The sequence below is a fragment of the Parus major genome, chromosome 1A, assembly GCF_001522545.3.
Source record: "Parus major isolate Abel chromosome 1A, Parus_major1.1, whole genome shotgun sequence".
Classification (NCBI taxonomy): Eukaryota; Metazoa; Chordata; class Aves; order Passeriformes; family Paridae; genus Parus; species Parus major.
Window position 1 is genome coordinate 14,603,829 of NC_031773.1, and position 72,089 is coordinate 14,675,917.

Sequence of the window (72,089 nt, forward strand, 5' to 3'; positions counted from 1 at the left end):
GCATTCACAGCTCATGAGGACAAAACACAGAAGATGCATTTTTGTCCTATAAAGAACAGGCCCAGATTCTGCTGCAGCTGCCAGGGGCTCCCCACTGCTCTTTGCTTATTCAGTACCACAGTTCACCTTAAAATGTTTTTAAGCATCGGCTTTCCAGCCTTTCACTGCCTTGAAACACATTTACGGAATCCATCTCTGTAAAAGACCTGCAGGCAGTACAAAACTCACTGCAGTATGACTGCCCCTCTCCAGGCAGTGCTTCAACACCCCTCAAGTTTATGTAGCTGCTGAAGGGATGAATGCAAGAGGGCTCTGAGAGCATTCCTTGCTCCCCATTTAGAAAAAAGCAGCTGGGTTTTACCGATGTTTTACTTTCGCATATGCGTATTATACATTTGTAAGAAAAGGCAAACAAACCTGGAGGTGCGTTTTGCAACACTGCACTAATTGACTGTTTCCTTTTATACCATCAGGAGAGAGAGAAACAGCTTTTCAGGCAGCCCACCTTGAGAAGCTGGGATGATGCCTTTGCCTGGAGAGAGCCCTTTACCTGCACCACGCAGCCTGGGATCCCTGGCAGCAGCCCCCACACAAAGTTTGCTCCCATCCACTTAGGGCTGCTCCTTTCTTGGCAGGTACATGAGGGAGGAATGTGATGAGAAGGAACCCAGTAGAGGTGAAGCACACCAGGACAAGTGGTGGGGAGGACAGCATGACAGCTGGCAGCTGTGGGAGGCTGGTGGGACACGCTGGTGAACTTGGTCACGTCCCTTCTCCTTTCAGGAGAACACAGAGAGTGATGGAAATGTCCTCTTGTGGAAGTGCTTTGAAATCTGCAGATAAAAACCCTACACATAAAGGCTAAGTACTACTATTGCCACTTCTATTCCCACAGTGTATGCTTATGCTTGGAGTGCTCTACTGCTTCTGGTCTCATTTTTAACACAAACAGGAACAACAGAAAGATACACCTAAGAGGATTGCCAGCCTATGGTGAACTATCTTATATGAAATTATGGTGGCTGGAAAGACATTGTGGCATCAGCCACAGTTTGTCCCCATCTGATGACTCCTCACTTGCAGTAGCTTTCTGGCCATGGGTGATGGCCACCTGCTCCCTTGCCCCTGGACAGGCTAGAGGAGAGGGAAATTTTCCCTTCCATAAAGGGATTGGTTTGAGAAGTGATTTCTATTATAATACATCTTGTAATAAGTAAGACTGGATAAGACATTGGACCATAAATAATAGTTGTCAGATTAAAACTAAAACAAACCACTTGGAGCTTAGTAGTATAGTTAGTCACTTAGTTTAGTATGTGACCAAGAGTAAAACAGGCAAGAAGCCCCCCATGCAGGGTTTTGTTGCAGTGGTTGTCACTGCTCATAGCAACTTTGATTTTGATGTAAATTTGCATGCTTTTAAGTACAGACTCTTTTTACACTTTTGAGGCCACCTCCAGAGGTGCCTCTGGAGTATCACATACTGTGAGCAACACCTCTACAGCATCCTTTTCCCCCACAGAAGAAAACATTTTCCTTTTGCTGTGTAGAATGATGGCAGTTCCCAGAAAAGGCCGAGCCTGCAGAACAAGCAGAGAGGAAAGCCAAGCCAGAGCAGGGTAATCAGCAGTAATGAGCTAGAAGGATGCTTGCCTTGCATTTACCTGACTGTCCAGCAAATACTGCAGTGGAAAAGGCTTTAAAGGCTGATAGATGGAAAGAAGCCAGGCTTTCTAAAATTGATACGCAAATACAAGCTAATGCTTAGTGAGAAAAGCTGCTTATATGAGGATGAATATGGTATCACGTATAACAAGGAATTATTTGGTTTATTTTAAGCTGATTTATTTTAAAATTATTTCTGAGCTCCTGAGGAACCACGTAAACATTTTTCATAGTATTTTACAGAAAAAGCAGAAGATCTGAGTTTTAATAGAACTTCAAAGTTGCCTCCAGACCCCACTGGGTTTGTATATCTGCTGGGCAGCTAACACATCAACTTTTTCACAATCTCAGCTCAAAAGGGAACCACTAATAACAAAGTTTCCCTTAAATGGCTGTGTAATATTTTAACTGTGTTTGATTGGGTTCATCTCATAACACTGGCAGTCTTGGTTCTTCCCACTGAGAGGGGAGAGAGACAAGAACAGCTTCCTTCTACCCTACTGAGGCTGTCTGCAATGCCAAGTGGCTGTATCTGAGCCAGCCCCAGCGGTTCCCCAGTCACAGGGGATATAAACTGGGTCACACCAGCTGACACAAGACATTAGGAGTGGTTCAGGTGCCTTATGTGGCCTGAGGAATCTCCCATAGGCTGCACTGCTGGGGTCAGGGAAAACAGGGAGATTGTGACTCTGCAGAGACCATCTGCAGGTGATGAACGTGGCCCATCCAGCTGGGACATTCCTGCTGGGAGAAGGTCATGTACTGAATGTCATAGGAGGGGTGAGCTCCAGAGGGGGCCAAGAGCACCTCTTGTTCTCCCAAGCTGCTTCCTTGGTTGTCAAACAGAAAGTTCTGCACTGACATTGTGCTGCAGAGCCTGTGGGTAGTGACAAATTTTGAAAAATGTAACCAGCCAGTTCACAAAGTGTGGCTACTCCAGTGACTTCTACCAGTGACAGTCCCAAGGTTATTTCAAATGCAGATATTAGCACCTTTGTCTTCTTAGTCTCTGAAAACCTGATGGAGTTATTTTTATAAAGGAGTTGCATATTTTTATGGGCTTAACCTTTTATCCTGAATTTCTCATAACTGTTTTACTAATGCTCAGGAGATCTGAAGTACAGATTGCTCATCTTAAATAGGTAGGAAATTTAAATTACAGTTAAGACTTGTCAGGAAAATTAACCTGAGCCCTAGCTTCAGCTTGGAATGAGTGGCTGATAAGTTAGGTATCTGCCACTGACCATCCACCAGGACAGCCTGGATTTTGTACATTCAGGCATAAATGCGGGATGATGTTGCAGAGGGTAATAGACCTGCTGGGACCAAAGTGCATTTAGAACCCCTGTCCCACTTGTTGCTTTTCAATGGACTGTGCCCCAGGACACACTAGAGTGCAGGAACCATGAATCCTTCCTGGGATATCCCACATGCCATGTCCCTGGGTCCTCAACAAGGGCATTGTGTAAGCCCCATCCCTCTGGAGCTGAGAAGGACACAGTGACCCAGCTCTGCACCAGGCTGAATTTTAGCAGAGTCAGGAGTTAGTTTTGCTCTGAAGGGGAAGGTCCTTCTCCATTAAAAGGTGTAGCACCAAGAGAGAAAATTAAATCAGAGACATTCCAATATAATTTGATTATTAAATTAGAGTTGACTTCTAACTTTCAAGTTTTTCACACAGTTATTCAAATGCCATGTTAATATCATTATTGTTATTTGTTTTAAGAAAGCCACGAAGGTTCTCCTTACTCTCTTTCCTGAGAAAAGGAGATGACTTTGGGAAAAAGTTTAACCTTGAGCTTCTCAAAAAGGGTAGGCACAACGATAAAGCCAGTAGTATCTTGGTGAGGGACTAGAAGCAGCGAGCAGTGTGGCTCAGTCACACGGGGCATGCAATGGCAAGAGACAAGGAACCATCACACATGAGGCTGGACAGAGGAGAGATCAGTGCCTCTCCCTCTGTGAGTAGTGGAAAAGACATGGAGATGGACTGATCCCAGCCAGAAAACTTGAACACAGCCAGCCAAAAGGCCCCTATCAAGCCAGAAGCATACAGGTGAGGACTTCAGAAAACTCAAGAAAAGTGTAAATGAAAGGGTTGTAACATTGAAGCAAAAAAGGACCCATCTTCCTTTTTTCATGTGGATATAGAAATGAACAACTTTCAGAGCCCACAGGATTCAAATGTCAGACGGGGAAAATTGTGTGGGTTGATTCTAATAAAGGCTTGAACCAGACAGGACTCACCAAGGGTTGCATTTGCATTATGGTCAGGTAACATAGAATCATAGAATTGTCTGGGTTTGAAGGGACCTTAAAGATCATCCAGTTCCAGTCCCCTGCCATGGCCAGGGACAGCTTCCACTAGATCAGGTTGTTCAAAGTCCCATTCATCTTGGCCTTGAAAACTGCCAGCTATGGGGCAGATAAAGAGGTACAGAATTTGATTCCTTGGCTGCTGTTACAAACCCAGGTGAGAGGATTGTCCAGGTGAGTTTATGTGCACAGAACTAAAGAGCTGGGGCTGGCACCTGGAGACATTGACAGGTCCAAGTGAGGGCTGGTTTCCTGGTGATGCAGTTTCTTGCAGGCTGTGTGTCAGGCTTAAAGCTGAGGTCATCTTTAAAGCCAGGAATTAAGGGCCTGCGGGAGGTTTGTGTACAGGCATCCCTCTGAGGCTCCTGTGGGCTGGCACAGGTGTTATTGGACATTACAAGATAAATGTAAATAAAAGCAAAAATCAATATATAAGCAAACTGCGAGTTGCATAGTACTGTGTGCTTAAAAAAAAGGAAGTGGACAGGGGAGTTAAGCATGGTGTGCAAAGCGTGGAGCAGAGGGGAGCATGTCTGGCTGCTCTGTGTCAGGTTTGACTTTTTCCTTAGGTGTCTCTGCTGCCAGAATATCAAATGCATCTAGGAAGGTGATGTCCTTTCCTAGCTGAAATTTCCAGTTCCAAGAGAAGTGGTATGTTTTTGAAAAGGGACCAGACATAAAGTGACTGACCTTTTGCTCTTAACATCAGGCAATGTATTTTTATTGTGGGGAAGTGTCCATATACAGCCTCGATAAAAGGGTGAAATGGAAGCCTTCATACATCACCCACTGTAAGTTTCCTGACCACAGAGGGCAATGTTTAGTATTTGTGCTTTGCATGTATTAAGAGATGAGTCAAATAGCATGACTTGAAGCTGATTTGTTTCAGAAGAAAGTAGAAGTTAAAACTTTTATACATCTGCACATCAAAGTGTTATTACTAGCTAAGGTTTCTTTTTAAAATTTAACCCCATATCTGGATTGAATTTCAATGGGCTGGTTGTGTGGTGCACTCCAATCAGTCGATGAACACCCCAAAGCTCAGTGGCTGAGGAAGAAAGAAGAAAAGCTTGCTTAGGAACATCAAATGGGAGTGCAGGCCTGATATCTTTTGTCAGTAGAAAGATTGTTTTAATACCCTGTCGGTCACAGTAATAACCTTAAACAAATAGATCACTTGTATTTACTTTGTAATAACAGTGCTTTTACAAGATTGACTACCTAGTGGGATTGTCTGTACAAATTCCACAGTTGTCCCCAGGCAGCTTTGTGAAGAGGACACTTTAACTCCATATGCCATAGAAAGATGCCTTCACTGATGCTCCATGAATTAATCATATCCCTGAGGGCTGTGGGAGGATAATGGTAGAAAAACCCTGCCGGAATGACTTGGAGAGCTCCAACGAGCTGTCACAGCACCTGGCCACTTTGTGCAGTGAGAGCAGTTATATCAAACAGGCTGTACCTGCGTGAGCAGATAGTGCTGAGCCTCACCGAGCTGGCAGCAGGAGAGAGGGAAGCACCACTTACTTTGCCTATTGGAATGGACTCCCCACTGCCTGAGGCCACAGAGGTTACTTGGAGAGAAAAGGAAGTAAACATTTATCTAGTGGATTATTCCTTTTTTTCCTAATCCCCGCTCTTGAGTTACAGAGGCACTGTACGGATGAGCTGTATGTATTCTTTTTGATGATAAAATTGCCTAGCAGTGAGCTGAAGGTTTCAGTGCACAAGTGTTTGGGTTTTTTTCTTTATTGGTTATCTATTTCTTCTTCCTAACTTCTAGGTTCCTACTCTCAAGCCAATGGCCATGCACAGCCATTCCATGTACGCAGCATGTGCACCTCAGGGGAAGCAGGGATAGTGCTTTGTGATGATAAAGTAAAATTATCACCAAGACCACCTTGTGTTCTCTATTCTTGCTATTTACAGCAGTCTGTGGCAGATCTGGTTTAATTTTTTTTCATATTTTCTGGGCAACAGAAGGTTTCCCTTTGTATGAATATAAATAAAACCCTTTCAGAGTAATGATGTTTTTCATGGAGGGTGTGTTAACCTACAGGAGTGTGAAGTAGGTTTACATTCTGAAAACAACATGTGCATCAGGATTATTCCTTCTCCATTCCCCCTGAGCAAGACCTTTTCCTCTTTTGTTTCCATTTGAGCCAGGTGCCAGTTCATTACTCTCAGACATTTAAAATACATCAAATGCAAGTAACGTATCACATTTTTTCCTAAATGTTTTTCAGTTGATCTGCTTCTACTATATTTTAAAACCTTTTTTCCCTGTCAAGACAAATCTTGCCTGGAAAAATATGAGCAGAGCTTTGGTTTTGTATTTCCTTGCACCTCGCTCTGTAGCCAGATCCTAGCTACAGGGTCTTATTAACCTCTCTGACTATGCCAGGTGACTTCCAGGAGACTACTGGAGAAACTCCTAATTTATAGTCACAGGAGAAAGCAGGAAATCAAATCACTGCTTAAAACTTTATACATGCCAGGCACGTATGATCTGGCCACACAGACATTTGAATGCCCAGACAGGTGAGACAGATCTAGAAATATCCAAATGCCACTCTATCCTAAATCTGTCTGTTTCTTGTGGTTGTTAGGAAGGGACACTCGGTGAGACTCATTTGGATGCAGCCCTCAATCTTTCAGTCATTTTCATGGCGATGAATGAGCTTCCCATGCTCCCTTTTCCCAGGCTATCACATTCACCATTTGCCTTCATGCAGGGAATTACCTTTTAAAGACCTCAAGGCTGAAAAACAGAGTACTTCATGTCCAAAATGTAACACCATAGGACGAATTCCCCAAAATCTGTCACCTGCTTATCTGGTTCATAGCTCCATCCAAAACATTCTGGCTTGAAGAGACAAGGAAGAAATTCTTATTTCCCCAGGTCAAGCTCTCTGGGTCAGGGCACGAGGCCAAGGAAGCAGCTAGTCCTGCTCCAGAGACTTAAGAGAAGATTACAGAAACAATTACTCATCTTATTCTTCTCATTTTGTGCCTTTTAGGCAGGGCCAGATCCATCCTTTGGGGTGCTGAAGGTGCTACACCCTAACTGAAACTATTCTGCATTTTTCACCTCTTCTCACAGAAGAAGTGGGGAAACCTTTTCTCCAGGTTACATTGTAGGGATCTGTGTTCTACAGAATTTCACAGCAGTTTTGATGAGTCTTGATTTTTTTCTTCAAAGTTTTGATGGATCTGACCTTTTATCTCTGATGCCCTCTATGAGATTTCTGTCTCCTGTCCTTTTTGGTTAGGGTAATGGCTTTTTATTTCTGTTGAACTGAAGCTGGCTTCGGACTGGTCACGTATACAACCCATTTTACTTCTACTGTGAGTAAAACTCCTAAACTGTTTAGTCAAAACCTGTCTTCTCCAGAGAAACGCCTCATTGCCCGGCTGTTTCATTTTGAAGCCTTGTAGCCATGAAATCTGTTGGGAGAACACAAACAGCTGTGATTACCTGACAGCTCTGGGAAATGGCACAGAGACAAGATATGTCTTTGAGATAAAAGTGCTGATTGCAGGTGGAGGCTGCAGGCAGATCTTTAAAACTTCTCTGTAACCTTTGGGCTCTGGTGAGCACCAAAGGGGGGGATGCCCTGCCAATCTTATCAATGAGTAACAGAAATCTGATACTGCTTCTCTGCCCAACTGAGAGTCTTTAGTTTTGTTAGAATTGGATTGGGGATGTCTGTAAATGTTATACCATTATTCTTTCTTAATGTAACTTCAGTTTACCTGGAGAATCCTAATAATCACTGAGCCCTTGGCCTTGTACTGCTGCACGTGTCCCATCGAGAAGCAGGTCCTGACCTGCAGTCCACCCACTCTCCAGGGGGAGCATGGAGAGGTGCACATGGGGAATTTTGCAACATTGCAAACAGAAAATCTGTCTGAAGGAGTCAGATTTTGGAGTGCTAAGCTACAAATTCTTCCTCATAGCCATGGCTTGGGCTAGCTGCCTTTGTGCCTGGTTATTTTGCAGCACAGCTCACTGGGACTACAGGGAGCAGGTTTTAACAGCAGGAGATGCAGACAAGTGTTGCTTTCTGGGGATCTGCTCACTGTCTCATAAAGCTCTCCTTAGAGTAACTTTGGAAGACAAAATTTATAAAATCCAGAGTTTTCTTCTTTTTCTTTCATCCCTGTCTCTTGCTTCTGAATGTATTAGTCCTTATTGCAAGGACTTTCACAGGCACCGAGCCAGAACTGGAAGGGTTTGTCAGCCACAGATAACATCTTCAGATCTGTTCATTTCCTTTCTCCTGCAGCCTGTCCCTTTCCCTTCCTTGTGTTTTTCTTCTCCCTGATCTTCCTTTTCCAATTATTTCTTTCCAAAAATGTTTTACCTATCAATCTCCAAGCCATTTGTTACTGTAGAGAAAAGGACCTTAAGCACTCCCCCTTTTCCTTTTTTTTCCTCTCTCTCCTATTTTTTCTTATTTTCTCCCAAAAAAACCATTCCCCATTAAAGCCAATATGCACTGCCAGCTACAAATCTTGCCTACACATCTTTACCATGAAGGACAATTCAGTCCTGCAGGATACTCCCACACTGCAAACCTTGGCAATATAAGCAAATCCCCGTGCCTTACTCCTGCCATGTAGCGATGATGAACCTGGTGATGGGGTAACTTGAAATGCTAAAATGCTCTTGTTGGTTTTGCTTTTCAACAGTTCCATAGTAGAGCTGCAGTGAGACCCAAACAGGAAGGCCAGAGGTGTGTGACTGTGAGGCAGCCTGGTCAAAGCAGTCACAGATTCTAGGCTCTCTGTGCTCTCCTGCTGCTGCAGAACAATGCTGGGCCAGCTTTTCACCAGTTTCATGTAATCACAGTGAGGCTGTGAAGCTGTGAAAAAGCAGTGGTGAATAATGCCAGCTTCTGAACTGCCCTTATCCCACCATGTGTGGCTCAGGAAGCAGCCCTGTACTGTGCTTACCCTGCAGCTGGTTTGTGCCTAAATCCCCTGATAGCACAGCACTGAGCAGAGACATTAGAGTAGGGAGCACTGCTCTCTTTCAGTAACCCAAGTCATTATTAAGAAGGAAGGGAGAAAAAAAATATATATGTGAACTCACTAAGATTTGACAACTAACCTAGGTTGCACTCAGCTTTAAATTCAACTGTCCTGGAAAACATCCTCATGAGACTTTTGAACAGGAGAGTCAGAGGTATTACAAAATGGAATTGTTTTCTTAAGATTTCTACCAATTCTGGGCAAAATCTCATGAGAATAGTTGTTCTTGTGAGGCTTTTTCTACATCTGAACAAGAAAGAAAATATGTTCTTGAAGCATTACATCCCCTCACCATAGCAGAGTGGTGTATCTGGAAATGCAATTCTGACACTTCAGGAAGACTGTGAAATGCAGTTGGCTGAATTGTGCAAGACTATTTTTACCCCTTGTCATGTCCACAATGTCTTCTAAGTGTGGGACAGCTCTGCTGCCAGGAGCTGTCAGCTCTGCTGCCCAAGGAGCACCCCAGCCCAGAGGGGACATGGTGGGGTATGACTGTCATGTGAGATGAGTGGTTCTTCACAGCCCCACATCTCTCTCATTGCCTCTCCATGGGCTGCAGAGACTCCAAAACCAAGAAAGAGACTAGACCAAGCAGCTGGTTACTGGCAGAGAGGTGGCAGAGGTGTCACAGGTGACAACTGGAGGGTAATAAACAGTATCTTCATCTGATTTTGTAGGAAGAAGAGGGCTAAAAAGGGCAGTCTTGTAGCTGCTGTGTGTGAAGTGTTCAGGTATGCTGGATTCTGGCAATGATGGGTATTTGGGTTCAGGCTTTGGGGAGTGAGAGCTTCTCTGTGAGGAGCAGAGCAGTGAGGGTCCCTGGTGGGGGCCATGGCTGTCACTGTCCTTTAGCAGGGGTGGCAGCAGCAGGTTCCCTCTGTGAGCCAGGGATGGGGTTGGAGACAGACACCTCTACAGGAGGAGCTGAAGTGGGCTTGAGGGACTGCAAGAATCTTCCTGAGAGATGTAGCAACCTAAGTCAGTAAGACAATGTGCACAGTCTCCCTGTGACTACAGGAGAGGAAATTCTGCTGCCTGAAGATCCTGCCTGAATTTCTTTGATGGTAAGACTACAAAGAGCACTAGTGCTGCCTTGGGCAGGCCCAACATTACATCGTGGCATCCAAGTAGTGTTCTCTTCTCCTATCCCCTGCCTCTAAACCCTCTGCCTGGGTCTCCTGTCTGTGGATGTGGCCTGGCAAATTGTTTATGCACATTTGTGCTCCCTGGGTAGCTCATTGAAGCTGCACCTTTTTCCAAATCTTTTGCTAAGATGTGCAAAGATCAAATCAAGAACTTCTAGCAACATTGGCTGCCTGTGAAGCTTAAACACATTATTTTGGTATAGCATAAGGTGCAGGCACTTCAATATGGCCAGGAATGGAGTCCACACCCCTAAACAGGCAGGGATTTATGCACAGCTCCACTCCTCATCCAAAGATTAGGAGCAGCTGGTCTCCTCCAACTCAGCTCAGTCCTCCCAGTATCAGCATCATGCACAAAGCAGCAGCCAGCATCCTGGATGTGGGTGCTGATGATGGAGGGAGCTGTCCTTGGTCATGATGCTGTGCCTCGTGGACTTCAGCTTGGAGCTAAGCTATGGTGGCACCATGGTGGCAGGGGCTGCATTCCTCCATGCTCTGAACACTGGCATTTGCTGGGTGCTTTCCCCTAGGGCCAATCCCCAAATTTCTCACTGAATTTACCCAACAGCGATGGGGAGGGTGATGTTTTTGTCAGATCTTCCATCCAAGGCAATTCCACAGGGTCCCTGACTGAGAGGATTGTTTGCAGCTAGCTCAGATAACAGAGATTTCGGGCTGCTGATACATTACAAAACAAACAGGCATAGCTTGCATTTGGTTTTCATAAGGAGGCTAGATATGGCCTGAGGTATGCAAATACCTTGTGACGAAGAAAAAAATATTCCAGGACTGTGGAGGTGTAAGAGCTGACAAATTAGGTGGCATTATGGAATAATACTAGATCTTTTTGCAAATTGAGGAACAACAGCTGTTAAGCATGTCAGTATTTTGGGAGCAGAGGAATAGAAAACATTGCTGTCACATACACAGAGAGGAAAGGAAGTGAATGCAGCAATGAACAGGTGAGAGAGTCTCATGTTGTTATCCATAGGAGGATAAAAGTACCAAATCCTTATTTAATCCTTGCAGAGTTATTTAAAATATTAAAAGTGATGAGTCTCAAAGGGGATTAGGAATGGTTGCAGAGGGTGAGTTAAATTACAAAGTTAACATTTGAGGTTTTTGTACTTATTTGCAGGAGTAAAGCAAGTACTTCTATTTCACAATTCACAATTCTTCCTCTTTCTCTTTGATTGATTCTTTGATGAAAACATGCACCACTTAACTTAGCAGTAATTGTGTCCTTTAAATCCAGTGTTATATCAGACAGTGTAAACTCCCTGCCCCAGGAGGAGAATCTGGGCATTCCCACTGACCCTGAACCTGCTGAACGTTGTGTTTCGCAGGCTTCCCCCTCCCCTGAAGGATCAAGACTGTCACCAGCACTTTGATCAGTGGACATCAAAACTGCAACAATCGAGTCTCACATTGGATACATGGGTGGCAATATATTTCTACTCTAACCCTTCTTTTTCTTTCTTTTCCTTATACATTTTCTTAATTGCTATTTTTCTGCTTTTATATTGCTATATTTCTACAGATAATAACCAAACCAGCTACATACCTACTTTCCCTTGCAAGCAAATTGTTCTGAAATAAACCTGCCATATGCATATTTATAAACACTCGTCATTTAGTGGTGTTTCACTCTAATCTGCCCCAAGGGATCTATTAAGAAGAATCTCAGTTACTTTGCCTTCAGAGGTGGGTCATAACACCCCTGAAAAGCTCTAGTGTTTTAGTTTAATTTACTTGCATTCATGCTGATAAATCTCAGACCTGTCCATCACAGTCTTGCAGTAATCTAATATTAAGGTGGACTTTAAGCAACTGGATCTGGTTGGACTGCTTGAGCAGAAGGCTTGGACACTTCAGCAGCTGAAATACTTGTCTTCAGCACCAGGATGGAGTCAGTTTTCCCACGTAAGCTGGTCTGGGACAAGAGAGGCTCCTGCAGGTGCTGGAGAATGGATATCCTGGACCATCTGACTCCAGTACTGGAAGATTAGTGAGCTCTCTGAGGCACCTATCCACAGATAGGGCTTGGGGAGTGCCACCCCCAGGACAGGCAGCGGAAAGTGCAATTTAAGTGCCTGAGTTATGAGAGGACAGCTTGAAAAGCTCTGCATGAAACAACTTCAGCAGCCTGGCAGATACAGCACAGAGTGACCATGTGTGAAAGCTGTATTTGAGGAAGAAGATTCTTGAGCACCTCAAATATCACTAGAAGCCTCTGTTTAGGCAACTATATACCATTAGTTGAGCCCTGAGAGCAAGTTGTCCTCCCGGCTATTGAGGATGCCTAAACAGAGCCACTTGCATTTTTCTAGATGTCAAATTACTTGGAACACTTGTTTAAGCTGGTGAGCATGGCAGCAAGCCTGGGAAGTCACTGCTGGAATGCCAGCAAGGTGTCTACAGCATCTCAATGGCTCTTGGTGTCTGAGAATCACTGTAGATGTGACTGTGCTAGAGAAATCTGGATCACTCTTTGTGCTCCACTGACTCTATTGACTGACCCCCCTTGAGTGTAATATGAGCTTAAACATGCAGTTTAAATGGTGGCATCTTGATTTAGTCTGGACCTAAATTCTGTCTTTTGAGCTGATTGTCTAAATGTAACCCTGCATTGTTTTTTTTTTCCTGTAGAACATCTAGCAGGAGCTAGCATTAGCATTTAACTTCAGGGGTTAAAAGTCTTAATAATAATGGCAAAATAATAATGCCAGTGAAATAACAGCATTATTCCTATTCTAATTTGCTAAAAAGAAAGTCCTTTTCATTCTTCTGTTTCTATGGCTCTGTAAGTAAAAAAGAGATGAATTTCATTTGTTCTCCAAAGTTTATCTGTAATTACATTACGCATATTTAAATGGCATTTAGAATATATGACAGATTGCTCACATTAAGAAATAAAAAATACCCACTAGCAGAAGTAGAAACTAGAAGATGCTGGCTACAGGCCCTTGGAGAACCAGGTGTTAGAGAAGGGCTCATTCTCCAGGCATCCTTAAGTTCTTTGGAACAGAGCCAATTTGTTTTCTCTCCTCCACTTGGTGCCTTCAGACACACAGAGGACTCCTGCCTAATGCCATGTTACCCAGCCTTGGCTGTCTCAGCCTCCCTGTTCTTGGCTGCTCAGCACTGTGCTGGCTTTGCTTTTGCTAAGGCTGGGCCAACAGCACTCTGGCTGGGATTTGCCAGCAGAGCTGCCTCTGAACGCCAGGGAGGGTGGAGAACCTGGCTCCATCCATGCTCATGGTTAGTCTGACAAGTCGCTCCTGTAGGAGGACCAACTGAAATACTGTTTCTCCAATTTATCCTCTGCCAGCTCTAATTTTTCATGTTCTATCTATGCTACAACTTAGTTGATGAAGCAGCTGCTTTTTAAATAAAGGGAGAGAAATACTGCTTTCCTGTTTATTTATATATGTTTGATAACTTCTAGGAGGACAGATTCTGCCTATGCCATCCTTAATAGAAGCTGGATTTGAGAGATCTGCTGTAATATGAGAGAACCAGGTGTTAGAGAAGGGCTCATTCTCCAGGCATCCTTAAACTTTCTCTCATCAGGCAGGACTAGACTTCGCATGCATGGTTTCTCAAAGGTTCTGCTTTGAACCCAAGCAAATGATCAAATGGCATGAAATGAGATCTTCCTTCCAAATTGGGGGTGGGGAGTCAGTTGATTTAATTTTTAAGGAAACACTGGCACACACTAAAAATGCTGAAAATTTGTGCCTGAGTTACATCCAGTGCAGTTGCCTGTTCAGGTTCCTTAGTGTTTTCTTTTGTCCGTGGATTGAGAAGTGGGTTATCTTTACTTGTCTACAAAATGGCAAAGTTTGTTGCTATACAGTAAACCCTTGCAGTCTGGGACATGAGAGTAAAAAGAGGACAAAGGCACATTTGCCTGTTTTAGAAACCCAAAACTTTTCACAAATAAAGCACAACCTCCAGCATTTCTAGCTGTTTGGAGCTCTGTGTACCCAAGCAAGTCTGACTCTGTTCATTCAGTTTGACCACAGGCCTCAGGACACTGATACCCCTCTATATCTGTCTATGGCCAGCTTGAGTCTCCTGGCAAATTTTGATTTCTAGTGGGATTTCAAGAGTCCTCCTGCAGCAGCCTTCTCTGATTGCAGAGCTGATGGAGGCAGCAGGACAGGTCAGTGGGCTCTGGTCCAGATTTGGCAAAGTGGCATTGAGCATGTGATGGGGCACAGAAGGCTTCCAGATCTGTTGGAAACGTGTGAGCAGATTTTACTCTCCTTTGCTGTAGAGACATCTGCTCCTCCAGCTCTGCTCTTACCAGGTGAGGGACAATGGGAGAGGTGGCTCGGTGGCAGAAGGGTGCAGGAGGTGAGAAGGTGGCACTGGGAAGGTGGAGACATTTTATGCTCAGATGGGAACCAGCTGCCGGGGATGAGAAGGTGTTGAAGGAGGTGAGGATGTACAGAGCTGGAAAAGAGCAGAAGTGGTCATGTATAACAGAATTGTTTAACTGTTTGCAGAAAGAGCAGTTGCATTGTCTGGGAGACTGGGTGGGGTAAGGCTGATTCTAAGGATGGCAGTGAACAAATGGTCCAGGCAGAGGAGCCACAGAGAAAAGATAACAGGAGATGCAAAGACAAAGGAGGTGGCAGGGGGGAGGGAGGAAGGCTGAAGTGGCATGTGTGAAACAGAACACAGTTTGGATATGAGAAGAAGAAAAGCAAGGAATTGATAGGGAAAGACAGAAAGAAGAAATATAAAACTGTAGCTGCATTTCACAATGATTTTCAGTGGCTTCAGGAGGACTGTGGTGTGTCTCCTCCTGCATCCAGAATTACCCACTCTTCCAAACCCAGAGACACTGGAGACAAATAGCAGCCTGCCAGCAGGATGCACCTCTTCTTGGTGCAACATCTTCCAATGTCTTTGTCCAGACACAAATAATTTGATCTCCACCAACATCCTGTACTGCAGTGTCATCAGTCTCCCTGTCAGTTTTATGCTTATGCAGTATGTAACACCCCAAAACATCAACAATTCCATTTTAGGTATGTACTGGCATAAACATGGATCTAGCCAAGAGATTAGTGCAATATTTGATTTGCTAAAAAAAGGCTTAACAACTCTTAGTGTTTTCATATTGAGCTTCAGGGTCTGTATTTTAGACTAAGGAGGAACACCAGTACAATTTTCATTAATAAAATGCCAGCTCATATGGGCTGCTGCTGGTAAGGAGAGAAATGCAGGAGATATGTTTTTATATTTTTTTTTGTATACTTATTCAAAAATTGACCTGACAGCTTCTAGCTGTTCCTTGGTGACAGATTTCAAACTATTCAAACAGATAATTTTCAGCTCTGGCATTTCTCTTTGGAACTTTATGCAAAATTTTTTCCATAATATTTAGCATGTCAAAGGCTGTCTAACAGCTCCAAGCCTTGCTTGTAAAATACGCTCACACAAAAATGTAACAAGGATGTGTTTTGGCAATAAGCTTAAATCTCAAAGAAATGTTCCAGTACCTTGATTAATTAAAGACAACCCAAGTGTTACCTCCAGCCTGCACTGGTACATCATTAAGCAGCCTAATTAATACTAGGACATACTGAAACAAGAGAGGTATTTTGGAATTTCAGTTACTAAGGGAAACCTAAGTGCTGTCTGTTAAATGCTTTGGCCTCCTTTTCTTGTAGAAAACGTGCTTTATAACTTCCCCATATGCTCCTGCTGTTCTCTCCCTGATGGATGTTGCTATGGAAGCAAACTGGGGAAAAAAAATCAAACAGCTAATAATGTTTCTGCAAATGATTGCACAGGTGGAGATGAAAAGTACAGATGACACAAGTTAGTTAAGCAGGGGATTTAAGCTGCAGCAACAATTTGAGGCCAAAAATCAAAACACACACACTTTGCTTTCTTTCCTCTTTATATAGATGCAGTGAAATTCCAGATCTTTGCAGGCTGTTGACTTTTATTTTAGCCTTTATTGAGTAAACACATTCAGAAATTTTTCCCTAAAACATTGAATAAAATAATAAACTGATGGAAGTTCAGAAGAAGAGAAGGGCTGGGTACCCTAGTGGTTGGGATAGCCTAGGAGGACATAGGTCCCTTGAGGCTATAGGATAAAGAAATTCTGTCTCTTACTCAAATTAGAAGTGTTCCTTCAGTTCTGTATCATATTTGACTATATAGTAACAGGCAGGATGCACATACTGCATGTCAGAAAGAAAAACCCATGGTGTTACATTTTTATATTCCTTCAAAGGAGTATAAGCTTTCCGATATAAAGCACATACCTGAGAAGTGTATGTGAGTGAGAAAATGCACCAGCATGTTGATATAGAGCATCTAGTTAAGTACTGAAAATGAGGACACTGAGAGCCAAGGAGTGAGAGTGATACAGCTCACACCTGGCATCTCTAAGGCTGCCAGCCAAGGGCAGCCAGGTTGGCTGGTGTCTCCAGGGCACAGAATAGGTAGCTACTCTATTTATTGCTTGCTTGCTTTTCAATCATGTTGGCTGCTGCTCACCCTTTGTGACACCAAACTTCTTTAGCTTTTCTGACTCTTAAATAAAGTTGCACATATGGATCTGCTTCAGGCTTATGCTGCTTTGTCCAGGCATCCATTCCTCTCTGCTAACAGCTTACAGCCTGTGGCTTCTTCTCCAGACCCCCTCAGACACGTTTTAAAGTGCTGCTGCAGCCCCTGAATGCTCTGGGATGGAGCAGACCTTGTCTGGCCTGGTCCACATGAGGCCTCCAGAGCCTGTGCTGCAATATGAGGATGGGCAGAGAGTACTTCGTCAGTGGATATTCAGCCAGAGGCCACTAGTCTCATTTCACTATCATTTTAAGTTTTTGGGTTCTGTTTTACCTCCATGTAACATGTATTAGTGATGGTAGCATAGTGCTGGTGTATGCTGAGAGCCTGAGTCCTTCCTGGAAGAGCTTGGTGCTGACCACCTTACTTTACACAGAGCTTTTCACTGCAGATGCTGCCAAGCAAAGGTTCGTGTCTCATGTACTAAATCAGAGCCCCATCCATGTTTAATTTTAAGAAATGTCCCCTTTCTGCCAAATCTAGTGAAACTTAAAATGAAAGCGATACATCCTGTCTAAACTTTATGGTGCAAACTTTAACCACTTGTAACCAGGAGGTGGATTTCAGGCAAGGGAAAGGACAACTTATCATCCTCTTTTCATCCAAGTGGAAAAACTTTCCAACCACTTTCTTTGATTATTTTGTCTTTTTCTACTATGTCTGTGTGCTCCTGGAAGGAGGGACATTGCACTGTGTGCAGCCACAGTCACTTGGTATTCAGGGGAAGTTCAGAGTTAGTGAGGCGCCTCTAGAGCAGCTGCAAAGGGCCTAATATAAATATGAAGAGCTGCCGAGATTCATGATTGCACCTGGCTGTCCTGCTGCTTTACAGCCATTGCAAATTAATTCTTTCTGCATGTGAGCAACTAAGTCAAGTCACTTAAACTGGCGGCCTCCTGCTGTCCTCTTAGGAAAAGAAATCAGTGATTTGCACTGGAGAGACCTAGTCCAGTGCCAAGGGAGCCACCAGCTACTTCGCTGTGCCTTTCCATGATTGTTGGAGCAGGACAGGGAAGAAATTTCAGTTTAAAGTTCAGCTCCTGTATAACCCTTGCTAGGGTTCAGTTACAGTCTCTGGGCCAGCATTGCATGGGCACACGAAGGGAGGATGTGGATCTGCTCCCTCGTCCTGGTAGAGCTCCAGGCACAGCAGTGCAGAGGAAACAGCTGTGTATGTTTCCATTGGCTTCACTGGAGCACGCTGGCTGCAGCTGGAATGGCAGGGGAAAGAGAGCAGAACCTGTTTGGGAAGAGACATTGTTCAAAATGGCAAAAGCTGCTAAAGAAGCTGCTGCTGAATGCCTGGGCCATGTCCTTGAGGCCCGAGATCTGGAGCTGCAAACTCCAGCTCCCACAGGTAGCTCTGAGCTGCACAGCCATGCTGCCTTTAGGAGTGAACTGTCTCCCACACTGTGTGCTGCTGAAGGACAGATCACTCTCTTTTGCTTTCCAGAGTGTCTGATTTATGGACACATAGATCCCAAGCTCTGCAGAGGCCTGTGCAGCACAGCAGTGTTTGTGGTGCCATATATCTAATTCCTGTAATGTATGCAAAGCTCTCAAAATGCTAACTTTTTATTTCAGTCTGTGAAAGAGAAATATATTCTCTCTTGGGCTGGTGACATTATTATAGGAGTTAATACTGTCAGAGACAAATGTCTCATGTGTTTCTATCCTGTGCTATACTCCTGGGCATTCTGCTGTGGGGGGAAGATCCTCCAGATTCTCTGAGACCCAAGGGGCCCCTGATGCCCATGTGAACATCACTAAAAATCAATCCCTCTTCAAAGTAGGCCAAGAGTGCTGTGTTTTCTAGATTAGTTTGCAGCAATTAACCATACATTTCTGCTCCTTCAAACACACCTGTAGAGAACATCAGCGGCAAGCAACCAAGGGGAATTAGGAAAGAGGGATATAGGGTTGGATGGCTCTATTGAGGTCTAGGCTGCAGAGTCAGCACTCAGTTGCTCACTTGACATGATCTGTGATCTGAATACCACACTCTGAAATAAGGGCAGAGTCCAGGCTGCTACCTTAGGCATAACCCAGCCCTTCTCCCTTGCCAAGGCAGAATCAGGTCCACCTGAGACATTCCTGGTTGACATTTTGAAGATTTTTTAGAATGTCCTAATGCTTCATTAAATGACTGTCCAATGTGCCTGAACAATCTACATCCCTATAACAGGTATTTGCTATTTAGGACATCTGCTATTGGTATTTGCTATTTAGGACATACTGCTGGCCAATCAATACTACAGCACTGAGAAGCCAGTGTGTCCCACTTCCCGGGGAACAAGGCTAGCACACCAAATAGGGCTGTCACCTGAGCTCTGTGTCCTGCCAAGAAGAGGGTGGAAGGGTAGGTGTAAGTCCTTCAAACCCCCCACATCCTTGGTAGAAGGGCAGTGTCAGGTGTCCTGTATGTCCTCCTCTGGAGCTCCCTACAAAAGCCAAGGAGAGACAAACAAGAGTGTCAGTAAATCAGTTGGTTCTTAAATGGCCCCAAATGGCCTGAAACCTTCCTCATTCCTCACCCAGTGCTGGGGTCTGGCTGCTCAGTGCCTTCACTAGTCTCTGGGATTCAACAGAGCAGACCTCACCTGAAGGAAATTAATGTGAAATTGAACATTAGCAGGAGATTTGATGATACATTCATCCAAGCTCTATGACTGAGTACATAATGCTACACATACACATATGTGCTTGTTGCTTTTTAATGTCTCTGGCAAGCTTATTTCTGCTTGACCCTAGCTTCCTTTATTTGCAAAAGTAAAAATGCTATTATTGCTGACTATAAAATTATTCAGCCCTTTTATACATAGCTATAGGAGTTGAAGTGCTTCACTGATTTTAAAGGCTGTAATTGAGGATTTGTGTGCAAACAGTGCATAAATATGTACTTTTGTTACTCAGATGTAGTTTGCCTGTCAAATATGAATGAATTTGCTGTTTCTGCAAAAGTGGTCACTGCAGAATCTTTCCCAAAACTTCCCAGTAATACAAAAGTCCACATTCTGTCTCTTGTTTGAATAAGTAAATGTTTTATCTCTTAATCTTCTTTTATAGACTTGTATAAAAACCAGGCTGTAGTGAATTTTTCTGCAACATAAAGAAATTACAAAATCATTAAAGAAATTCCCTATAATTTTCAAAGAGGAATCATCCTTCTTTTTCAACTGTTTCATCAAATTAAAACTAGACTCTGCCATCTGCCTAACAATAGTTTCTATGTATTGATTTAATAAACATATTATGGTACAAAACTGAAGAGAATTAGGATAAATACTAGGATATATATATATATATATATATATATTTATACTAAGGTCTATATATTGAAAGTACACCCCAAATCCACACATTCACAGTCTTCTTTGATTTTCCTGGCACCAGTATAGCTGTGAGGAAAAATATAAACTGGAGGTCATGATCCTTTTCAAGGATGGAGCATTGTACATAGCATTAACATGGCACAGCAGGAAAATATACATAGTTAAGGGCCTGCTCTTGTATTTTCACATGCATTTTGGAAGCAGGATAATAAAGAGCTGAGGAGATGGATCTTGTAGGGATTTTTCAGTTAAGGCATGTGTCATTTAAGGACAAGTTGGTTGGATTTTTTTTTCCTGTGTTATTTATTAGTAGGAAAATTCCTAATATTAACATGGTACAGCTACTTTTGTCTCGTGGAGGTATGCAGTTGGAGATTTTTCCTTATTTCTGACTAGGATGTAATACTACTGTTCCATTTAAATTTGATGTTCAACTTGTATAACTGTAGGGGGATTAAAAAAATCCTGTTAAGAAATGATTAATGGTCAAGTCACAGCGATGAAAAAAAACCCTAAAACTAATTAATTCGTTATCTTACTCTAACTCCCCAAATGACTGTATCAATTTCAGCCTAATTCCTAATGACTGAGACAAAGAGGTGACATGTATGCTTGGAAGAGCTGAGGGACAAAACTTCTTGTATTCAAATAGATTTCCCTGAATACTCTTGCTCAGAAGGCAGAGCTCAGCAGTAAAAAAGAACATAGTGCTTTTGAGCTGCAGCAATAAGATTTTTTCTGGAGTTAGCTGATGACCTTACTTATTCAATCCATCTCTCAGCCTTCAGAGCACTAAAATGAGTTCAACAGACATGACATTTGTATAATACTTCTCACTGAATAAATGTGCTGTTAAGCATGTTGCTCAGGTTTCCATGTCTCTTTACAAAGCTATTCCCTGCCTGTGAAAAGCAGTCTGCCTTCATCCAGATGTGCAAGTCATGCCTTGAAAACATCACTCCTTTCCACCAGTGCCACTTGCCTGATGCCATGAGCACACCGTGTGCTGGGTGCCCTCCCACACCACAGCCCATCCCTCCCTCTCCTCTCCAGCTCAGAGGAACATATTCTGGGACCTTGGGCTTACTCGATGCATCTGAAGAGCAAGGAAGGAAAGTCTGACATTTTGCTGGAAGAAACCCAGTACAGAAAATCTCCAATCACTGAAATTTGCAGCTAAGCAGGCAGAAGTAGGTCAGGCCTGATGCTATTTGCAGACTGCTTTTCCAGGGAGTGGGGAACAGGCTAATCAGTGCCAGGGGTTAACGTAGATGGCTATGATGTCAGCTCACCTGTTCCCAAGGAGAGGCTTGTATTTGACCTCCTTCAGTGAAGTCTGCATGCTCTTTGAGCTTATTCTAACATGAAGAGCTACTAATCCTCATTCTTCCCATGTGTATTTCACCCAGGCTGCTGTTGCAAAACCTCAGTCTTTGCATTATTCCTTTCTTCCCCCCTACATCCAAGGAAGACCTTGGACATAGCCTGTATCTCTCTATTATAAAGTAATGTTTTGTATCTTACATTTGGTAGCCATAAAAAAGTCAAGTTTGGGCTCAAGTCTGATTCGATTTAAGACTCAATTTATCTTAATAAAAGAGTTTATGGTTGTGCTTTTATTTTTGGCCTATGATCAAAAGCAAGGTGTCCTGCCTGGCATTCTCAGGGCATCGCTTATTTTCTGAGCATTTTCATATCTGTGGCAGTGTTATATCACTGCTGTGCATTGGGATGTGTCATAGATATAGCAGCATCTTCCTGGGACACAGCCCCCTCCTGTTTTTACTAAGAAGCTCCTGTTGCCCTCAGGAGGCAAGATTTTGATGAGTCTGGACAACATTTTGGCCAGAATGAATTAAAAATGGATGATTTGTAAACACCTGGGTGTTGATTCAGGTGTTAAGAGTAGGTTATTGGGGCTTTGCAAAGAAGGAGATCCGACATAACAAAGCCATTACCCCTAAGCATGTCTGGCAGATGGGTCGTTACCCTTCAAAAACGGCTGCAGTTCCAATGCTGATACCAACTTCATGCTTTGCTTTATTTTGTTATGTCTTTCTCAGATGCCACTATGGTGTGTGCTTAGATAGTATCCCCTTTCTACATTTATGTGGTATTTATATGGCAGAGATATCTGTCTCTTTCTTTTGTGAGCCCATGCTCTGGTTTTGACTCAGTGTATTGGGTTCCTTCAGTGCCAAGAAAACACTGCTCCTCTCAGGCTGATAAATTCTGATGATTGCTCTCATTCTGTTTTCTTATGAGGAGACATTTTAATATTGCCTTCTTATCCATCAAACCTCTTCTTCATCTCAGGGACTCAGGCAACTATCTGTTTGGGAAGTGATTTCTTGTAAGTGTAATTTTCTAAAGGTGAACTCCTCTTGGCCACTGCTTTTAATTGTATTTTAATGGGAAAGGGCTTGCAGAGGGATTACATAATCAAAAAGATGGCTTTGCATATCCTCCCAAGGGTTTTGCTAGAGTTGGACTCAGCCTGCTTTCCCCATCCCTTGCCCAGCAGTCATGGAGAGGAAGGGAAGGCTGCTTTTTAAGCCGTATGTTTTTCAAGATCAGAGTTGGCTACTCACCCAAAATGTAAAGTAGGAAGCAATTCCTGGAATCTGTGAGTCTCAAGAAGATACATGTATTTACATTCATAGCCACCAAAGGCATTTAATTCTTGCATGAGTCTGCAGTTCACAGTAAATAACTATTTGTCCTCATGTCCAGTGAACAAAAGATTGCAAGTGCTTTCTGCTGGCAGGAATCAAATACCTTGCTTTTGTCAGAAGGTCTTTGGTATGCAGGAGCAGCCAAGGAGACAGTGAAAGCAGCCTTGTACCACTCCTTTGCACCTGGGCAGGTGAGCAGTGGAAGGCTGTGGTTGGCAGCCCATAGAGACCAGTGACACCAAACACTGCTATTCTTAAACAAGGGAGAAATAGTGAACCTAGAGGCAACCAGAATTGTGTTTCAGCACAGTCTGTGTCTGGGTAGCGTTATTTGACGTCTGTCTGGCTCCATTTTAGACACTTAGAGCAAAACATCTTTTTTGGCATCGTATTTTCAAGATCATGGTGTGTTTGATTCAGGAGCCAGATCTAGTGCTGGCTATTGGTCAGAAATTACAGAGAGTACAGTTTGTGAATAATCAGTCTTTACACAATAGTGAAACTACCTTTGTTTCTTAATCTCAGTCCTTTATGTATTGGCCAGTGGTGGAGAAAGGGCACCGGACCCCTGGGAGGTGTTTTGTTCTGTCAGGAGGCATTACTGGGTTCAGAGGTGCACCTAAGCAACGTGCCACCCATTCCTCAGCACCTCACTAATAGCTGGTGAGGATTTGTGTCACAGATGAACTTGAAATACTTTGCTGCTGCATTCTTTGATCTCTTTTTCTGCATTTTTCCAGCCCCACTGCAAATAAAACTCTGAACTTTTCTCTAAACCCTAAACTTAATATTAACCTTCAGCCAACTGCAGCTGAACCATTGGCAATTTTCCTCTGTTCATTACCCATACTCCCCATACGAAATACTTCTCTCGGCTACCATCTCTGAAGCCTCTGCTTCCCCTTTGCAACCACATTTCAGCCTCACTTGCACTGGTGTACTGGCATTTGTCCCTCAACCCTAACCCTAAACATGGGTTGTGAAGTTCTCCCAGACTCACATTAGGAAAACAAAAAAAAAGAAAAAAGCAGTCTTTCTTTTTTTCTAGTAATTGGGCAAGGCAAGAGTTTGGATTAGGGCTAGATAGAGAGTAAGGGTCACAAATGGGTTAGGACTTGGGTTGGGGCTGAGAAGAGGAAAGCTTATGCTTTGCCTAGGAAACTACATCTTTTGGAAATACACCTAATGCCTTTCTCACCACCAAGTTCCCCCAGGGAAATCCCTCTCTAGTACCCTGCAAGGAGCTGATTATTTCATAAGAAAATGAGGTGGTGCATTCCCATAAAAAATAACTCATTTCCTGGCTTTGTTCCAAGTACAGAAGAAGCATGAACAGATTTAGCACACTTCCTTATAAGCCTTCATTTGGACACTGGTCACTTTATTTTAAGCCATATTTCTTTCTGCAGTGCCTCTTTCCTGGCTCCAGTTGTGGATTGATGCAGAGGACACATGGAGAGGGAGCTTGTGCACAGCAGTGAGATGTGGGTGAGCAATTCTCTGCTCCCTGACTCTGCAGAGCAGATTTGTGTCCTGCCTTGCTTGAGCAAAACAGGTCTAGTACAATTACACTACACAAGAACTGTACTCCAAATACAGCAGTGACTGAGATGCTTTTGTTGCAATATCCCTGGGGTGTAAGTATTCAGGGAGTAAACGTTTCTCTTATGGTACAAAACCCTTCTCTGAGCATAGTGACTGAGAAAACAACAAATGGAAATGTGAATAGTGTACTAACACAATTATAACAGGCTGCTTCTCTTCCCCCACAGGTGCTGGAGAAAGGAAATCTAAGTGAAGAGAGCTGGATTTCTTCCATCATCACTGAAGTATAAGTACATAGCCCTGTACCTGGCATGGTGACATGCTGTAGGCAATGCTGCAAAGCTATTGCCATGTCATTTTTACTTGCTCTCACAGGTCAACAGGCTCTCAGGATTTTCCAAACAGGCTCACTTGTTTTGGTTTTTTTGTTGCTTTCATAATAACTCATATGAGCTCTTTTGTAAATTGCCACTGTGGTTTCTTCCACTTACATCACAGTTTTTTGATACTTCACTTCTGAAGTATCATAAAACCTAGATTAATAGTATAATGGGAATTTGGAGAGCTGTAACATACAAGCAGTAGGTGTTCGTGAAGCACAATTATAATACTGAGCTAATCAGCACTGCATTCAGTTGACTAAACTGTCATCTTTTAAATGACAGTAAAAAATCTTCACATAAGAAAAATTAAGGATGATGCAAATGCAGGGAAAAGTCGAGGCAAGTTTGTCTATTTCAGTGCACAATGTGACAGAGCTGTCCTGCTGGTTAAAGCCAGTACTATTAATGCACATCATGCTCCCCAGCTCCTGAAGGTTTAAAGGCACAGGAAGGTAATGCACAGCTCCTGATGGAGGAGTTTAGGATGGCATGGGGGAAATGATGTACAAGAGTTGTCAGGGATGCTGGATACTGGCACCCTCAATATACCCACAAGCAAAATTGTTTTGTTTGAGACCTGCTTTACCAGTCTCCATGCAAGGTATGATGATGCCAAGCTAGGATGGTGCATGTCTTGTATTTCCACAGATTGTCTCTAAAGGTTTTAGACTTTTTATCACAGGTTTCCTTAACCTTTCATGTTACATCAGTACATGCTCAGCAAACCTGAAGAGAAAATGCGCATCAGATAGGTCAGATGAGTCTTGGCTGACCCCAAAGGGTAAATGATATTTAAAAGGAAAAAATGCTGCCTCCTTGATCTGTTTCTTACAGTATTTTTCCATTTTAATTTTAATTTTTTTGTCAAAACAGAGTAACTCTCAGAAAATGCCCTTCCCCACACCTGTCTCTCTTCCAAGCATGGGCTGCTTTCAAGACACAATGGTGCAGAGTGACCCTGCTGAAGTTCTACCTCTTGTTAAACATAGACTTTATCCATGCAGCAGTTTTAGCCCAATGGTGGCAGCCAAGCCAGACACACCCACTGCTCTTTGGCTTCTGCACTGGTGACCAGTCCCTGTCCCATCTCTGCTGCTCTCAACCACTCAGGACCTTATTAGCAGGCTACCACTTATACACGGGCACTCATTTACATAATTATTTTCTAGCTTTCCCTCTCTGTGCCCACAGACACCCTTGAAATGCAAATATCTCCCATGATTTTCAATACAGGTGCTCTCTGCCTGTGGGTGAGGTGGCACAGAGAAAATAATTCTCAGTAAGATGTCCGGATGTTTCAGCATTTTCTGAACTCCAGTGGCACAGAGCTCAATTGCGAAAATCCTCTAAGAAAGGCTTCACTAAGTGAAGCACATCAAGAGAAAATAAAGAATGAGGCCCTGGTTCCATCCACAGAAGCTGTCATGATTTATTTGCTGTCACTTGAATCTACATTAAAAGGCTTGCTGCGACTTCACCAATTTCTTTCCGTTCTGATTGTCTCGATCTCCGCTGATATTTGAGGCCTGGCTTGTTATATTTGAATTTGAAAGATATGTAGCCACCTGAGCCTGGCAGCATGCTAGCATTAACTTCTCCTGCCCAATGGGCTTTTGCTGGTCCTTTATGGAAGATGAAAACGGATGAATCAACTTCAGAGGCTTTCTGGATTGTACAAAACCCATCCTTCTTCCTACCCAAGTAAAGCAAGAAGTCCTGCTAATGAACCCATCGGAGGAGGGCTCTGTCTGCTGCTCTGTGGCAGTGACATCCAGAGCGGCTGTGAACTTTTTGAGCAGCCATTTCTAAATTGGGAAGTCTCAGATTTATGTGGCCATTTTCTTGTTTTAAAAGAAGAAGTCAATACGTATTCACAGTTTGATCCCCATTAAGGGCTGAAGTGATGCCACGTTTCACCAGGAGAACGTTAATGCTATCAATTTTTCAGCTTTCTTACTTTATTTTCAGCATGTCATGTCCCTTCATATTTAGCATGTTGTGAGGAACCACTGGAATTCAATTACTGCCTGTCACCGCTGTTTATATTGATTTATAGATCATCCATTTTGACAAGTTCATTGCCAAGCTTTAATATGCCTTAATAGCTTTATTGTTTATTAATGGTAATGCAGTGGCCCAATCTCCAGCCTGCAGTAAATGTCAGCCCTTCCTTTCAGTGCTGGACTGTGGGCTGCAGAGCATGGGTGGGCAAGTGGCCATGACCAGGGGCTTGGCAGCACCCTCCTGCCCCTGCCCAAATCCCACTGGCACCAATTCCTTTGGGAATCTGGCCTCCACAGATTTCTTCCAATAAAGAATTAATAAGAGATTTGTCTAACAGCTTCTTGCCAGGAGGATTAACATGCCTGGCAGTGCCAGCAGGGTTTTGGTGGTGCCACAACGTGTGGCACTGCCAGTGCTGGGGTGTGTCTGGGCACAGAGCAGCCCTGGCACACACCAGGCCTGGCTCAGCACACAGACCACACCTTACCCTTAAAAAGATGTAGACCAGCACTGTAACTATGGTCAGCATATCTGAACAGAGTAACGTAGCAGAGACTATTATGGGGAAGGCAGAGGTGAAAAGTGTATGTGCATCATGGGGCTTTTTTATGTCAGGCTATGTAGAGTTTTATAATGAGGGCAGAGTTCACTGGCAATTATTGCTCAGGAAAGTTTCCATGGATAGCTATTTTTCTTTCTTTTCTTGCCAACTGGCTTTTTGAAATATCAATTTACCATAGGAAAAATCCTCCTCAAAAGCAAGTCCACAGGCACTATGGGTCAGGAGTATTTCAATGCAACTGTGCTGTAAGAAAAAAAGAATGTCCTCAACAGTAACATAACGACTTGTATTTCTTAGGCATAAGCTGTTGCATATTGGTAGGATAAGAGATGAACAGCAGCACATTTCTGAGTATTTTCTGCCTAGAAACATACAGGCCAAGTGAAGCTGTTTCTCCATGCATGAGTTTGTGTGTTTTCCCCTTGCCACTGTCAGCCACCTTTGCAGCACCAATCATGGTGGTTTGTATTTCAGGACTATTTGCAGTCTCAGGATGGCTGTAGCCATGGAGGAGAGCTGCTGCAGCTCAGAGGTGCAAGGCTGAGCTGTTTATCCAAACTGGGGAAACATGAGGTACAAATCCTTTCCTGCACAGCAACTATCAGCAACTCAGGTTCCTTTGTGCAGAATTGCTCTCCTGTGAGCTGCTGACAATGGCAGCCAAGGACTCTTTTCTTTCAAGACCCTTCCAGAAAGGTTCCTCCTTCCCAATATCTTGCTCAGCAGTGCGACCACCTTTAGAGAAATAAATGATGTGCTCATTTCTGCCTTGGTCTGCTGCATTTCCCCAGGAGCATTAGTTCATACACTTCTCTCGCCTTGACTAAAATGATGAGAAATGTATATCCCTTACACTGTCTTTCTCTCTCTCTCACACACACAAATACACACACAGATTTATGTAAAGAGACAGCTCAAAACCTAAGTTACAGCCCAGGAAAAACAACTAAAGGTGTTTTTTTCCTTCCTTAAATTCAGTTTTCAAAGTGAATTCAGGGGGAGTTGCCACTTTGGCTGATGAGATGTGACCTCTTTTAATCACTGCTGTCCACTGTCAGGTATGTCAGGCAATTTAGCTTCAGGTGCATAATGGTAAATTATTATAGAGACAGAATGATTTTAAGTTTCTAGACAGTGGGAGCATTCCCAGAATCCATTACTGCCTGATTAAATTACTCAGATTTCTGTGTGTGAAGGTTTTGTACAGCAGCATGTAATCCACGAGAGTAACTAATCATATCATATTGATTTAGATGCTGCTAGAATGGGAAATCTAATTGTAATACTGTGAAAGCTTCTTGGGGAATCTGTACTAATGATTGCATTTGTAATCCCATTTGCAGGTGAAAGTTCTGAGGCACAGCTGTGAGATGAATAGCAATGACGACAGTTTGGACACAGCCCTGCAAAATCAGGTTGCCAAAGATCAGACGAGCAGAGGCTGTCCTGATGACTTAGCAGCAAGTTTACATCCTTCTGGTTTTCTCCATTGATGCTTCCTGGGACTTACACATAAAAAAGAATGTGACTAAAAGGTGCAGGCAAAGACGAGAAAGGAGGCAGAATTCAGCCCCCTGTCCTGCTTAACTTCAGAGGCCATCCCAGGAGCCAACACTGCAGTCTGAGCTCTGCTGGGGTTTTGCAAGGACACTGCTTCTTTGCACTCTCTCTCTTCTTTTATCTGAGGATGAACACATTTGAAAAGCACTTTTAATTCAGGGAAATGAAATGCCTACTGGCTTTTCATTAAAATTCTTTATTGTTGTTATATTCTTCTTTAAATATAGGTTTCTACGGTGTTTCTTTTGTGTTTGATGATTGCCAGCACCTTGATCCATCTTGACCTCTCATGTCTGTGCTCTGGCAATATTATCCTCTCTCTTTTTTCACTTTCTGGAATATGTGGGCTATTAACATGTGAATTATATGAACTGTTTTTTATCTTTCCTATTTGTGATACTCTTGCAGAGCTGTATAAATATAAAAACAACGTGATTAATTGCTTTGCTCCCTTACTGGATTTTTGTGGCTGTTTTTTTTCACTTTTCTGACTTGTGTATAATGAAATGTAAATAGAAATAATCCTATCAAGAGAGCACTTGCATCTCTTGCATACACCAGAGCTTGGGAGGTGGTTTGATGGGTGAGAGGGCACAATTACCTGGGTGAAGAGCTGCCCACCAGGCTCTGTCAAAGACTTGAAATGCTTTTGCAGGACAAATGCAGCAAGCTTTCAGTTTGGGGGACAGGTCCCTTCAAGACACTGAGGCTTCCTTTCCAACACACAGTAGGGCTCAGCTCACTTTCCCTCTTTGGCCCCTGGCAGCATGTGAGTTTTGAGGCCCGAACAGCCATGTCTCTTAGAGGCAAGGTGTGGTTTTGACTTTGAATTAGTGACTGCTTTTTGAGAACAGTGGAAGAGACACCTTTGTCTTTCCCTTGGGAGCTGTCTCAGACAGATGCCAGCCTGGATTTCACAGCCCTGTGTCCTCTCCTGCTCACCCTGCAAACCACATCAGGGAGCCCTGTAAAATACCAGGGCTATTTGTGCTGCCATCACCCCGCTGAGCACTCCAGGGGGATGATGGGCCTGGGACAGGGATTTTCCTGGGGAGCCAGCCCCAAGCAGGACTAAAAACAGCAGATATAAACAACAAATTTCATCTGCATCCTTCCTCCAGGTGCTCTGCAAAGTCACCACATCCTGCTGTGCATCAGCGCTTGTGAAGAGGGGAGTGGTGGCCACCTGCCCTTCCCGAGGGGGGCTCATCCCTGCTGCAGCTGTTCAGTGCTTCCCAATTTGCTCTTCTTGTCTGTGCTTTGGGTGAATAGGTGCAAGGCAATAAACTGGAGCCTTGGGCAGATGCTACCTGGCTCCAAACAGGTTTTAAACTTTTTTTTTACAGTGAAATGTTAATTATTTTTATTGCAGTGTATTTTCTTGCACAGTTCAGGTGTAGTTTAATTCCACTCACAACAGAGAGATTCTGAGTAATACAAAAGACATAAGAAAACCCTGAGATTTTAAAATAAGCCCCTATCATGATTCCTAGTCATGAACAGACATTGCCTTTGTATTGAGGAGATCAACAAAACTGGAAATTAATTAAGGACAGTCTAAACAGCCTTTGAGATATTCAGTTATATATAGGAAAGCATTTTGAAAGTGTGTTTAATGGATGACCCCTATCGTGTCTATTAGGTGTCACTGAAACCCAAGGGATGTGTATTTAATGTCAAGGCTTCTCAATGTTTTAGAGAGCATTTGAATTTAGGATAAACCACGGTTTGCTTCCTTGACAGGTATGCAGAGGTCTGAAAAATGCTTTGGAAAGTCATCTGGGGGTGCTTATTTTTGGTAATATAGATTCCCAACAGCTGTGAATCATGCTTCTAAAGAAGGTCTGCAACCAGTCTCAGTTCCTCAGGCTGGCATGTTCCTGCCAGGCAGGAACAGGATGAGATGGAAGCAAGCAAGCAAGCAGGAAAACAACTTGGTCCATGTGCTGTGATCCTGTACTCAAGAACCACAGTTAATGTGTCATTAAAATATATTACACTAAAAATATACACAGATTTTCCACATCACTGAGCTGTTCATGCCCCAGATATCTATTGCTGCTCAACAATGAGCAATAATAATAAGAGCATTTAATGAGATAATTTAAGTTAAATAATATTTAGTACAAGATTATCAGATCCCACCTTACTGTGAAATTGCAGGCTCTTTTCCACCATTATATGAGATATACTTTCCAAAAGTTTCAGATTTCCCCGACAGAAATTTCCTTGAGATCTGAAAAATGCAGAGCAGATATAGAAATGCTTTAATGAATGCAGTCTCCTCTACTTCACTGCATCACTTTCTTCTCTTTTTCTGGGCTGAAAAAAAAAATCAGTAGTGAGACCAGGACTCTCAAAGTGATGCTGACATCCATCCAACCATTTCAATTTCTCTGGAGATTGCTCCATGTCTATCAACATCTAACTGGGTTGAGGTTTTAACTTCTATGTTGCCATCAGCTCGGCTGCCTTCCCGTCAGCTGGCAGATCTGCGATCTGAGCTATCCTCTTTCTGATTTGATTTGCACATTTCCCAGTCTTTTGTCTGTGATGCAGTCTTGGTAGGTGTCTGAGGACAGTTTCCCAGCATATATCATAGCTGAGCTGTGCTCTGGACAATGCTTGAGTCAGGAGTATGAGCCACGTCAGGCCTTGCTGAGCTATCCTGGACTGGACTTCTGTTATACACCCCCACACCACTGTAGCAATTTGTAACCTACAAACAGGGCTTTTTGCTCCACAACACCAGAGGGACTGAAAATAACTGTGGTTAAAGGTAAGCAGAGTATTTAGATGTATATATATATATATATATATATATATATATATATGCTGAAATTGATAGAAAATGCAGTAAATATAAATTGAAGAAAGCATTCAATAAAGAGTCCCAGGAAACTGGCTTGTTCTTTTGCCCACCAAACCAGAATGTATGGTGCACCCATGCAGGCATTTTCAAAGCTTTTCCTTTTTCTTTCTTTCACTGTCCAGTCTGTGCCAATGGCAGGTTCAAAATGTGAGGGTGCTGCTGCTGCCCAAAACTGTTCAGAGACCAAGTGCAAGGCCATGAACAAAAAGCTCAAGTCAGAAGATTTGATGTATGTGGGAGGGATGTATGTGCAGTTCAAGGCATGGCATCCTCCAGAGCTTGTGGGTCTGCTTCCCCACAAGGCAGTGTGGGATCTGCAGAAAAGGCATCCAACAGGGTCTGGCTTCATGCCCTCAGCTGAGGGCCACCAGCAGGGTCTGACTTTGTGCCTGAAGCCAAAGGGCACCACTCACACCAGGATGGAAGCTGCCCAGTTGAGAGAAATTACACTTCTCCCCTTACCCAACTGCTGCCCTGTGGAGTTTACACCCCAAACCAGTGTTTCTGAAGGCATTTTGCATGATGTCTGAGATTTCTCATAACAGCAGTAAAAAAGAAAAAAATTCCATCAAAAATCACAACTGTAAAGGAGATGAAATCCTATAAACAAAAACTGTTGAACAGTTCTCCTTTATCATTGCTGAAGCCATAAAGGGAACCTTGCTAGAGAGGGGTGACATGCAGAGGGTGCTGCAAAGCATCCCCAGCTGCGTGATCACTTGGTGAACACAACCATGTCAACCACTTTCTCTGGAGCTCCTGCTGTGATACTTCTCAGCAAACAGGATTACTCCCATTTCATGCTCAGTTTGCATGTTTGGTTGTTTTTGTTTTTTTTCAGAAGGGGAAACTCTTGTGGGGTTTTTTTGTTTATTTGTTTGTTTTGTGCTTCCCTGTAATTAATCTGCAGCACAGATATATGATTTCTTGTGCTAGGTTTCTGTTTCCCAATATATTCAGGCTTTATATCTCAGTCAACATATTACCTCCCCCTGAAAAAGAATTATTTCTGTAATCAGATTAGTTCTGAATTTATACTAAGTCTGAAGTACAGCTTTACTCACTTGATTATTCAGTTTGCTGTAAATGTTGGGAATAAATTCCAAGAGAGTGAATCAAGCAATTTATTTTTTTACTACCCTTATACATATTTCTACTTATTTGCCATGTACCTTTACTACCCAGCTCTAGCTGTACAGAGTAGACAAAAAATGTTGCTTTGCAAGACTGTATGAGCTATCTGAATGCTAAGCACTTTAAACAATTTTTCCAGTAGAAAACTTCTAATGTTTCCATGAAATTTCTTCTGAGGTAAGAGCTGTGAGGGTTTTGGCTTTTTTTATTTACACACACACAGCTCATCTGAGATGTTGAAGAGATGTTGAGGGCTTCTTTACTGCTGCATTAATGACAGCAATGGCAACAGAGTTGTTCTGTTGATGCCAACCCAGGTATATTAACCAACTTCATCCATTAATGCAACACAATTCACAATTTTTATGTGTGTTTGAATTTCTATATGGTCAGTCTATATTGAAATTATCCAGGCTGGATGGTGTCTGTGCTTTCTGCAAACAGTGCTCACTGTGAGTGATATTGTTTGTCTAAAAGGCACGTGTTTTAGGATATTTCTAGGACAAACATGCTGGATATGAAATATAGGTAGAAATTTCTATAGATAGAAACATAGATGTGAGTGTGATATGCATATGAACTGGGAAAATGCACAAGTAACATAATGCTTGTAAGTCCTAAGAGGTTTCTTCATTTCATAAAATGTAAGAGGATTGTTTCTTGAATGTTAGGGAAGAGTTAATGAAAGTAAAGTCTGAAGTTGCCAAGTTATTAATTTTCCATTCAGGAATGGGTTGCTCTGAATTCAATTACCCAGCTGCAGAAGTGCTTCCCAGTATCTGATGACATCTTAAAAGTGTAAACGATGGTGTGCACATGGTGTTACCCAGAAATTAAAGGCTCTGCATGTCAAGCTGGCCCTGGCAGAGTGCTCCAAGGTGAGATGCCAGTCCCCTGCAGGGCACCACATCCCTGCCCAGAGAGGAGCAGCACCCAGTGCAGGAGCCTGGTGTGAACTTCCTTGGAAAGCAATGGTCAGGCTTTCCATATGTCGCCTTTACTTTGGGATTCTCTAGACCTTGAACTAGTTCATCATTAGTACTGAGTTACGAGGAAAAAATGTACTTCATACTCTATTTCACCCTGCTTTCTAGTAGCCTCAAATATCTCACTGGAATTGAAATAGCCCACTTCAATCTCAGAAGTGTCCTGTGACTACTGGGGGTCCTATGGGGAATACAATTTTCTTAGAAAATAACCAACAGGCTGTTTTCAGTCTGATTTCTCAGGATTTCTCACTCTCTGGTTTAGTTTACATTGTCTTGAAGGATGAAATTGCCAGTGCACACATTGAGAGAGTCACTCTGCAAGAGGAACAGTTAAATCAGGTCCCCAGGGCAGGAAGTACTCCTTCAGTCTCATCTTTCCTACCCACAGTGTTGTCCTCATTAATATTGGTCCTAATAATATCTCTGTGTATAAATAATTTTAGTTTCTTCTCTGTTTTCACAGCCATCAGGGATTTACAGAGACTGAAAGAGGTAAGCTATGCACTGTGTTCACTGTGTTGTAAAATAGACCAATGTGCTCTACCAGAAATATCACGTTATACTGGCATAGCCCAGAGCCCCCTGCTCGCTCAGGTGGGCCACATCATGATGCCCTCATAGACCACAGCAGCAAGAAAGCTAATATACTTTTTTTTGTATAGTATTGTATGGTCTTTTTTTTTTTTTTTTTAATGGTAAGGAGGTTTTAGTCTTCTTTTAAGTTTCATGTTGTTATTTAAGCACTAGAGAGCAACCTAAGGTGGTGCTGCACCCCCTTTTGTGTATGCGTGTGGACCTCTGAAATTTTACTAGTAAACAATAATAGCTAAATAATTTGCACATGATTTACCAATTCTATCATGTCCCAGTAAAAATTCATATGCCTTCAGATGCTCAAATGAACAAGCAGGAGCAATACAAATTTCCTGACCAGTTTAGGGCGTTCCCAGTTGGGCTTCCTTGGCTAGTGCACATTCACAGGTGTCAGCAATGATAGGAAGCAAAATTGCTCTGCAAGGTAAGATCTAAAAGGCAAATATTCTTGGTTTTGCTTTCCTGGGGCCTGTTTTTTAAGGTCTTTACAACGGAATTGAAGTCTAGTAAAAATAACATATTTCTTTCCCCTTCCATCTGAATATCTCCAAGCTGCTACACTCACATAGAAGTTTAGCATCACATGTCAAAAATACTGTCACCTCTACTTCAGAAACAGAGCAACCAGGGCCCAGAGGAACCTCTGACAGTCTGCTCTGGGTCACAGGTAATATTAGAGTGAGACCTGGAAAACCTGGTCCTTTTCCATGATGTGATGGAGTGTTCCCTAGGGACTTGGCCCTTCTGTATCCGTATTGTTCAGGCACCAGGATCTGGAGGCTGGGGCTTTCCAGCTGTCAGCAGCTCCTGCCAATCTCTGCCTCCCACAGCCCTGCAGTCCCAGCAGCACAGTGGAGGGTGAAGGTGGCCGGTCACCACACCAGTGGTGGCACCCAGGTCACATTTGTCCTGCAGACACAAGCTCCTGATGGCTGTGCTTATTTCAGGGTGGTTTTTATCTATTTTTTCACCTGGTATAAGAGGAGAAGGTTGACAGCCATGACACAGAGTTTCTTCCTCAGGCTACTCTGACAGAGCTGCTTTTCTCAGCTGCAATCTCAAGTCATTTTAAATAAACTCCCCAGCAGCTCTAGCACACACTAATGTGATTAGGCCACTAGCTTCTTGACCATATTGCTTCATCCTGCATTTCAGACAGTAAATGCATTCCTTCCCTTGGAGCCACCTCTCCCAGTCGCCCCTGGTGCCTGAGATGTTTATAGCAGTACAGGAATTCATCACTGTGCCCCTGTGGCAACAACTGCACTTGTGTTCACCCTCTCTCTTACCACAGACAGCAGGCATCCTGGAAGATTTGAACAAGACCAACTATGCTGTCATCCTGCATCCTATTTTGAAGGTGTGGTGACGTTTCAGGCCGTGGTGGAAGAGCCCTGTGGTCACGGCAGGGACAGGACACTGCGCTGTGTGCAGCAGGCAGCTGGCAGTGGGATGAGCAGGGAGCTGAGAGCACAGCAATTAAGCAACACATTCTGTTTCCTGCTACAGGCAATATTTTCATAGACTGTAAAATCTCTTTTCCTAGCAACGGCTGTCCTCTTTCTTGATTTAGTACCTAAGGTGCTGACAGTTTAAAGTCATGTTTATTTTACAGGTAGCACAAACAAATCTCTGGGAGAGTGGCTCTTTCCCTTTGAGGAAGTTAGACTGGGTCTCTTTTTGCAGAGCAATACCCTTAAATGGATGTCTCTGGAGCTGTGAAGAATTTGCTCTCTACCAGGATTTGAGGGGAGAAAACCCATTCCCCCTAGAGAACCTACATTTCTCCAGGGAGATCTCTTCTTTCACTACAGATGAGCAAGTAATCAAGGGAAACCCTTCTAAGAAAATAAATGTCAGAGAAATGGGATTCCTACAGACAGTTTTAGTTCAACCACATCTTTACTTGAAGGAATTTGACTTGATTTTCCTTAAGGAAAACCAATAGGGAGTGTTGTGTCACTGGCCAGTGTCACTAGTGAGGACCTGGGCAGCCATGCTGCTCGCTGAAGCCTGGGGTCCTGAGATCAGAAAAGACTTTTCACTGAGCAATTCTCTATTAGAGAGACTGTGTTCTAAAATATGAAGCTTTCTTAAAATAATGCGTCTCATTTTGACACCACCAGTTAATTTTTCCAATGGTCTTCTCCTTCACTGACAATTATGAGCACTATAATGTAAAGCCAAGATAGGGAGCTGGGCTTTATATATTACAGTATGACATATTTAGTATCAGCTGAGTTTTCCCAAGATAGTAGGATGCTGATAACCAGCTAAAGAATACTTCAGCTCTTCGGGATTACTGACGTAGTATATCAGTCTGAAAAAAGGTTTACTATCATCTTCATATATAACCTTGTGACAGTGTGTCATGTGCAGATTTTACAGGGAGAAAGTGTCTTCTGAGATTCACTGCCATATTTATTTTTATGCAGGTTTATGTTTAGAGGCACTTACAGGTGACTAAGATAGAGTGGTTCTCTTTACCATGAGATGAAGTTGTGTGGAAGTGTGGCTACACAATCACTGCACTCCTTTCGCCTGGTTTTGCCCTGTGAAGTACAGCAAATATTGAGATACAACAGGCTGGTCCTATCACTTGATTAAATACTTATTTCTAATGGGAAGGGAAAGTCAGCTCATAAAAAACATAGAATCACATAATGATTTAGGTTGGAAGGGACCTCTGGATGTCATTGAGTGAGGCAAGTGTCAAAGGAGAGCAGGCTGCTTAGAGAGCAGCTTAGAGCTTTGCCCAGCTGAGCTTTGAACATCTCCTCAAATGGAGACTCCAAACCAATTTGGACACCCTTTTCCAACGTGTAGCCATTCTCACTGTAAATATTTCTTTCCTTGTGACAATCTGTCATTTCCCATGCTGCAACTTTTTCTAGTTGGCTGTGTATCACTGTAAAGAGCGTGGATTTGTCTTTTTTGTGCTACTGGAAGTTAGAACTTCAAACAGGGTAGAACAGCAGTGCAGTTCCTCTTAGTCCACTTTTCTCAAGGCTAAACTAAGCCTGTTTCTTCAGACTCCCACACATCGTGTGCTCCTGACCCTTAACCCCCTCAGTGGCCCTGAGCTGCACTTCTTCAAGTTAGTCCATACTTATACTCTTCCAGCTTGTTGGGGCTGCTCTGAATGTCCTCCCTGTCCTGCTGCATACCCACCTGCCCCCTAATTCAATGTTGCCTTGCTGAGAGTTCATCCTGTCCCAGCAGTCAGGCCACTGACAAAGACACTGTGAAATACCAGCCCCAGTATCGATCCCCAAGGAGCACTGCCTGTTTCTGGTGCCTGGGTAGACAGTGAAACATTGTCCTTTAAGTTCAATAGTCTGGCCAATTTTCATGTCCCTTTTTGTCTGTCTGTCTAGTCCATCTCCTTCTTACCTGGCTACAAAGTCACCATCTATGGTGCAGAACGTTGGAAGCTCTGCTAAAATCAGCACCGGCTGTCCTCCCGTACTGCAGAGCTACACACTGCAGCACAGGGACAATCAGGTCAGGCATCAGCCACCTGCCCTTCTCCCTCCCCTGTCCTTGTACTGGTCAGATGAAGTATCTCACAGGACATCATGTGTGCCTCCAGAAAGTACAGGAGATGTGGCACTCCTGTCTCTGTTGGGAAGGACATGCAGAAGGACAAATTTGCACCCTGTTTAACCAAAGGCCTTAGGGATGTGAGAACTTTGCACCTCAGTGAGGAAATTTAAGCCAAGACTGGCACCTATCTCTTCCTAGAGACAGACAATTGCCAAGCACAAGCACTCAACTGAAACACTCAGTTTTTGTCACCCCAGATTTTGCAGTTTCTGAGAAGAGATGTATCTGATTCAAACAAGACCTGGCTTTGTTTCACAGTGCCAAACCAAGCTGGAGAAGCAGTTTCTACTGCAGGCAGCAGTGTCAGCTGCCAAAATCTCATGTCTTCATGCACCAGAGAAAAAAAATATCCTTATTGCTCCTGTCAGGATTATTTACATATTTGTGTTATCACTGCACTCACAGACCAGTCTTCCCAAAGCAGGACACTAGAGAAAGAGGAGGATAACAGAATGGCCCCTTCCCTACAGCTGTCATTTACTAAGACACTGTTTTCTCCTCTGCCAAGCAACTGCCAGGTACAGCTCTGTATATATGAGAAGCCTGAACTTAATTTTTTTTTTTTACCACAACTTAAAAGATTTGCTGCAGTAAAGATCTACGCTTTGTGGCTAACAAGTCAGAGGGAGAGCAGCCTCAGCATAATTAATTGTGGAGTAGTGCAGCTCCCCTGGTACAGTCTGATCCCTGTAACCTGGGCAGGGGTATCACACTCTCTCTTGGTTCCCCGTGCTAACCAGGACCTCATTTCTTTCAGCAATGAGGAGATCACCAAATCCAGACCCTCCAGCTCTGTTCTGCAGGAATGTCTGGGCAGGATTTATCAATTGCACACCTAAATTGTCTTCTCTTTCCTTGTACAGTTCTGAGGATAAGAGGTAGTGCTTTTGCTGGGACTATTCATCAGGCTTTATAATGCACTTATGAACTGGGGTGGTGTAAGCTGTGCAGGTGGCAGAGAAATATGAACCCGTTTTATTTATGTGATCATCTGTTAGTGCAAGGGCAGTAGCCAGCCACTCTAAAGTATATGCTAAAGCCTTATCTCAGGGGGAGTTAAACACCTATTAAAGAAGAGTTCAAACCCATAGAAGGCAGTGGGAGCAAGTCTTGAGAAATAGAGAGCACAGACTTTTTTGAAAGGTGCTGTGATTGTTGCATATTGATCACCATTACCAATAAGTGTGAAGACCAGGGAGTATTACACTGATGGATGACACTGGGGCCAAAAGATCAGAGTAATCTAGCAAGGATGAAACAGAGTTTTGGTAGGCTCAGATAAGCTAGTCAGAGAGGAGACATAATATTCTTGTCATCTCTACAAGTTATCTGTTCTCTACAGTATTGCCCACTGCAAAATATTCTCTCTACTGCCTCTAAAAATAGAAATTGAGTAGATGGAAGCTGGAAGTCAAGGTCGAGGCATTAACAAAAATGCATTTGGTCAAACTGGTGCAAAAGAAGGTCACAGTTGAAGAAAAGAAGATTCTTTCTGTAAATTGCTACTTAGTCCAATGTAGGGGTATGCCAAGAAAGTAGAGAAGCACCCTGTATTTCCTCACATATCACTTTGCTAAGATTTATTGTTGGAGAGCTGTGGCTTATGTCTGATACATGAATGCCTGCTCTTCTGTCTTCCACTTGCTATAAGAAGCACTGTGCTTGCCTGAGTCTCCTGAAATCCCAACACGATCTGTGCTGTTCGGCTCTCTCCCGCAGACCACCCTGGTGGGATGTGCCTTTGACAGCCTGCTGTCAGAGGATTTCCCTGCAGGCAAATTCTCTTTTTAAAATTCCTGACAGAAATGTCTTTTGAAAGGTTTCATTTTGTAAGTGCCTTTCATTTGCTCCCATACTGAAACCTGGAAACTGGATTGCCTTCCCCTGGATGTCTCTGGTGGGTGTTCTTGTACCTGAAAAAAAAAAAAAGATTCAGTATGCAGGTTTTCTGGTCTGATTATAGGAGTAATTTATATTCAGCAGCTATCCAGAAAGCATGCCTGAAGATCTACAGTATGTGACATCTTGAAATAACTGGAGTAGGGTCTACAGTGTTAATTAGGAATTACGTATGTGTCCAAAAAATATGTAAATAAAGTATAACAAGCCAGGAATGCTAAAGATCACAAAGACTGAAGGTACTCAGCAATGCCTAATTAAAGAGACTGCCAGTGTAACTAATTAATGAATCTTCTTTCTCAAGATGATCCTTCTAAATGAAAACACTCTAAAATGTGACTTTTTCATATTCATTTGAGATTAGGCACCAAAAAGCACATTCCAGTTAGAGGACAAAAATAATGTCACTGCACCATGACTAATGCCCTGTGGGGTGGCCACAATCAGGGTGAAGGGGTCCAGCCAGGCTGCAGAGCAGGTGGCTGTGCACCACCCTATGGATGTTGGTCTAAAACAAAAGGTACAGATACTTCCTAAAATATTACAGAATGCAGGTAAGTCCTGTCCTAAGCAAAAACTTTCCAGTTCCTTGAATTTTTTTCCTTTCTATTACTGTATTTTTCAGACAGCATGGGATGGAAGAAAAGGGGTTTGTAAAACAAAGCCAGACTTGGAAAAAAAGTGCTGTAAAGGGACCTTTGTGTTGAAGCCACTGCAGTGCCTCTGAACTGATGCTTTGTTTCCCAAATAAATCAAGGTACTGAAGGAATAGACAGCTTGGAGCATGGCTGTAAAGGTCCTCTGTTAAAAGGGAGAAACTGCTGGCCACAATAAAAGGAACATGAATGTTTTTGAAGGCAGCTAGCTGCCTCACAAATGGGATGGTGAAGCCACTCACTCATCAGATTATCAATCATGAGGAAGAGCTCAGGGGAGAAGAATGCCTCAAAATGGGGCTGATTTCCTTGGAGTTTTAAAAATAAGGTACTTTATTCTTGGGGTTTTAAAAATGATGGATCCAGTTGCCCATGCATGTCTCTGGCAGATAAACACAAACACAGACACAAATACATGAAATAAATATCTGCACCTGCGTGACATGCACCACCCCTTTGAAGTAACAAAAGAAAAGATGCTTGCCCACCTCCTGTGCTCCCAAACCAGCCATTGATTCTTGTCCATTGCTGTAGAGGTAGGACTGAAAGTAGATGTGTCATCAGCATGCAGAGATACCATGTACTAAGTCAAAGTTTATAACTCTATATTGCAAGGACTGTAGTTACTCAAAGATATTTAGTGGTTGTTTCAAAGAGGAATTTCAGTTTCCTCTTTATTCTTTTTTGTTTCAGCATGAAAAAGGACAAATTATGTCCTACATTTGTTTATTTCATTCAAACACTATCGCTAGGATTTGTGTTCAGCTTTTCTGTGCAAGAAGCTTGCAAAATAAAATTGTTCCCTGCCTGTGTCTGTAGTTTTTCCAGTGGGTGGTGCTAGTTGCACAGTTTTGTAGCCCTTGCAGGAAAATTAATGGTAAGGCTACAGCAGGTCCCATTTTAAAGAAGTAAATTTTTTGAGGAAAATATGCAAATATAAACTGTTTGAACAACACAACTTGGGAAATCATCCTCTGATCATTTTAAGGCTGTTTTTAGGCACTTTTGATGGAGCAGTGTCCAATTCTTTAGCCATTTTTTGCAGTTTCTGGATACATCACCCGCACAAGCTCTGCACATCAATGAGGTTGTGTTCTTACCAGCAATTACCTGTCTTGTGCACATACTGTATGGGCTGAGAAAGCACAGACTGGTTTGATATATACTTATACACATGTACCCTGATGCTGAATATGTGTCTGGACTGCACAGTGCAGCACTCGGACCTGCTGCAGCTCCGGATTCATGCGTGGATGCCCCGTTACTATGGGGATTGGCTCTGCTGAGTTCTGAGACAGTAAAATCCCAGGCTTGCATCTAGTCATCCAGGGAGGGTTAAAAGGCAGAGAGCCCTTCGGAGGGGGAAAGCATATTTACTGCTCAAAAACATGCTAAATGGGCATATATTCACCTGCACGCTTGAGTGCCTCCAAAATAGGGAAAATATTAATCCCATCATCTGAATAGCACTTATCAGCAGAGGATTTGCTTAAGAAGATTTTCTATCTTGGCCTTTTCAAGGAGGGGTGAAGCTGCTCCAGCAGCTGGTGGGGAGCTCAGGGAAGTCTGCCTGTCAAGAGAAATAAGAATGGAGGCTCAGACAGTGAGAAGGCACAAGCGAGGAGGTGAGGGGCTGCCTGGCTGTGCCTTGGGATGGTGATGGGGCTCAAGGCCAGGGATGGCATTTTATTGATCCTGCCAGACACCCCTCTGCACTAGGGGGATCCTCAGAGGTAAAGAGCCAGAATCTCTAGGGCACACTAAAGCAAACCCATGGCTGATTTCTGTTGGAATATGACAGAAAAGGGAGTGATGGGCATGGAGGCCTTTATGGGGTGGTCTTCCTGCATGCTCTGACTCAGAGTAAATTTCCATTTATTTCAGCAAGAGGAGTAAGGCTTTCTCTATCTGATTATCTGTTAATCAGAGCTGTGGGGCTCCCCAGAAGGGAAGTGCTAGAGCTTTTTTTCTTCACAGTGCCAGAGCAAGGAAGCCCCTTACAAGTGCACAATTAGTCCAAGCTTTGTAGCAGCAAATTTTACATCTGGGTTGTCTGCCTGCTTTGCTCTGATTTTCATGCCTTCCACACAGTCCAGTCCCTCCCCTCAGAATCAGCCCTTTAGGAGACAGCTGGAGTGTGACCCCTGAAGACCATCCTGACCTGAGCGTGGGGCTTTGCTGTGAGCTGGGGACTGCCGAGTCTCCACTCTGGTGAGTCACACTGCACTCTGGCTGGGAAAGGCTTCTGGGGCTCCAGGCTTCTCCCTACACACAGAAAGCATTTCTGGGGGTGGTGGCTACTGAAAAGACCTAGAACAGGTGCTACCCAAGGCCAGGCAGGGGTATGGTGGTCAGTGCTGGAGGGAGGACTTTGGGAAGGAGCTCTCCTGTCTGCACTACCAGGGTTTCAAGTCCCCTGAATCTTGATTTCCACTGCAGGGGACAAAAAACAAAGAAGAGACGAGTTAGCCTCTGCAGAGCAGTCCCAGGGGGTATCTGTACAATGCTGCTTTCTGGAAAGGTGAGGGAGGAGTCCTTGCAGCAGGAGGGAATACTTAATTAGAGCTACTCTAGCCCACAGAGAGGAGATTGTGGGGAGCAGGTGGAAAAGTCTTTTAAACACTGCAATTGAACTGCCTTAATCAGAACATCTGGTAAATCTCTTGAGGAAGGTATGGCACTTTTGAAGGTGACGGAAGGAATTCTCTTCTCTTGACTGCTTCAGGCAGCTCCTGCTTTTCCAAGCCCCTAACTGCTGAAAGGTAGCCAGCATCCTCACAGCCTGATGGGCAGGCCCCATGTCTGCTCACCCACCAGGGAAAAGGGAAAGATTTAACTTGCAGATTGGAGCGAGAAAAAGAGGCAGCTACTCATCAACAGAGAAAACCTGAAATCTTGCCCAAGGAAAAGAAAGACTGACTGAAAATTCAGTGAAATATATTTAAGGACTCTAACCTCAGAAATCTCATCTAATCTAGTGCCTGCAACAAGAATTTCTTTCTCTGAGTTTCCTGTCTGCTTTGGTGGGAGCAGCATCTCTGCCACAGTGCTCCGTGCCAGGACAACAGAGGTCTGGGCTTTGTCCTGCAGAAACACATCTTTCGTATCTTAAGGCCAGTGTTTCTCCTCTGTGCAATCCCAGCATAATGTGGCTTTGCAAAGGTGACTGAAAAATGGGCTGTGCAAAGTCATTAGCAACATTGATTCTCATTATTGTAGCATATGCCAGTGCAAAAACACCCAGCATTTGCAAGATGGATGAGTTGCACCGGCTGGGCTGTGAGTGCCTAATTAGTTAAAATACACAGCATCATAAATGCCAGCACTGACAGCTGAGGCCTTGCAATGTCAGTATGGTGAGCAGCATTAATTTGTTCTGACATCAGACTGCTCCCTCAGTATGGATGCCAAATCCTTGCTCTGCTGCAGCCAGAGTCCTGCACCCAAATGCAGGACAGTGTGTCTGTGTGTCATGAAATGGGCCTGAGGTACAGCAGCAGTGGCTGTGAGAGGCAACGGCAGCAGCAGCAGCAACAGCAGGGACAACACAAGGCAAAACAGGCTCTGCAGGAGGCTGGCTAAGTGCTGTGATGTCCTTTCACTCAGCCTCCATAACCCGAAGAGCTGCAGGAATGTGCAGGCAGGGGCTCCCCATTGCTCAGCATGCAGCTGTCCCAGAAAGGGGAAAGTCAGCTTTGTGGTTTCAGTTCAAAATCAGAATAGGGACTCACTGAATGTGCATCCATCACTACAAAACTGCCTCTCTGAATTGAACTCCTCTCCTATCACAAAGCCTGACTTGAAACCTGACAGCAGCAGCTTGGGCTCAATGCCCAGGAGTGCTCTCAGCACATCTGAGAGGATCCCATCCTGCACGGCTGGTGTGGGGATTCTTTGCCCTTATCCCACCAAGGAAAAGTCACAGCTTCCAGCAAAATTCCTCAATTTCTTTCCCTTCTTTCCACGCACAGTTAATGTAACCTTTGCCAGGGAAAGCATTCTGTGAATCAGAGGGCACCATGCCAGCTGATCTGTGAACAATTTAACCGATTTTTCATTAACCAGCAGCTTATGGAGAAGTTGCTAAATTTTATGGGCCATTAGCAGCTTCTGACGCTGCAAATGACTATGAAATTCAGGGTCTTGCAGTTTTGAATCTTGTAGGCTTGATAAATAGCCCTTGTTGGGAGCGTAGATTTGAACAAACGCACTCAATATACTCATACAAACAAGCTGTTGGCAGCATGGAGAATGGGGAATGTGGGGATGGGAGTGAGTGCAGCAACCCTCAGGCCTGTCTGCACCTCCCCCAAAGCAGGGAGCTTTCTTGAAGACAGGTCATTTGAGAAATGTTGTCCCAAAGAAGGTCCACAAGGCTTTGGAGAGCGGGAGTGAGGCAGTGAGCAGGGGCTAATTAAAATACCTGTTAATTAAGTGCAGAGGAGAGCTGAGCGTGCTGATTGCTGTTTATGCACTTGTAGCTGGACATCTGCAAAATGTCATCTATCCTCATTTTATGGCAGGGAAACCTCCATTGCAGAGCAGCAAAACAGTGATCCCCAGGATCACATGCAGGCCACAGGCTGAGCAGGTTTGGGTACAGGTTTGTCCTGGCCTCGGCCATGGGGCTGTGCTCCTCTTTTCACTCAGTCCCACGGCAACCTGCTGCCTGCCCAGCTAGCCCAAGCACGGGGACAAGCCCTGACTGTCCCAGCCCAGCTCCTGAAAGTGCTCCAGCAACTTTGCAACAGAAATAAAGTTACTGCTTCTGCCTGCCTGAAACTGTCCTGTGAAGGAATGGTACCACCCATTCCTGAAGAGCCCAGGCTCTTGGTAATAGATCCCTTGGGGTGGATTAGTGTGAGACAACACTGAACAAACAGAGTTTGTAAATATATATATGTAGGTTTATTTTGAAACAATTTGGTTGCAATGGAAAGCAGGTATGTAGCTGTTTTAGTGATGTCTTGGTTTAGCTTTACACTCTATAGCAATATGGCAATATAAAAGCATAAAAATATCACTCAGAAATGTGAGGGGAAGGCAGGGAGGGAAGGGAGGGAAGGGAGGGAAGGAGGGAGGGAGGGAAGGAGGGAAGGAGAGTAGAAAGATATCACCAGCCATAGATCTTGTGACAAGACTTGATTGTTGCAAAGTGATGTTCACAGTCATGTTGAAGTGATGCTCCCAGTCTTGATCTCTCAGGGGTGGGGAGAGGCTGTGAAACAGAGTTCCATGGGTTAATATACTTCCAGTCTAGGTGGGAATGCCCAGGTACCTTCCCAGGGTGGGGAGCTTTCAGAACTCTGGTGGAAGGTCTCAGAAATGCGTCTGGGGGCACTTCAGAAGTCTTTGATGGTTTATGACACCTTCTAAGACATTAAAGCTGCCTCTCATGTCAATGTAGCCTTATGTGTGAATGTGAAGTCCCATGTGAGTATGACCTTTCCTGGGAATGGGGGAGAGGTAGATGAAGACAATTGGTATGATGAAAATGACAGTCCCGCCTCTCAGGATCTACCTCTTACCTGGCTCAAAGTACATCTCATAGTTTCTGGGTGAGTGTTCACCCCTCTGCCTTATGTTCTCCCTTACTTGGATCACAATTTTTGCCACTGCACACTCAAACCTCATCTCCAGGAGGGTTGCAAACTCTGCCACAGCAAAGCACTCTGCCCTTCCACAAATGGGCAATTGTTTTAAGTCATTAACCATTAACATTTCAGCTTCTCACCAGGAGTCAATTAAACCACAAAATTTAAGCCTAAGGTAAATGGTGAGACTTTGAAGATAGGGTGTTCAGGTTTTCTTTTTGTCTAATTTTCAGCTTCTAATTAAAACAAGGCTGCTGCAGGCAAGAATAGTGCAGCACACCCCTGAGGTCAGCTGAGGACTGGACTTGAAATCTCTGAATTCCCTGACGAGGCAGAGCTTCCCTCTGGAGCTGGGGATGGCAGGAGGCAGAGCCTTGCCTGCCACTGACCTGGCAGCAAGGTGCATTCCCTGATGCCCCAGGCTGAGCAGGCAAGGGCAGAACGCAGTGCCCTATCAGGCTGGGCTGCAGCCACACAATAGAAAATTTAGCCCAGACGTTTTCACCAACAAGCCTCGTTAGCCTTTGACAATCCATGCATCCCTGAACCAACTAGTATGGCCACCCGAACACAAAAGCATTTTCCTTGATGCTCATTTTGCTTTTTGATGAAGGGGTATGGGTATGGAAGAAGTGTGGAGGATGAAACTTGTGTCTCATGCAGAACAAAGGCTTGAATGAAATTTCTAACCCTTTTCAAAGGGCCCTGCAATTCAAGGGGCACATCAAAACCCCAGGCATGCTGGGGAAGCCCTGCCTGGGAGGCTGCCCAGGCACAAAGAAGCCCTGATAGCAACACTTGCTTGCACAGCTTGGCTGGTGACAGGGGGTACCCAGATTCAAGAGACAGATTTTGACACCTTGCTGTGGGGAGGAGGAGGAATATGTGCCAGTTCCCTGCACCCTGGAGAAGGGTATGGAAAGATCAGACTGACCCTGTTAGTGAAAGAGAAACCTGAGCTTCTCTCTGTGTGCTAAATGTGCTGAGTGCATCCTGGCAGTCTGCAGCCTGCTGCCCATCACTGGGATGAAAGCAGATGTGATTCATGCTTGTGCCCAGGCTTGGTTTTATTCTGCCCCCCAATATTACACAGAGGTTCCCATTTGGAAGCCCAAGTTCATTTATTAGAGCATTGCAGAGGGATGAAAAAGTGAAGCAGCTTGTGCTCCCCACTGAGCTGTGGGCCAGAGCTGGGGTCTATCACTCCAGCACCCACCCATGCTTCATAGCCATCACAGCTTTAAGCCATGGCTGCTACCAGAGCTAACATGAAATGAAAAAAAGGAAGGAGTGTAAAATAGAGAACTGATTTCTAGGACTGAATGATGCTTAGCTGCTTATAGGCAAGTCAGATGTACAGAACTGGTACTGAAAATTGAGCTGGACTGTCATTGAAGAATTAAAAGATTTGAAAATAGGGAAAACATGACTCAGCAGCATGAAGTCACTGGCAATAAATGTCAGAGAATTAATTTGCAAGCGAAAATTTGTATCCACCTCACATCAGTGTTACTACCTGATGCCCCATATCAAAAAAAAAAAAAAATGTATTTTTGCACATGTCATGCACAACCCCCTAAAAACAGAAAGATCCTGAATAGCAAGTCAAGTTGGGAGGTTATTAAATGGTTGAATGGTGAACCCATTCCTGTAGGTGTGCAGTTTGTCACCAGGGCAAATGTGAGCAATGCAGTCAACACTCCTTTCAGTCTCCAGCCCTGATGATCTGGGGGTCTTCCAGAACAGTGAATGCAACTCAATAACAGCTGGAAGAAAGTATGCATTTAATGAAAAAAGACTAGGGGAAAATCAGCTTTGGCAATCTGAAAGCATGTACGAATATATATTAGATCTCCTGGAGGAAGAAGGGTGCGCTCAGCACGTAATGTGTATGTTAGCAATTCAGAAGGAGATCAGTCAGGGTAATATTACAGACATTTATCTGTGCTGCTTTGATCAGGTTTTCTTTTGAAGTTTCCTGAATCAAAAATATTGAAGCAAATGATTTCTCTCTGCATTTTGATACTTGTACTTCCAAACAGTCATTATATGAGTAGGCCCAAGAAATGTGAGGAACAAACCTCAGCATCTGTGCATACTGTGAGTGAGCCATCCAGTGTGTGCTATGCCCCATCCTTTCCTGGTTCTTCCCATGTGTGGATTTCAGGCATTTCAAAATTTGTTCATCACCTCCTCAGATTTAAAACACTTCATTATTCATTGTGTGGGCCAACCAATAACCATCTCTCTGGGTGCAAATGTGTTTCGATGGCCTGCCATCTATCACAGTTACAGAGGTTTGGAATCATACATCAGCCTAGAGAACATGGGCATTAATTAAAGCAAATAATCTTTTTTTAGGTGGCAATGGAGGACCCTTTGAGAAAAGTAGAAGTGGAAGAGAAGACTCTTCATGCTAGGAGAGTCCACAACACCCGGCATAAATGTATACATGGCTCTGTATTCCTGGCAGAGTTAGACATGTGTGTCTCTCCTTGGAGTTATCCAGACTGCCTGGTGGAGCTGTAGAATTAAGAGGAAGCCCAGTTCTGGCACTGCTAGTGTTCATGGATCCGCAGTCAGCATCAAAATGCTGACACTGGAAGTAGCACAGCATTTGGCTGACACACTGGTGGGACAGGGGCTGTCCCCACTTTGCCCACACCTGTTTCTTATCTCCCTGGACTTGCTGGATGTCCATTATCTGGCTAGCAGTGCAGCCTTATGGCATGGGTGCTATCTCACAGACACTACAGGTGCTGATAAATTGCACAGAGTTTCACCTACGAAATGGTGTGCTTATTTTAGAACTTACCTATTATCATGTCATATTAATAAGCCAGATCCAGCCTAGCTGCTGGCAATGTGAAATGCTCCTGTATCATCAGGGGAATGTGATTTGCAAAGCACTCGTCTCCTGAGGGGAACCTCAGGAAGAAAGTGTGCTGTATTTCTTTCATATTCTTAAAAAAAAAGTCATGGCATGGAATTTTTAATTTGATATCAAATATTCAACCCTGTTTGAACTCTACTGTATTTTCTTTCATTTTAAGTTTCTCTTTATTTGTATTTGTCATAAAAGAGGGTTAGGAAAATTCAATTCTTCATAAGGAGATGATATAGTTTTGAGTTCTAACAGCTCTTTATAGGTTGAAAATACACTTAAATTATGTGAGAAGAGTCCCACAGAAACACATTACTTCATAAAGCTGGAAAGCAAACAATTGGAGAAACACTTTCACATTTTTGGACTATCTGTTCTAACTTGCTTTAACCATTTTTTACCTTTGAACAACCAAAGAATTAGAGGGTCTGATGGATAATCGAAGTGTAAAAGGACATTCATTCAGGGTAAGTGATGACACAGCAGAAGAGCAAAGTGGATATTTGGATCAGACTTTACCAAAAAGAGGAATCATCTCACATTGAAATGCTAATTGAAGTGATTTTAAACCAAACTGACAGAGTTAGTAGTAGTGAATCACCAGGATCACAAAGTGCTTGTCTGAAAGTTGTGTGGTAGTTGTCACAAATTGCCCATTGTACCAGAGAAAGAAAAGGTGGGAAATACGTTCAGAGCTCTAGGTCTTAGAAACAGTCAAGTTTGATTTCTTTTCCAGAAAAGGATTCTATGAAAAAGACCAAATGAGGCACGGTAGGATCCGAGCTTCTCAAATTCATTCCAATAAGCACTGACAGAAGACACATATTTTTTTTCTTTCACATTCATTTTACACATTATATAAAGTACCAAATACTAATATGAATCCAGTGAATTTACTTGTTATTAAAACACTACAAAAATTCCATGAGTAAGAATGTCTTATCCAATTTTCAGGTTTCTTAATACTTAGTATTGCTTTGAAAGAAACCAAGAGAGGAAAAAAAAACCCCAAACTGACGCTAACAGAGCAAGAGGAAATCCATAATTCCTACTGGCATCCTGAATGCTGAGCTTAGAGACCCAGTGCTGTTCAACAGAGCCAGGACTCAAGACAATTCTCTCATTATTTTTTGCAGGTTACAATAACTTAAATTTAATTAGGAAATGCTAGATTTGGCCTCTGCTTCCTTCTCCCAAACTGGATTTTCCTAGCTCTTTATTGTTCTCTGTACTTTAGATGCCCTTTCTAGATACTGAGCTTCTCACTGCACTCCCGGGGGGAGCCTCTCCCTCTGGCTCAGTGCTCTTGGCCTTGGCCAACCTTCTCATCTACACAAGAGCTATCAAGCCACAATCAGTCAGAGTCACAAATTCACTTGAATAATCTAGTGGCTTCCATAGACAAGCTAAAGCACTTTGGGGATGATGTTAAAGCAAAATAGCTGCAATAGTGCCAGAAATGTGAGTGATTGATAAGATAAACAGCATTTAGTTTTTGTTTACTTTTATCTTTAGCAGCTTTTTTTTTTAAAATAAAGTATTTTCTGCAAAGTCTTAGAAGTATTTAAACTCTAGTAGAATAGAACCCCTATGGAGTAATTATTATAATTTCTCAAGATATCTTATAATTCACCATTATCTTTTCCCCGGAGTATGATTTAATTACTGCCATATCAGATGAATTGTATTTTGTCTAATGTGACTGCAACTGATTAGCAGGCATTGCTGCAAGCTGATAATGAGTTAGGCAGCTGAAATTTCACCTAAATGGAAGACAGAAATTGGTGCTCCTGGTGTTGATCAACTGATATTTATTTCACAATTATAAATAAAGCTCTACTACCTAGATGTCATTTTGCAGAATGTGTTTTCACTATGTCTTTTAGCTTTAGAATAATGGCATTTCTGTGTGTTTGGTTTCTTAGTGCAAGAAAGTAATTTGCAGAAGCTGTTGATAGGAAGCAGTGTGGGTTACCTTAGCAGGGAATTTAAGCACAGATGTTTTTGGAAGATAATTTGTCAAATGACTACAAGTCACTTCAAATATTTGCAGACTTTCAGAACTGTGGCTTGAATATTTTTTGGTGGATGAATAATTTGAACTGCATTTTCAAAAAGAATATTTACTGCGTGCCACAAGGATTAATACCAAAGACATCAAAATAATTCAAACAGAGGTTTAACTTGCTGCCAGTTGAACTTTAGAAAATTAAAGACTTGAGTAAGTGTTCTGGGCATGGGTGACCTGATGTCTTAATCTAGTTGCCATTTGTTATTAGAAAACAAGCATCTTTGCTTGTCATTATTATCTGTCTCTAGTTCTGAGAGGATTATATTTAGAACTCATCTTTCACCAGTGTCACAGATGCCTGTATTCCTGGATCTTGCAAAGTCCAAACAACTTCACTTTCCCTTATTCTAAAGGAATTAAACCATACAGAAATCACAAGTACAGAAGTCTGGTGGCTACCGACAAGTACTATAGTACTATACACACACACACACACACACACACACACACACACACACACACACACATATATATATATATGTATATGTATATATGTATATATGTATATATGAGACCTAATACTACTTGGGAAAAGCTTCCATCTCTATTAAATCTGAAGTGAGTGTTTAGCATGTCTCCTCCATAATCCCAAAGGAGATGATACTTCTGCTAGAGGATGTATCCCAACATGTTTTGCAGAGGCAGGTAAACAGAAAGTCATCATTCATCACAGTATTGCTTTTGACGTTGCCAGCAACATCTCCTGGGGTATTTTTAAACTCATCAGTCATAAAATTATAATTTTGTTGTTTTTCCCAGAAGAACAGAGAGGTTCTGTTAGAATGGATAGATTTTGCTTGGTGCTTACTGCAAGCACACAAATGAAATGAGCACTTGCTCAGGAAATGAGCAGGCTATGATGAGAAGGAAAATGGTGAAGGAGCATAAGCAGTAGCCAAGCTGTGCTTCTGCCTGACATTAAACAACACATGTTCAACGTTTCACGACAAACTGATACACAGCAGAGAGATACTGAACAAAATCCTCCTGTCTGAGAAACTTGCCAGGGTCACCATTGTGCCAGAAATTGCATGATGGAGATTTTAAGAAGCTGTATCACAATATCATGTCATTGGCAGATATTTTAAGAAGTAATGAAAAGTGATAATTCAAATGAGTTTTGCCATCCTAAAAATTGCCTCTTCTGGAGTGTCCTGGCCAATATCCAGTCATCTCAAGCCTTGTTCTTGCTTATGGCACAGAGAAGTATAGTGATTTCTCCACAGCTTGGAACAGCTATGGCTGAGCTGGCACAGACACAACCATTCCCTCTGTTGTCCTGTCCTTCAGACTAAGAGAAACTTCCTTTACTGGGATTGGCATCAGAATTAGTGCCTTGCATTGGTTTAGCCAGAAGGTCCCAGTGAGAAGTGTCTCCAGCTATTTAGAAATTATGGCCATTCACTGTGTCACTGCCCTGTAAATACCTGTGTCCCGATGATTAGACTATTTCAGTTTCTCTTCCTATAGTTTGAAAGACATTTGAGTGCTTCAGTCAAATATGTTTAGATGTCTATTAGCTATCAAATAGTTTTAAGATCTGTTTTCCATTCATATGATATAGCACTGCCTGTCTGTTCTAGCAGTTTTGCTGAAAGCAAAGTCCCAGATGCTGAGATGACCTGTCATGAAATCTTGACACACCACATTGCTTAAGGAGGGATGCTTAGCGCCTTTCCCAAGAGAAAAATTCACAGCCAGTAACCAGATTTCACATTTGATGTTACCATCATATCCACATCCTGAGGGCTGACGCTTGCAGCTGCAGCTCTCCGTGCCTGCTGGCATAGGGTTTGGGGCTATGTGTAGGGTTAGGGCCAGGCACCCCTCAATGTGAACAGAAAGGCAAATATGAAAAAGATGGGCTATGGTGAGTAAAAGAAAAAAGGCAAGAAAATTACTTTTAAGTGGAAAAGATATTTGGAGGCTGGAGGTATGGTTCCTTTCTTCAGCAAATTTAAGAAATGCAACATTTAGGTAGTGAGACATTGGAACCTCCCTTACTCACTTATGCCTAAAACTCTATAACAAAAAGACCCTCTGGATGCCTTCCCCAACCCAAGCTTTATGCTCAATTAATAAAATGTGTTCTTATTTGAAATACTCTGTAGTCAGAGAGCAGGAAAATTCTTTACATATTAACAATGGAATAAAAAGCAATGTGTAAAATATCATCCTTCACAGCATCTCTGTCCCTGCAACTTCTGCCTCAATAAAACAGTAAACCTTTGAGAAGGATTCCTCCTTCTCAAAACATGTCTCTGAGGTCAGGACAGTGTTCAGCTGAGCTCCTGATGGCCTCTGCCAGGCCCACACTGCCAGCAGTCTGTCAGCTGTGGGATCCTGGTTTCCTTTGAGAAAGGAGCTTGTTGGTGGCACAGGAAGATCTGCTCTGAGCTCAGATCTCCCAGTGCCAAGAGAGTCAGTTCAAGAACACTTACAGTGTGAATCTTGGAAAGGTTGGTCTGCCCATGTGCCTTCATCCTACCTCCTTTGCCACTGATGCAAAATCATTTTGGTCTAAAAATCGTGTGAAGGAGATCACAGAATCATAGAATGGTTTGGGATGGAAGGGACCTTAAAAATCATCTGGCTCCAATCCCCTGGCCATGGGCAGGGATACCTTCCATCAGACTAGATTTCTCAGAGCTATATCCAGCCTTGCCTTGAACACTTCCAGGGATGGGGCAATCACAGCTTCTCAGGGCAACCTTCCAGTTCCAGTACCTCATCATTGTCCCTATTTTTTCCTAGTATCTAATCTAAAACTACCCTTTCAGTTTTAAGCTGTTTCCCCTTGTCCTGTCACTAGATGTCCTGGTAAAAAGTCTCTCCATCTTTCTTGTCTGCTCCCTTCAGATACTGGAAGGTCACAATTAGACCTGACAGTGGGTTAGGTCAGGCTCCATGAGCATTTTGCATGTAATCACTCTCTTTTATACACTGTTTGTTATTAGTATTGTTGCTGTTACTGTTTGTTTTCTTATCTTACTGCTTTTTCCAGTAAATTATTCTTATTTCAGTTCAGAATCTCTTTAGTCTCCCTGTCCTGGGAGGCAGTGGGCAGAGGGGAGTGGCTGCATGGGGTGTCATTTCAAGCTGGGTTTAAATGACAACACCTCCCCAGTGACCCTATCAGCTCTCAAGCTGGAACTCTTCAAATAAATGCTTCCAGCCTCAAATGAATTGAGTCTTACATCAGTTATTTGTTTTTAATTAACATTTGTCCTCAACATGTAAAAATATGTAGGTTTTTTTTCATTTCCTTGCACTACCCATCTAACGACCTGACACAAATCAAGACACAATATTTTCTCCTCTTGTTAATAGCCAGGAGAATTGATCACATTTTGAATTACACTTCAACAAAACAATGGTCAGGCAAAGGCAGTGCAGCAGTGGCTGTCTCCATGGCTTTGTTTGTACAAAGCCTGGCATAACAGGGCTTTGCTTTCAGCCAGCCCCTGAGCACTTCTGGAATAAACAGAATAATAGCTGACTGCAACCTTTGCTTAGAAATATTTGTGAATGGCATTGTAAGTGTCAGAAAGCTGTATATAAAGCTTGCTGCTGCTATGGAGGTAGACGGAGCTCTGAGCAATTTTGACATTCAGATTTACAGCAGACTTTTAGCATCCTCTCTCTTTTAGAAATGAATAAACTGCCTTCACCCATTTGAATAAAGCTGTTATTTCATTATCTCCTGCCTCTGTCTCCTCTTCATGTTATGTTTCCTTCAGGTGTGAAAAGTGACTACAGAAAAGAATAAAAAGGTGGGAATTCTTAAGTGCCATCATTGCACTGGCAGCCACTTTATTTCTCTAAGAAGCTCTAGAGTACAGTGTTTTCTTCAGAAGTGAGAAAGAAGATGGTGGTAATCTTGAAATGCCTGTAAAGACGTTCATGCAACATATTTGTTAATAATTCCAGTGGGGAACAGCTGGAAACATAAACAGGTGTTTGTACTTCAACACTCATCTGGTCCAGCTGCCTAATTGCTACTTTGATTTGGAATAGCTAAAATATTGTTATTGATAAAACCAAACAAATCAGCTCTCTCAATGCATAAATTATTGTCAATCTTTTTTTTTTTTTTTTTCCCTCAGTGGATGACAGAGGGGGCTGAGGCTTTCAGGATCTAAGCTAACTTCTACATATCAGAGCTGAAGACCCAAGCAAGCCACAGAACATTTCTGTCATTCTGCTGATGGTACATCTAGATGCTCATTTCTGAAAACACTTTGAACTCTGTTTATGCTGAACTTTTCCTGTGACCCCCTTATGGCTGGCAGTGGCTCAACACAGCCACAGCAAGGGGGGTTCTGAGCAGAGAGGAGACATTTGAGTGAAGTATGCTCACATTTTCAACAGAACACTCTGTAACACACCAATTTTTTGTTGCGTCTCTCATGCCTTGTGCCTGTTTATGAAGGATAGAAACAAGTGCCAGGTCTCACCCAGCCTCTGGCCATCACCTGTCCCTGGGTTCTCTTCAAACCTCTAAATGCACCAGAGCAGATTGCACCAGCAGAAAAACTGGGTTTAGTTTGAAGTTTTCTGTGACTTACCTCGATCATCATGCCTATTATCATGGCTGAAAGACAGTGTATGATGATACCAGTGCATCTTTCATGGGTTTCTCTGTCTCCTCCTCTCTTTCATCTCTACCATTTCACTTTCTATTTCCTGCAAAATATCTCCTTTTCTGGAGGCCACTGAGCTGTAGTTTTCTATACAGGTTCCTGCTCACACATCCCAGGTAATCTCTCATTACCCAGTCCTCAGCATCTGTACTGCCTTCCATGAGAGGCTAAAAAACATTCACAAGTTGAAGTCCAGAAAAAATCCCTCAAAATACTTTTTGTAGTACGAAGCACCATTTACACACTACCCTGGTGGGTGAGAGCAGAATTTAGCCATCACTTCATTTGAGAGTTTGAAGGGCAGAGCTTCAAGTGAGAAACTTGAAACTGTGGAATGATAAATGTCTCACAAAAGCAATTGTTACTGACTGAGAGGTAAGATTGAGGGAGGGAAGGAGGGAGCGTGGGCTGGGAGCTGAGTGGAGCACAGAGCTTCTGCTGAAGAGCTGCCTGAGTGATGTGTTTGTGGTGTCTCATAATTAACACCTAGTGGTTTTTAAGCTGATAGTGGGCGCTTGTATTGATTAGGACAATTTGCTAATTCTATGTCTGTGTCAGCTATGTCTTTCTAAAAAAAACAGGATAAAAACATTTACCAAAGGTGTAAAATTAATGTGCCTGAGTGCTCTGAATCTTTGTAGCCATTGTGATGTCTGGAGCAGTGACTCTGAAAGCTCTACATTCAGCCATCAAACCTCCTTTGTGGTGCCTTTGGGTGTCTGCATCAGACACCATCTATCTGCCTCCACAGATCAACACAAATCTGTAAGGGAAAGGGGATCTTCTGTCACCCTCCTGGGCCCTGTATGAATGACCCCCAAACCCCTGGGTTTGTTACATGGCACTGAGTACCTGTGTTTGGGTAACAGAATAAAGGCATTAAGTCTTATACTTTATATGCTACAACAATATGGGATTAAATCTTGCCTGAGAGTCCTTTCAGGACAGACAGACATTGACTTGAGTAGATACAGGGGCTCAGGCTTCCAAGATGTCTGGCTGGCGTCCTGACCTCACTCAGCCCATGACTCTTGGCTGGTCCTCTCTTGCATTTGTGATATTTCATCTCCCTGTCAATAAGACACTGGTAAAAGAGTTACAGGCAAAATCAGCTGAGGAAATAAATCCTAATTATAGTTAAACCAAGGATATAAAATCAACTTTTCCGTGGAGAAATTTGCATGCACTCTGAATTTATGGTCAAGACATGGAGGTTAGTGGGACTCAGGCACATTTGTAGCTTGCTAAGTTGCTCATCTTAGTTTACGTACTTTCATTAGCAGAAGACTTTCAGCATATGTTTTACTTGAAAGGGGGATTTTCTTTTCTCTGCCAATGGAGAACGTTTCTGCCTGAAAATAGGGTATTCAGGCTGAACATTGAAAATGGGTTTTCAAAGTCTTGAATTGCTTTTTAAAATTAATACCAAGTAGTGTATCTCAGGTTGTGCTCTTTAAGAACAAGAGGTCTGATTAAAGAGAAGTGATCTCAGTGATGCTGCTGAAGCACAAGCTGGCAGCAGCTATCATGGTCAGGCCCAATAATCTGGTCTTCTGCATTAGAAATGCAGTTAGATCTAATGATGAATTTGAAAGATTATTGTAATCATTATCTAGCTCAATTTATCTATTCTAACCTCAGTCAGAGACCAAATTGTAATTGCTGTTGTTCCTGGTCAAATGATGAAGGTTACTCTGCTCTAATTCTTACCAGTTTCATAATAGCTCAGAGATAATAATGACAGAGAATTATAGACTTTGCTCAAATGCTGTCAGATTGGACTGAAGCATTACGCAATTGTACTATCCACATATCCACATACACTTGGAAATGTTAAGAAAGAAAAATAAAAAAGAAAATAGACATTAAATAAAATCAATTATTAATTGGTGCCCTGCATTTTTGTTAATGCGTGAAGCAATTTGAGGCAATTCTGCTCCAGTAACATTGTGGTAGATTTAATTTATATGTCATAGGAGAGCGTGGAATTCTTGTCTTATCTTACCCTGTCCCTTACATTTTATCTACACAGAAGGGAATTAAGTCCCATTTTTAATCCCTTTAATATTTACTTTTGCTAATAATACATTTTAATTTTTTTTAATGACACAAATTATGTAGACAAATCATCTAGATCCCTTTGCAATTACATCTACGAAGTCCAAGAAATGTACAGTACTTTTTTTTTTGAGTGGGATTTTTATCAGAGCATTTATAGCATAATAAAGGTTTCCTTTTTTTATTTTTTGGCCATATAATTGACTTGGCTCTTTATGGTCTTTGGCAAACATGACAGTAATTAAATTTACAGATCATACTAAATTGTAAGGTGTTGCAAAACCCAGGATAGATGGTGAAATAATAAAAAGAGACCTGCAGAATTTAGAGGTATAAGTTGGCAGTAAAATGAGATTCAGTCTGGAAAAAAGAGCAGGTAGGGAACAATGAAAGCAAAATACAGAAATGCACAAGCTACATGGAAAGCAGCAGTGAAATGTAAGACCCCGGGTGTTGGTTATGGGTTTATAAACTGCAGTTGTCATTGGCTGTAAATGCCAGCCCCATATGCAGGTAGTTTGAGAGGAGACCTGTACCCATCCTGTGGTGTACCAGTACCACACATTCATTAATACTTGGGCAGTTGTAATTCAACCTAAGATCCATTTCATTAATTGGATTAGTCTTTATTGCAGCATACATTGCTGCAGTGCCTTAAATATGCTGAATAGAAACAATGTTCTTTCTGAAGGAGCTGGGTTCATAAAACAGGTACAAGAAATGATGCTTAGGAACTACAAAGGCCACCACAATGAAGACCACATAAAGAAAATAAGAAGAAATGCACAGTATCATAGTACAAGACTTGTAAAAAAAATCATGTCAGTGCTATGCACTGTTGCAAATGAGAATAAACACTAAGATGAAATTGCGAGATTTGTAGTCCCACATGAGAAAATGTGAGACAAACATCTCTAATGACAGCAGAAGCAGTCAGATTGGATTCTTCAAAGGGAAATCATGCTTGGCCAATATGATAATCTTCCATGATGAAATGTTTGTTCAGGTAGGTGATGGGATAACAGTGATTATGTCTGCCTGGACTTCAGTGAGACACTGCTGCAAGATTGCCCTAAAGAAGGGTACCGGTGAGGTATAGGCTGGATGAGCAGACAGTGAGGTGGGTTGAAAACCAGCTGCCTGGAAACCCCCAGGGAGTGGTTGTTGGTAAGTGGCACAGAGTGAAGCTGAAGGTCAGTCACTTGTGGTGTACCCCAGGAGCAGTGGTGCATCCTGTTCACAATTTCACTGATGACTTGGATGATGGGACAAAGTGTACCCTTAACAAGTTTGCTGATGGCACAAAACTAAGAGAGGTGTCTGATATGCCAGAGGGATGTACTGCCACCCAGAGAGGCCTCAACAGGCTGGAGAAATGGATGGCTGTGAAGTACATGAAGCTCAGCAAGAAGGCTAGAAGTCCTGAACCTGAGGAGGAGCAGTCCCAGACACCAGTACATGCTGGGACCATCCAGCTGGAAAGCAGCTTGGCAGAAAAGGACCCGTGGGTCTCGGTGAACACCAAGCTCAACGTGAATCAGCAACATGGCCTCCCTGCAAAGAGGTCTAATGGTATCCTGGGCTGCATTTGACAAAGTATTCCCAGCAGACTGAAGGGGGGAATTCTTCTGCTCTGTTCAGCACCATTGAGGCCACATCCGGTGTCCTGTGTCTGTTCCCCAGTAAAAGAGAGCATGAAGATGATGAAGGGGCTGGAGTATCTCAGCTATGAGGAGAGGATGAGAGTTGTGGCTGTTCAGCATGGAGAAAAGAAGGCTTAGAGGGATCTCATCCATGTATACAGATACCTGAAGGTGCACAGAGAACAGAGCCAGGCTCTTCTCAGCAGTGCCCAGTGACAGGACCAGAGGCAATGGGCACAAACTGAAACTCAGGAGGTTCCCCCTGAACATCAGGAAACACCTTCTCACTGTGCAAATGACCAAGCACCAGCACAGGCTGCCCAGGGAGGTTATGGAGTCTCCATTCTTGGACATTTTCAGAAGCACTCTGGCCATGTGCCTGGACAACCAGCTCTGGGTGACTCTGATGGAGCTCGATCAGAAGGTCCCTTCCAACCTCAACCACTCTGTGATACTGTGACAGGAGGATGAGCACATTGTTGTACTTAATCTATGGGAGGATGCTAATGGTGGTCTTACATAGGCTTCTATGGATATAACTTCAATATATTCAGTTCCAGGAAATTATCCCCTTGTTGCCTGATTTTGGTTAAAACTTCTGTTTAAGAGGATGGGTTTTTATGTCTGGTTTGAATTTAAAATTTTGAATTACACAAATAAACAAAAACATTATCTTTCTTATGCAAGACATGATGAACACAAATAAATGACAAAAAATTCTGCATTTTATGAAGCCACAACACCCAAGCAATTTTTATGGATTTTTCAAGTAATCTCAGATACATTTTCACTACAATAGGAAAGTGGATTCTGAATCTGAAGTGAATCTGAAATCCATTCAGATTACTGTGTTTTGCTACTGTAATAATTTTTCATATACAGATGGCTATCACCCCCATAAAACTCTCAATGCACTTTTCTTTAAAACTTTGCATATTCAATTTCACCAAGCAGTTCAGCCCTCTGATAAATTTTATCCAAGCTGCATTCCATATCTACTAAAGGGAGGTTGCAATATATCCATCTTTTTGGGGAAACAGTTTATTATATTCTGCACTTCACTATAAAATGTCATCAGTAAATTTCTACTGCTGATTGCAGCTGCAGTACTGATGGGCTTTTCATTGTGTATCCAAAGGACCTCATACCTCCAGTCTGGATCTGCTGTATTTTGTGAGATGATGGGTGGTCAGGCAGACAACCTACTTGCAGGCTTCTTGAGTTCTCAGCTTCAGCTGGTCCTGCAGTCTGTACTGCAGTTCTGCAGCAGCAGCTTTTGCCCCAGAGATGGCTCTTGGCTTTACCTGCTCGTGGTCCACCTCCTGCCTTCGAGCTCAGGCGGTGCCAGTGTTGGTGTTGAGTGTGGTCTCTTGCTGCCAGGATGATCCACTGGGTGCCAAGACCATCCCTGAGCCACTGACTTCAGCTTTACACATTGAGCCCCAGGGAGAATCAGAGCCTTGGTAAAGTCATCACTTTTTAAACAGCAGACATTTATTTCCCACTTTTCTTACTGCCTAATATTTTTAAAAGCAGAAATGAGGAGAAATATAGAGTTTCATAGCATTAAGCAAATTGAGAGATCAATTTACCTTTCCTACAATACAAGATCCTACTCTTTTCAAATCATTATGAATTTCCCTCTTAAAAAAATTCTTTTTAAGGTGTCTTGTTAAGGTGTAAGATGCAGGAGTAATGTAGGATAGCCTCCTTCAGAAAACTTAGTTATTGAAATTATCTTCTCTTTTTACAATCTGTCATATATCATTAGTTTATGAATAGTAGAAACATATAAATAGACATAATTCACAAAAGTTTTTAGATTGTCTTGCTAAATAATTGCAGAATTTAATAGAAACTAAATAAATTTATAACCCAAAATGTGCATACAGCTGGAAAACACTTCAGTACAGGAATCTCTAAGCACACAAAAATCACTCCTAGATTTATACTTACTCAAGAAAAAGTTATTCACTGTGTTTTCATTTAGAGTGGATATATAGTTTTTATCTGATGGGAAAGATAAAACACAAAACTACAAAGAAAATCTGGCCTCTTAAAAAATGAGTTTCTCATCCCTGTTCCAGCAGTGGAGCAGGACAGAGCAGCTCGGTGCTGTTTCTAGGAAAGGGTTCTGCCCCTCCAGCCCCCTCGGGAAGTAAGCATGGTCCTGGTGCTCAGGGGACCCTGCCAGCAGACGGCTCCGAGTGCTGACACCCAGCTTGGGCAGCCAGGAGAGCCAGCAGCAGGCACTGCCAGGGCTGGGAGCTTGCAGGAATGCAGCACACCTTCCCACATCTCTGTGGGCATCACCCCTTCTCCTTGTTTAACAAACATGAGGAGGAATTTTGGTTTCTATTCAGAGATTTCTAACTTAATCTCATGGAAAGCAGCACGGAAAGTCTCCCTGAGAAGAGGGGCAGAGCAATGCTGAGGGAGTTCAGTGATGCCTCCTGCAGCAACCAGGCAAAAGTGACATTTAACTGGGGTGAAACACATTCCAAAGATGCATCTTTGCGGTCTTGCTTTTGACTGGGATAGAATTCATTTTCTTGCTAGTAGCTGGTACAGGGCTGTGTTTTGGTTTTAGCATGAAATGAATATTGATAACACACTGATTGTTTAGTTGTTGCTGAATAATGTTTATACAAGTCTAGGATTTTTCATCTTCTCATGCCCTGCCAGTGAGAAACTGGAGGGGCACAAGGAGTTGTGAAGTGACACTGCTGGGACAGTTGACCCCAAGTGACCCTAGGGATGTTCCATGCTCTGTGGCATCATGCTCAGCATATGAAACTGGGGGAAGCTGGCTGGGGACCACTGCTCCTCAGCGCTGCCTGGGCACCAGACTGCAAGTGATGAGCAATTGTCTTAAACATCACTTCTTTTGTATATTTGAATTCATACATATTTTTTTTCTTTTTGTCCCATGAAACTGTCTTTAGCCCAATCCACAAGTTTGCTCAGTTTAACTCTTCCCATTCTCTCCCCTTCCTGCTGGGAGGGGCAGTGAGAGGGCAGCTGTGTGGGGCTTAGTTGCTGACCAAAGCTGGTGTTTGCTGTAATTATTATTAAGTTGTTGTGAACGTAGGAACAACTGGAAAGTGGACATGAACTTTCAAATAAAGACAAGTTTGAGATATGCAGTGCATTGTGCAACTACTTTTCACAGAGCTGTGGAAAAAAAAAAAAATAGGATATTTTGCTACACAACTGAACAGTACCACAGCATGAAACTTTGCTTTTGATGAGTAGTCTGGAACAAAATAGCTGGGCAAAGTGTGGATCTGCCCCATGTTTTGGTCCATCACTGAGTGGTAATCACTTCACCCAGGCTGTTAGACCCAGCCCTGGAGATTATCAGATCTCAGAATAGAGATTAGATCACTATTATTAGCAGATAACTTTATTTTTTAGAATTAGATTCCACATGGATGAACAGAATAGCAGGAGATGAAGGCAGTTCTTTCTACAGATGTAATTTTTGGAATATACCTGCTGACACGTCACTGAAAGTTTGAGGCAGTGCAGGCTGAATTTAAAGAAACAGGAGGTTACAGTCCCTTTTGAGGTTGGCAGTGGATTTGTTCATTTCATTAAGCAGCAGGGCTTGTTTGAGAAGTAAGTGAAGTCTGTCCACAGTATCTGCTAATCAGGAGTATCACATTCCTGGGGAGAGGATCCAGGCTGAGCTGAAAGCTGTTTTCCTGGTGTTTGTGTCTGCATGCACTCAAGGACATATGTTAGGTACTGGGCTGGACCTGTGAGACAATGCCATGGATGTCAATAATGAGAAGTACTTTATTGTTCTGCCACATGTCAGACCCAGCACAGGAATCACAGTTTTATAAATCACAGTAGTTCCCCTGCAGGGCAGAGTATAGCTGGAGTCACTGCATGCTGCCAAGCACGTGGGGGCACATGGCATGTCAGGGTTAAGCAGAGACAAAAGGCTTGAGGACAAGAGCTCTACAGCAGGGAGAGACTCTATAGCCAGTACTGAAGAGAGCCCAAAGGCTACTGGACTGGGCACTTGTCGTTCTAATTGGGAACGGCGGGAAAGAACGACATAGACTCTCAAGGGAGTCAGAACAAGAGGATATCCTAGTTTATTGCTCCAGGCCTGTTTTATAGACAGATACGTGGAAAGTACAGAAAGAAAACTCTTATTGGTTAGTAAACTGCTACATTACCATCATTGGTCAGTGGGGTACACCACCCCCCTGACTTTCTCCTGCAAGGAAAACAAGGAACACAAAAGAACACCTGCAAGGTTGTTTTGTGTCCCTGAGGATTGTTTTAATTCCTTCTCATGTCTTTCCCAGACTACTTTCTCAGGGCCAGCCTGAGAAGCTGTGCGGCCTGTAATCTGTACAGGCATTGTGGTTCAGATTTTAGCATCCATAGGCACTGTTGGCTACCCTACACCTGGTCCACACTCCTGTGATGCTCTGTGAGCAAGTCAGCAGCTGGCCAGATTTTACACTTCATATATAGAGGTCTGGTTTCTCAGAGGCTGGCCAAACCCACAGTGGATTCCTTGCCCTTCCTCTGACACCAAGTGGTGGTCATGGTCTTAAGGCCAAAAGTGGGCTGGACACAGGCTGGAGGATTCAGGAGGATGCTTGGCAAAGCCTTGTGAAGTGTCCTGTGCTGTACCGCACCACCGGCTGTGCTGGGTGTCTGTGACCTGGCTGCTCCGCACTGCGGGTGCCCGGTGTGCTCCCAGCCTGGCTCTCACTGCACAGGGCACACCAGCACCCCTTCTGCAGGGTCTGCACTGCTTCACCCCGCAGCAGCTGCCTTTCTGCAGCACAAGGAGGCTCCTTTTTGAAGATGTTAAGCTACCAGTAAAGCGCAGCTTGGACTATCCAGGCTTTATTCCAGCCCATGACTTCAACAGGGACTGTTGACTCCAGCACTTTGCTCTTTGCTCAGGGCAGCTGTGCTCACTAGTGGTGACAGCATTATCTATTGAGCATTTTTGCACCTATCTCCCCAAGCAACTTCAGTCCCAGAAGGAGCAGCTGTTTAAATGTGTGATAGCTTCATGTTAGGTGCTGGGATGAGAAATGTTACTCACAATCTAGTCCCACCCCACCTTTCTTGGTCTCTGCCACAAACTCAGTGAAAGAGTAAATTTACATTAAAATGGAAGGTATTTCACACCTGCTGATGCTGATTGCTCTCAGTGGCTTTGCATGCAGCATATGTTTGAAATATAGTTTGATGAAATCTGGATCTTGCTCCTTCCTAGCAGCTCCAGGCTCCCATGGACTGAGGTGGGAGGCACAGCAGTCTCAGGGTTATCAGTGCTGTGCTCACTGATGGGGAAGTGCACACCTGGAAACAGCACCAGTGTTTCTGTGTGTGCATGTTAATGGCTGTCACCAGCATGGTCCCTTCATACGATATGGAAAACTGATCAATACTGGGAAAATTGGCACAAAGAGGGCTCACTTATTCCCTGGTGTATTCATTCCTTGGCCTTAACGGCAGTTTTAAACACTGCAACTCAAACAGAATGTTTGGAGGACTCTTAGATGCCTGGTAGCCTGTTTTAATTAAAAAAAAACAACCCCAAAACACAAAAAATAAAAAAACCCATAAAAACAAAAAACCAAAACCAGAACCCCCCAGAAAACCCTTAGTTAAAGAGAAGTTCGGTTCTCTTTAGGTCTCTTTAGGTTCTCTGTTAGGTTTTTTTTGGTTGTTTTTTTTTTTTGTCTCTATATCTGCAATAAGTGTGCATGAAGGCCACATCTTAGAAGTGGAGGAAGATCACTCAAGCATTCAAATTAAAATGCACAGTCACACTACCAGAGCTAATTACAGGAAAGCTCCTGGTGGTTCTAGGTTACATGACAAGCCCTATAAACAAAGCATTCTTTTTGCTAAACACAATCTGAAGTTTTAAAAGGTAAATAGAAGTGACTTTAATGAAAACAATGAAGAGAAAAAAAAACAGTGGGGAGAGAGAGACTGAGAGTATAGAGTTCTCTTAACTTAATCTAATCTTAACTTAATCTAGACTTGAGAAGTTATGATGAATTTACAGGCTTATTAATTTTCTGAATTAATGCTTATTTTTTTCTGAGTGTCCATCTCAGTGGATTATGAGGCTTTTCTCTACTGCTAATTTTTTATGGTGAAGATTAAGAAGTAAGAAGTATTGGAAAGAATACAAATTGCATATTAGACAAAATCTTCACAGTAGAGCAGTTTCATCTTAGTTCTCACCTGTAAGTTCACCTTTTTCCCAACTTAACACAATGTTGTTTCTTTAATTCCAGCCTTGCACAAAGTGCAAGCAAACACTCACAGACTTCTCAGAGGAGGACATTTACTTCTATTCCAGGTACTTGGACATTTTCAATGTTCATTTTAGGCAGTTTTGAGTTGTAATTGATGCATTATCTTGATTTGTTCACTGATGACAGTGACACAATGCTTTTTCTGATCCATCCAGCATGAAAATCTGTTTATGAAGATGTTTTAGTCAGTTGGTAGGTAATACCTAAGATTCAGTGGGAATGAAGAGTTGAGGTGCTGACAGACTCTGCCTCCCAGTGGGTGGGGAAGGGACCCCCATTCCCTGGGCCCTGCCCTGCAGTTGTCTCTGCCAGCCACAGCTGTTAGTGGTGTTAGGATGTGTTGTGTGTGCAGCAGCATCACGTGCTGCCCTGCAGACACCTTCCTCTGGAGAAAGATGGGCACAGCAGATGTGACAGATAGATAGTCACTACATTACTTCATGCACTCTGAGAAAGACAGCTTTTGAGTATGATACTGTGGAGTAAGATATAAGACCTGATATAGAACAAAACTAGTACTGAAATGTACTAGCGTTCTGTGAACACCTGCATCAGATTTAATAACTGGAAAGTTAACAGAAAGCACAAGGAAGAGGGAATTCTGCCAAAGTAAATTCACTCAAATATGACACAAAGGAAAAATGAATATCTTCGATCTGTAGAAATGGTTGAATTTTTACCCCATTCAAATTAGGCAGCCCAAGTATCGAGAAACACCAGACCTTGTCAGAATCCAGCCTTACACTGCATCTCTTGGGAAAAATGGGATTGCACTGCTTTTGCTGCCAGCACTACAGCAGGAGTTGCCTGCAGTTTTTGGTCTATGGATGCTACATATTGAGGATGATTCTCATCAATAAATTTCTTTTGGCATTCAAAAGTACTCAAACACCCAGAAAAAGGCTTCCAGGTAAACCCCATCCAGAATAGGCCCATTTAGGTGTTTGTCTTCCCATATTCAGGTTCTGGCAGTTTGTAAGCAGGTATACCCATGTGGGACAGTCATTCAAAGGGAAGAGTTGTCATTAGGTTTGTTCAGTATCAAACCTTGAAGACATGGCCTCTGTGAATCCCTTCTTTGTCTTATCAGCTATGGACCCATGTCAATATTTTTCCCCTCCCCTTACAAAAAAATTAAAGTAAAATAAAATAACAATTAAAGGTTATTTTTAATCCATTTGAGAGAATATAAAAATGCAAATCTTATTTTCCTCTTTAAACTCATCTTTATCTCCTGCCTTAGAGGTGCTTGGGTCTGTGCTGTCCAGATGCTTTCCAGAGCAGCCTAGTGCACTATAATCTTAAAACAAAGATTCAAAAACAGATGAAAGGCTGATGTGCTTTAATCAGACCATCTCCTGAAACTGCAGTCCCCATTCACTCTCTCACAGAAGCAGCTCAGACCACAGTGTGAGCTGCTTCCAGCTCCCATTGTGCAGCACGTGGCTGATCTAAGGGACTGCTGAAGAAAACTTCAGCTCTCCTCGGTGCCCTGACCCTGCGCATTCTGACGGAGAAGAGCTCGGCTGAAAGAGGGAAGATTCCTAACACAGATCAGTAGTTCTAAGTGAGCTGGAGTTTGCAAGCACTGCTTTATGTTTTGGAGTGTCAATCAGCAGCTAGATGGAAAACAGATGCCAGGAAATAAACATTGAGGAGAGGAAAATTATGTTGAAAAGGTCTGAGGTGGAAATATCGTCAAGTGAAAGTACAGTAGGAAAAGGTAATAAAGTGATGTCTTTCAAAAGTTGGATTCTACCATGCTATTCATAAAAAGATATAATCTTTGGTTTTCAAATACTTTTTCCTCACATGCTTGTTCATATTTTTTATCTCACTGTACTGAATGAAGCAAGAAGATGGATATGATACCAGCTGTGCTTAGAGTACTTCAAAAAGGCTGCTCACCTGAAGGGAAAAAACAGCTCTCCTTTTTTGAGAACAATTGGAGAGCCCAGGTGATCCTGTGATAGGAATATGAGAATGATCTTGTGTTTTTTAGAACTCAGGACCTAATTTGAGTTTTTGCATAATTTAGTCCAAATTATTATTTGTAATAATAGGGATATTCTACATATTAATGACAGTTTTTCTAATTAAAAATTACACGGAATCATCCCAGGTTATTTTCATCCTGACTGCTCAAAACCATACTGAGGTCCATAGGGTACTGGTGTGCCCATTTTTACCACAATGTCAAAAGTTTTCATACAGTTTCTCAGATAGACCTAATAAGAAACTGAAATCAGGCATTGGTATAAATTCATGCACATATTTTTTTTTCTTGATAAAAAATGGCATTTATTGATTGCCAGAAAGAATTTTTCTATCAAAACATTACAAGTAGCTTCTTATGGAGACCTTGCTCATTTTGTTATGCAGAGAGAGCTCCTACCATGCAGTGACACTGAATGTTCTGAGTCCCAGCAGAGAGCATCTTGTCTGTCACAACTATCTGTCATGTAGTCATGAAAAATATCTGGATGGTACTAGGAATATGTTTATGTGTAGCTTATTTTAGGAGTGAGGATGACAAACAGAGGTTCTTAGAGTGGTTGTGTGCTTTAAGAAAACGAAGGGAGGAAAATATTTTATTATCCCTTATAACATTGCTTCTATTTGATAAACAAAATGTGTGTATTTTTCTTTGCAGTTCTGTACACCCCAGGAAAATCTTTTAACCTTGCAGCTCTTTACAGCATTGCCCGTTTAGGCTGTCAGAAACCAAACTCATTAAACTGAAAAGCTGCTCACTCCTCTTTCTGTATAAGGTTAGGAAAAAAGAGATACAATTACTGGTGAAAGTAGGACACTGAGCATAATTTAAAACTATGTGCAGCCTAGAAGCATTATGAATATGAAATCTTAGTTGCACAAATTACAGCTTGCATGCAGGCCTGGGCACCAGCCTCCCTATGAGGATGATGACTAATTATAAAGAACTTTAAGAAGGATAAAATGCCTAACATAAGGGTTAGAGGGGATGATCCGTGGAGAAAGCACCTATGAGCTAAAGATTTTAAGATGCCTCACATGGTATCCAAAACTGCTGTAAGTGTTTACATGTGCTTGAAAGATACAAATAATGAGGCATTAGGAGATTGTTTAGAGTCCTTCTCAGGGGTATAATTGCATATAAAGGTAAGAAAGTGAGCAAACGGAGATTTGAGTTGACTATCCAGCCAAAATTTTAACAAGGACGTGTAATCGACTGTGAAATAGCTTCGCTAGAAAAAGTGTTAGAAGTCACATCTCTGAAATGATTTAAAAGCAGACTGGACACATCACGTGGTAAGGTAATGGATGGAGAATAGAGAAGTGGATCACAGTATATTTCTAACTTTTGCTTCAGGCAGTCCCTCTGGCTGTGACCAATCTGGCTGCCCTCCTTGCTGCTGCACTCACCACTGTTCCTGTGCAACACCCTGCCTCTTCAGCTGGGAAAGGAAGGCACAGCCAGATATTTAATGGTCAAAAAGGATTACTCCATTGCTTAAATATTAGGTATTGGAGTGAATATGGTAAGTTGTCTGCAAGGGGAATCTGTGTGCCTTGGCCAAGGCTGATGGTGGCAGCACAGCCCTTGTACTTCCCTAAAGAGCAGTGCCCAGGAGGTGCTGAGGACCAGGCTCACCACCCACTCTGTGGCTGAGAGACACTTCCCAGCTGTGAGCTGCCCTGTTGTGGCTTCTGGTTTCTTCTTATGAACTCCCCCAGCCCTTAACAAGGCATTACATATGCACAAAACAAAGGACAAATATGGGGAAATCAGTATAAAAACATCAGTTTCCTGTGAATTCTCTGTGTTAATGCATTTTTTGCTCCATTCCTGCAAAAGCCTACTGCACAGGTGGTTTATCAGTGAAAATAGGTGATGAATTATTACATGGAATGCAATACAATTTACAGAAATGCAAGTTTGTGCTTGTGAAAGGCCTGAAGTGTTTGTTACACCTGTTCTTAGAAAGTTTTTTCATCCAAAAGATCCTTTGCACTGCAATGTAGAAGACAGAAGGAGAAAAATTGGAGATTTAATATTTTCCTCTATCAGTTCAACAGGGCATCTGCTGAAACAATGGTGTTAGCAGCAGTAGTGATAGTAGGAATGCATCCCTGAAATGAACAGTAATGATGGATCTGTGGTTAAGACACAGACTAAGGAGACCAAGAGACAGACTTATGGCTTTCACACAGGTTATCCAGTAAGGTAAATTTCCTATTTCCCTCCAGTTTTCTGTTTTTCATCTATAAAGCAGAGATGGTAACACACGATTGTTGTATTAGAGTGACGCAAGTCACAATTCTTTAGAATTCACAATTCTTTAAAAGCCTCTGGAAATAAGGACCTCAGCAGCAAGGGCTGAAGAGCAGAGGCAGCACTGCTTGTTAGTAGTGGTGTGATGCTGGGCCTGTGAATCATGCTGGGAAGGAAATCTTCATCCCTGAAAGTAGCAGGATTCTCCTGGCATGAGATGTTTAGGTGACAGAAATTTGTTCTGACTGAATTAGCTGACATGCAGCTAAAAAAGAAATGAACAGAGAATATATTAAGTACTTAGTCTTAGAATCTTAATGTAATCTTTGTCATACAAAGCAGTTGTCTCCTTTCACAGTAACTCTTTTGATCTAAGCATGATAAAAACATGATGTGCCAAATTTGAAACAGAACAGCCAAATAAATCAATGGCAGCCATTGTGGAAAGCAGACAGGATGACTGAGTTTTGTTACAAACCTGCAACCACAGAGCCTGATGAATTTTGTCTAAAAACAGGAACACAAACCCAGCTTTCAATTCACTGATAAAAATGAATTTCCCCTCCAGCTGGCCAGCTGGAAAATATGAAGGAATGCTGAGACCTTCTCTACAGATGATCAATACTTGATTCCACTTGATAAATACACCCAGACATTGGAAATAATTGCCTAAGCACTACAGTGCTGTTACGTGTAGGAAATGTAAACCAGTGGAAGAACAAACTAGGGAGTACATTTTCATCAAAAGAAATATGTTCACATAGATAAAGTAAAGGCTGTGGGGGCTGGGCTGTATTTATATGTGCAAAAAGTCTGGAGACGTGACTATCTAAATATTATATACTTACTTTCTCCATGCTTACTTTCCTGATATCATAGCAGCTTAGTAATCTAATTATCCAGATTAAAAAACTTAGGTATATTCTGTATGGATTTAGCACTCAAAAGCTAGCATAAAAAATAATTTCTCCCATTTCACTCTATCACTAGGAATCTACATCAGCTGATGCTAAGAAAGCCCATATGTATTTCCTGCCTCCCCTTCCCCAGTGGAAGCATGTAATAGCAGGGTAAATAAATAATCAGTACAGCAACTGAGCTCTCTTGGGTGTGATTTGGGGACCATCTCTGCCCCAAATCAAGAGATTGTCTTGTACAGTCTCACACAGTCCTGACCCAGGGTTCCTCGAACCCTTCCTGACTGATGAGGCTATTAGTAAAAACTAGCAAAGGGGCTGGAGGAAGAACGTGGGTCTTGTGGAACTCCAGCCTGGATTTTTGCTGAGTTCCCAGGAACAGGTGTGCTGACAGGACAGGCAGAGCACTGGCCTGACCTGGGTCTGAACCCCATGAGCTCAGTATCATGGAGAGGGGCCTGAGGACATGGGTTCCTTTCCTGGACAGGGACATGGGCACAGGGAAGCTGGAACTACCACCCAGCTGCACGAGACCAATTGGCCTCTGTCAAGCTTTGTATTTGCTGCCTCTCTCAGTCCCTCGATACTCAATCAACAGAGCTCACACACAGAACTCACAGATGATGTATAATGGCACATTCTGAGATGGGGAGCTGACTTACAGAGATACCTTACATTTGAATTTGTCATACACCTTCAGCCACTTTATCTGCTTCTCAAACCTGATCGCCTAGCTTTCACTTCAACAGTTCCCAAACAGGAACAACTCCATATAGCAAATGTTTCCTCTTTTTTATTTCAGACACAGAGTTTCTCCTAAAATGATGCCTGTGTGAGCTATTAGAAAGGTAAGAGTCAGTGCTACAACAGTGACAAATTTTCTTTGCCTAGAAATGTCAGAGCTTTAATGTCCCATATATACTATATTGGATATGGCTAGAAATAGAAACCTTTATGGCAATTGAAAGGAAAAATTCCCAGTCTCCCAATTCCAGAAGATTTCAAATATCTGACCCTTAAAGTATGAATTATTTTCTAGCATATAAAACCCATTTTTGAAATGTTACAGCTAATTCTTGGCTCAAAATATCTTGACTAGTAATCATAAAAGCTCTTGGCTCTTGAGATTG